Consider the following 72,089-nt stretch of genomic DNA (forward strand, 5'->3'; position numbering starts at 1 on the left):
TCTTGAAAATCAGCTCTGAAAGGCCAAAGCCACACAGTCAGGTGTCTGGCAGCAATCCCAGTCCTCGGTACCACTTTACTGTTGCAGTCTGGTTCACATTGCTCGTAGAAATCACCCAACCAAGAGCAGCTTCTGGGAAAAAGAGATTTATTTTGGCTTACAAGCTCGAGGGGAAGCTCCATGATGGCAGGGGAAAATGATGGCATGAGCAGAGGGTGGACATCACCCCCTGGCCAACATAAGGTGGGCAATAGCAACAGGAAGGTGTGCCAAACACTGGCATGGGGAAACTGGCTATAAAGCCCTTAAGCCTGCCCCCAACAATACACTCCCTCCAGGAGGCCTTAATTCCCAAATACCCATCAGCTAGGAACCTAGCATTCAGAACACCTAAGTTTATAGGGGACACCTGAATCAAACCACCACAGAGCCCATGTCACTAATGCCCCACACAGCTAGACTTTTTTGTAAAGTCTCTGAGTTTCTCATGAATACTAGCTCACATAATTTTTGTATATTTAGCAATTAGCTTTTAGTAAGTAGGAGCCATGTCTAATTGCTCAATACTCATGTGTGTAATGTGGCTTAAGCTACCATTCCAATTCTTTGGTGATTAGAAGAATATCAAATCCAAGATATCTGACATAGGAAAGATACAAACCAAATCCATTCCCGAATTCCATGGACAAGAGAGAACAGGGTCTTCTCTTTTAAAGTGATGGGAACACTTTTTGAAGTAGATGATAAAGCTAGATAAATGGAGCAAAATAGCAAGGTGAGTACTAGGTCTTGGGAAGGTTGGACTCAAGTATACAGTTGGGTAACACTAACATTTTCCAAGAATCTTTTGTATGATCTCAAAAACTACACATTCATTAATTCATTTGTAGACAGCATAGCCATGTGAATTTGACACTATTTTTCTCTCTCATTCACAAGTAAAAGGTTTCTGTTTAAGAATTGGGCAAATCACACTGGGTATCATTTTACTTTTCCTCTTGTGATCAAATACCTGACAAGAAACAACTTAAGGAAAGAAGAGCTTAAGTCGGCCCATGGCCCATGGTGGCAGGAAAGGCATGGTAGCAGGAGAATGCAGCTGGGACTTCTCTTGTCCTCAAATCTTGGCAGACCAGGAAGCAGGTATACTGGCATATGCCAAATGCTTACCCACAAGCATGTGGACAGGAAGTGGTATCGGAATAGGAAACCTCAAGGCCCACCCTCAGTGACCTGCTTCCTTCCAAGGTTCCATAACCTTCCAAAAAAAAAAAAGTTACAAGCTGGGGACCAAATGTTCAGACACAGGAGTCCATGGGAGACATTTCACATTGGAACCATCATAGGTTACTTGAAGCTGATCCAGTCCCTGGAGGCAGCCACTCCTATAACATGTGCTGGGCCTCACCAGGAGAAGCTGTTGCCATCTTCTGTAGGTACTAAGGTGTGTCCAGCATGTACATGAGTAGCAGTATGAATCATAAGTAGAAGTCATGAAGGCATGAGACAAGGAATAGAGAAACAGCCTCTGTGAGATTTGACTTCACAATGGGTTGTCTGGAGAAATATTGAGGACATTCACTCCTATTTTATGAGGTTTTCCTTAGTAAAATTGAGAGATATTAATATAAGTTTTAGGTTAAGAACACTGGCTGAGGGGGGTTTTAGTCTCTGGCATGCCATGGCTGGCCACCGATTTTGTAACAGTTGTGCACATGGTGATGTGGTTAGAGTGACTCAGAAATGACCATCTTGAAAAAAGTTGATGTAAGGATGTGACTAAAACAGCAACAAACTGAACAGCAAGAAGAAAATAAAACCCCAAATTCCCAAACTCTAACAATAAAACACACTGTGACAACACCCAAACATGAAAATGATGTAGATACTAAGCTGTTCTCTTAATCTTTAGACCACATGTTTATACACAAGCATGTTTCTCCTCACTGGCTTCCAAAGGCTTTTGTTTGAGGACTGTTTTGGAGAGGAGGTGCTGGAGGAAGCAGATATAACAATCTGTCTTTGGGGGCTGGTGGACATCTTCCTCCCATCGATGTCCACTCCCTACAGATGTCAGTGATGATAAAAAGATGCTTGGTTGGAGACATGCGTGAGCTGAGAGGAAGTGAGATGGAGCTGCTGTTTTGTCTTAATGTCTCTTCAAAATGTGTTCAAAACTAAATACAGATGAGCAATTTACCCAAAGCTCAAGAGGTGTGAGAGAGTGGGCTTGTGGGTGTGCATGGGTGGATCCATACACATAATGGCTTTTTAACTAGTTGTTGGTTTTGTTTATGTTCAACTGTAGCTTTCCTGTTTTCAGTATCTCTCATCTACTTTTAATATATCATATTATAGTTGAACCTGACTTCAGAAATGTTGGTCTGACGTTAGTGTTCTGACCAATGAACATGAACTTAGAAAAGCTTCTAACCCGGAATTCAGACTCACCTGCTTTCAAGTCTTGTTGGCCTGATCACTTTCAAATAACTTTCTTTGCCTGCTTTGGCCAATATATCCTTTCCAAAATAGCATGAAAAAAGTTTTCTCATTGTATTTCAAAACGAAAAATGTTCTGTCTACATCTGGAAATACTAAAAAATGTGCTTTCTTACAGTATTTTTTTTTTTTTTTACTAGGTATGGACAAGGTTCTGACCCTTATTATTGGAACTCAAATCCAGATGGAGTTTGGTAAGGTTCTAATCATATGAAGGGTATTCTTTTTTGAAGATTTGTTCATCTTTAGGGGAATTTCTACTTTAAAGAAGTTATCATTTGTGGGAGGTCCTTATGAAGATTTTTAAATAGTTTGGGGGAAATTTCTCTTTCTTTGAAGATTTCTGTAATTCAGTGAAAACATTTGCCAACAGAGATGGTCACATTTCCCTATTATAAAACTTCTTCAAAAATGAATCAAACCCTTCTTTTAATGTGTTGGCTGGAAGTAGGCTTAGGGGTTTTCTTTCTAATATTAGAAACACTGAAAAGAACATTCTTGTGTTGGAGTGAAAGTCAGATTTAAAATAGTAAAAGGGAGACAACCCTCAAATAGCCAAATAGGGAATGCATATGTTAATATCATTGGGTGGAAGATTAAAATAACAATGATCAAAGGAAAGGGAGGTGCAATATGTGACATTTCTTTCTTGCAACTTATTGTGTCTTTATGGAAGCCTTACTATGGGGGGGGGGAGTTTCAAAGGCAGTTTCTGAAAAGATTATTTAGAAGCTAAAGTCAGGATAGTTTTAAAGGTAACAGATCTGTAGATGAACTAATAAGTACCAACAGCATCTCAGGTTTTTCTTCAAGCTCTTGCTGACAGATCCCTCCTTCCCACCCCTATGAGTTGGGAATCTGATGGCCCAGCCTGCGTGAAGGCAAGAAGTCAGGCCACTTTCAGTTCAGAGAGCCATGCTGTCTCTAGACTGGCTTTCTCATTAGGAACCCTTTGAGTCTTTGGTTTTTCATCAGCTCAAGGGCATTTGGTGACCTCAACCATTTCTTTGGATTTTAAATCCACATTTGTACTTAACCTATTGTGTGTGTGTGTGTGTGTGTATGTGGTGGGGTGCACGTAACTAGGGTACTCATATGTGTATGCATGTAGAGACAGAGGACAATGTTGGGTGTTGGTTTTCTTTTTGTCTACCTCTTGTTGATGCAGTGGCCTTCATTGGCCTGGAGTTCACCAAGGAGGGCAGACTAGCTGGGCTGTGAGCTCCAGGGACCCTCCTGGCTTTGCCTCCCTAATGCTCGCAGTATAGATGTATATGCCATGGCCACCATTTTATGTGGGATCAAACTCAGTTCTTTATGCCTCAGCACTTTACTGACTGACACATCTCCCCAGCCCAGACTTGTCTATTTTGTTTTGTTGTTATAGCAAAAAATACCTGTGAGGAAGTAATTAAAAATAAATTGCAAGTAATTTCTGAAGAGCAGATGGATGTTCATTTGCTTTCAGATCTGAAGCTAAGAAGCCCAAGGACAGAGCTCTGGCCTCTGGTGAGGGGTCTCTGCTGTATTATTCATGATAGTGGGCTTGACTAGATGAGATTAACACCTGCTCCAGTCTCTTCCTGACATAAAGCGGCCTTTGTCATCTGGTAGCCCTACTTTCAAGACCTCAAAATAAGCTAATTACTTCCCAAAGGCTTTGTTTTGGAATGCCATTAAATGTGAATTTCAGGATTAAGCTTCTAACACTGAACTTTGGGGAATAGTCAAACTACAGCAGGACTCTAGTGACAAACATTACAGAAACCTGGAATCCATTCATGGTGCAGAAGTATTTATCAAAGACCTACTAAGCGTCAGACACTGTTCAAGGTGTCTGAGATACTCCCACAGCCCCCCACAGTCCCCACACAACACAGACAAAAGTGTTGCCTGCGCTGAAGCACCTAGCCTGCCAGCGGGAGGCCTCAGAGTACAGGCGGGGAAGTGAACGTCTCCAGTCTCCACTGCCCCCACCTCCAGCTCCGCCTCTGAAGGACCATCTGAGCAGGTGCAGCCGTTCCTCTACTACAGGGGCTGGGAGGATGGGGAGTCTCCATTCTCTTCCTGAGGATTGAGTCACCTCTGGAAGAGAAAGGATGTCAACATGACAAGGACTGCAGGGGCCTTGGCAGCCTGTGGGTTTTGGGAGGCAGAGATGATGCCTTCGTACAGGGGTATGGATGGACCACACTTATCATGGCCAGCACTGACCTTGAACATCTATGATGACATTAGATGATTAGATGAGGGGCCAAACTAGAGGAGATGGAATGTTCGGGTACAGGCTGCTTTGGGGACTTCAGTGAGCTTTCCCTTTGCCTGCTTTCTAGAACGTGTTCTAGTATTTTCCTTTCACATAGATCTGTTGCTCCTACTTAGAATTTGATTTCGTTTTTTAAAGTTATTTATTTATTTGCAAGCAGAGAGATACAGACACAGACACACACACACATAGACACACACACACACACACAGAGACAGAGAGAGAGAGAGAGAGAGACAGAGACAGAGAGAAAGAGGGAATGAGGGTGAGTGTGGGTGTGCCAGGGCCTCTAGCTGCTGTAAACAAACTCCAGATGCATGTGCCATTTTGTGCATCTAGGCTTTATGTAGGTACTGGGTAATAGAACACAGGTCACTAGGCTGTGCAGGCAACCACCTTAACTGCTGAGCCATCTCTCCAGCCCAGAATTTGAATTCTTCTTGATACATGCATGCATGAGTATCTAGCTGTCTGATGTGTTGTGATTGATGGTTGATTTTGTCCCCATCTTCCCAGCCCTTGTGGTAGAGGAACAGCTGCACCTGCTCAGATGGTCCTTCAGAGGCGGAGCTGGAGGTGGGGGCAGTGGAGACTGGAGATGTTCACTTCCCTGCCTGTACTCTGAGGCCTCCCACTGGCAGGTTCTTTTTGCTCAACGCAAAATGTAATGTCTTGTACTTGTTAGCAGTCAGTTGAGAAGCTAGGAACCTCCCTCTCTCTACTTTCTTCCTAGATACTCATCTTTCTACACTACCTAACCTGTAAAGATTGTGCCAGGACTGAGTCCAGAACTTAACCTGGAGAGTAGTTCAGGGTAATGCTCCTTTACTTTCCTTAAAAATAAGATGGGTAGGGGGAGGGCTAGGGTGGTGGCTCAGCAGCTAAAGATGCTTGCTTACAAAACCTGGTGGCCTGGGTTTGATTCGTTACCACCCAAGTAAAGGACGCCTCAAAGTAGCACCTATATCTGGTATTAATTTGCAGTGGCAAGAGACCCTGGCACACCTATATACATGTGTGTGTGCATACTCACACACACATGCTTGCAAATAAATAAATAAAAATTATTTAGTAATAGGAGGAGAAATAGTTGTGAAGAAGTAGGCATTCAGTAGGAATGGGAGGAAGATAAAAGCATAATTGGGCTGAATATGATCAAATACATTGCATACATGTATGATATTGTAAAAAAAGATTCTGTTATCATGTAACAATGCATTTTAGTGTGTATATTTCAATACAAGTTTAGTTTGTAAAATGTTTCTCACAAATTATGGGTTTAATTATGAAGATTTTATACTGCAAAGAGTTAGTCTGAGTAAGGGCTTTGAGGGATAACACAGTTGCAAGTTGCTTTCTTCTTAAAAGAATAATCTGTTAAAAATAAGCAAATAAACTAAAGTACTAAAAAGCAAAATGAAGGCTTTTAACACTTTTATATTTATTTATTTATTTATGAGAGACAGAGAGAAAGAATGTGTATGCCAGGGCCTCTAGCCACTGCAAATGAACTCCAGCTGCATGTGCTACCTTGTGCATCTGGCTTACATGGGTCCTGGGGAATCGAACCTGAGTCCTATGGCTTTTCAGGCAAGTGTCTTAATGCTAAGCTATCTCTCCAGCCCACAAAGGCTTTTAAAAATATTATTTACTTTGTTTTTCTTTTGTTTGTTTTTTTGTGTATTGCTATACATGATGATGATGATGATTGTGTGTGTGTGTGTGTGTGTTTGTGTGTGTGTGTGAATTTATCAGCATATTGTATAGAGGTCAAGGACATTTTGGGTTGTTGGTCCTCTCCTCCCACCTTGTTTGAGATAGGGTCTCTTGTTATTTTGTCACTGGGAACACAAGATTAGTTAGCTTATGAACTTCAGGAGTTTTTGACCACTTTCCACTACCACAGACATGTTGAGATTGTGGACATGTGCCCCACTTTGTGCCCAGCTTCTGTGGGTGATAAGGATCCAAGCTTGGGTCAGCAAGCTTGCAGAGCAATCACTGTAATCACTGAGTCATGTCTCTAGCCCCCTTTTATTTTCTTAAACCACAAAATGACAATGAAGAACCTTGAAAAAATGGATTTTGGAAAGTCACCTTTTCTCAGGAAATTATCAGAACTCATGGATATAGCATCTTACATAGTCTTTGTAAGTAATTTTTTTCCACAAAAGCCATATTTGCAATTTTGCCCTTCCCTTTTCCTGAAGGTGTTGATTTTCACATCTCTCTTCATCTTGGTCAGATTTACAAAAGTCTGGCTACTTTGCAGGTGTTGACAACTTTCGGTTTGATTGAACTTTACTTATCTAATCCATACTCTAGGTGTTATATTCATGGGCTCTGCACTTGAAGCTCTGCAGTACTTTCTATGTTGTTTTCTTTCTGGCTCCTTTATTTGTCTTATTGATTTGCTGGCTGTCAATCGTTCCTACCTTCTGGGAAAGGTATTTAAGAGCACCAGCCTTCCCTACTTGCCTTCCTCATATTCTTCCTAGGGTTTCCTCAATATTATAATGTTTGTAATGACTAGTTTAATTTTTCTGCATAGTTTCTAATTTCCATTTTCACTGGGATATAATTCACATAAGATAAGCATTTCACACAAAATGGAATTCAAAATTATAAAGACATACCAGTTATATATTTTAAAGTACCAAGGATTTTTAATATTTTCTTAAATGTTGCACAACCACTAACCAATTTTAGAATATTTCTCTCAACTCAAAAGGAAATCCAATACCCACTATCCAATTTTTCTTTGTCCCCACCCTGGCAATCATTTGTGATCTGTTGGACTTAAACATTTCATGTGAATGGACTCATGAAATGTGGCCTTTGTGTCAGGCTTCTTGAAGTTAGCATAACCTTCTTAAGGCTCATCCTGTGGTAGCTCATGTCAGTACTCCTCATTCTGGGAGGAATTCAGAATGGCTCAATTGTGTTCCATTGTGAGGATATATCACATTTGTTTACCCATTTATCAGTGTGTAGACATCTGGGCTGCTTCCACATGCTGGCTGTTACTTATTATGCTGCTACAAACACTCATCTATGAGATTTTGCATGAACATATGCTTTCACTTCTGTGTATATAGCTAGGACTCAGGTTGTGGGGTCAGATGGCAACTCTACCGTTAATAGTCAGAGGAACTGCAGGCTGGCTTCAGCTAGCCATGTACCAAGATTCCAATTCCTCCTCATTCTCCCAACCCTTTTATTTTCTGTTTAAAATCATTATAGCTATCTTAGTGAGTGTACAGATCTTTTATTTTGGTTTAGATTTACATTTCCATTGCAAAAACTGAATATAGTATCTTTTCTTTGTAAAACTGTCCATGGAAGTTATTTGCCTATTTTATAGGGTTATTCTTCTCTCAATCAAAGTGTTATAAGAATTCTGGATAACTTGTGTACGGGACCATCATTGGAATATGTTTCACAAATATTTTCCCCTATTCTGTGGTTATGTCTTCACATATGTAACAGTACAGCTTAGCTCACAAGAATTTTTAATTTTGAAAAGAACTTTATTTGTATTATTTTTGGTTGCTTGTATTCCGGTGGCATAGCTAAGAAACTGTTCCCTACAGTAAGATCATGAAGATTTATAGTTCAGTCTCCTTTAAAGAATTTTGAGTCAGGTGTGGTGGTGCACATCTTTAATCCCAGCATTCAGGAGTCAGAGAGGCAGGAGGATCACCATGAGTTCGAGGCCACCCTAAGACTACCTAGTGAATTCCAGGTCAGCCTTGGCCAGAGTGAAACCCTACATTGAAAAACAAAACTAAACAAGAACTTTGAACATTGAGCTCTGGCATTTTGATCCTTCATGAATTTTGAATTAGTTTTTGCATGTGATATGAGATTGGGGTTCAAATTCATTCTTCAGTATGTCAATATCAAATTATCCATGCATTATTTGTTGAAAGCATGGTTCTATTTTGGTGTCTTAACTCCACAGTTGATAATTAACTGACCTATGACACATGGATTTACTTGTGGAATTTTATTTCAACTCTGTTGAGCTCTAACCTTGTTTATGTCTTATAGTTTTCAGTAAATGTATTATATATATGTCTTTGGATATCTCAGTTGTGAAATATTTTGTCTGGTTTTATTGAAAATGGAATTGTTTTATTTCATTGATTACTTCTCATCAGTATAAAGAAATTAACTAATTTTTACATATTGACCTTGTATTGTAAATTTTCTTAGATTACTAGCAGTAATAACTTTTTATGGCCTTTTTAAAATTTTCTGTGTTTAATATCATGTAATGTGCCAGTAGAGATCATTTTAATTCTTTCCAGTCTGGATGATTTTTATTTATTTTTATTGACTAATTTAGATAGAATGCACTTATGCTATTGAGCTGAAGTGCCCAGAATGAATGTCTTTGTCTTGTTCCTGATGTTAGAAGAGAAATAATAACTGTGGTATTGCTATAATTAAAAAATGTTAGATTTTTTGGTTTTTTTTTTTTGGTTTTTCAAGGTAGGGTCTCACTCTGGCCCAGGCTGACCTGGAATTCACTATGTAGTCTCAGGGTGGCCTTGAACTCATGGCAATCCTCCTACCTCTGCCTCCCGAGTCCTGGGATTAAAGGCGTGGGCCACCACGCCCGGCAAAATGTTAGATTTTATTATTTTTTTAAATGTAGTGTGTATGTGTGAATGTGAGCAGTATGTGCATATGAGTGTAGACGATGGAGGACAACCTCAGCTATCATCCTCAGGAACACCATCAACTTCCTGTGACAGGGGCTCTCATTAGCATGCAGCACCACTAATCAGGCTAGACAGCTGTCTACAAGCTGCTGTCACAGTCTCCCCAGCTCTGGTATTACAGGTGTGTGTTACCATGCCAGCATTTTTTATGCAGCTGTCAATCTCAGCTCCTCATGCTTGTGTGGGCAAGCACTTTCCCACCTCAGCTATTTCCCCAGCCCTCAGAGTTTTATATTGCTTTAATTTAGATGATCATGGTCATTGTTTTTCTTTTCATCTACTGAATGGGTTATTAATTGATTTTATAAGTATAGTAAACATACTTATAGAAGAACTATCACTTGATCATAATGAATATTCATTTTTATACTACTGGGTTCAGTTTTCTAGTGTTCTGCTAAGTTTTATTTGTTTTGTTTGTTTGTTTTTTGACGTAGGGTTTTGCTTAGGCTCAGGCTGACTGGGAATTCACTATGTAGTCTCACTCTGGCCTCGAATTCACAGTGGTCTTCCTACCTCTGCCTCCCAAGTTCTAGGATTAAAGGCATGCTCTACCACACTCAGTGTTTGCACATATTTTTTACAAGATATATTTGGCTTATAAATTGTGATATCTTTCCTATGTTTTTGATTAGTGGCATATTATTGGTGTCAATGAATGAATGAAGAAGCATTGCCTTCTCTGACATATTTTGGAAGCATTTGTGAAAGACTGATATTGTATGTTTTAAAAAATATTTGCTAGAACCTACCATAGAAATCATTTGATCTTGAGGTTGTCTTTGTAAGTCAACAACTTTACATGCCATTGGTATGTTCAGATTTCCCCTTCCCTTTTTAGTAAATGTTGACACTTTATGTCATTCTGGTAACTTTTTAAGTTCATAAATTATTAAATTTGTAGTCATAACATTGTTCAAAGTATATGTTACAATCAGCTTGCTACTGGGACTAATACCTGACCAGAAGCAGCTTATTGAAGGAAATTGAAGGAAGCTTATTTAAGGCTTACAAATTCTAGGGGATCACTATCCACAGAGAAAGAAGCTGGCCTACTTCAGGATCTTCAACAGAGAGAGTGAGAGAATGAGTGCACCAGGAACTCCAGCCACTGCAAGCAAACTCCAGATGTATACATCACCTTGTGCAACTGCTTTACAGTGGGACCTGGGGAAATGAACTGAGGGCCTTTGGCTCTGCAAGCAAATGCTTTAACTGCTAAGCCATCTCTCCAGCCCTAATTTTATTTTTTTTATCTCCATTTTATTTATTTGTTTTAATCTGTATTGTTTCCTTAATTCTGTTTGGCTTAGGTTTTATTATCCTTTTCAAATTTTTTCTAATAGAAGACTATTGATTTGAGATACTTTTAAAAAAATTTTTCTGAATTAGTACCATTGTGTATAGTTGTAAATTTCTTTCTGACCATGTCTTAATGGCATCCCATTTTTTGCAGGTTATTTCTTTATTAATATCAGAATATATTCTGATTTACTTTGACTATGTTTACAACTAATGTTTAATTTCTACATAGTTTTGAGCTTTCCAATTATATACCATGGTTTTCAAATACAATTGCATTGTGATTGAAGAATATATTTTGCAGTATCAGTTAATTTTAAGTTGATTAGGAGTTGTTTGTGGATGCCTAAAATATATTGAGGAATATTTCTTGTGAACTGGAGAAGAATATGCATTCTGATATTAGCTGTGGCACAACTATTAGTTAGGTTATAAGGTTCAAATCTTCAATTTTCTTTATTTCCTTTTGTCTGTTATAAATATTATTGACAAGGTAGTCACAGAATTGCCAATTGATATTATTCAATTCTGATTCTGTCAGGATTTGTGTCATCTCTTTGAGGACTCTCTTGTTAGGAGGATGTGTTACAAAATTGCTATATACTCTTGATAGATTAATTCTTTCAACATACATGTTTTATTTGTCTCTAGTAAGTTTTGTTTTAAATTCTACTTTATCTATTAGTATTGATATTTCAACATTCGTTTAATTGCTGTTTCTATGCAATATCTTTTCAGTCCTTTTACTTTTTCTTCTCGTTTTAAATAATAGGCACATCATGTCCTCCAACTTCTGCAAATGAACTCCAGATGTATGCACCACTTTGTAAATCTGGTCTCAAGAAGGCACTGGGGAACTGAATCTGCATTGCTAGGCCTTTCAGACAAGCACCTTAACCATTGAGCAATCTTTCCAGCTCAGTCATTTTACTTTCAATCTGTTTTTGTCTTTGACTCTAAAGTGATTTGATTGTAGACACCAATCTATTATTCATTTCTCCACTTGCATTTAATATAATTGTTGATAATGGAGAATTAATGTATTTTGTTTTACTTTCTTTTCTGTATGTTTTATGTCTTTAATTCATATTGGCTTCAGCTTACACAAAAACTGTGGTCAAGAATTATCTGAGATTGGGGCTGGGGAAATGGTTCTGCAGTTAAGAACATTTGCCAATTAAGCATTGGAGCCTTTTGGGCTGGAGACCAACTTGTTCAACTCCTTAGCCCTCATTTCAAAGCCGAGTGTGAGCGTGCATGTCTGTAACTACAGTCTATAGAAAATCTGCTCTGGTTTACTAAAGGATAGAAGGAACAGGTTGAGGAAGACATCTCATCTCAAAGCAAACATGGTGTGGATGAATGATAAGAGAAGGACATCCAAAGTTTTCCTCTGACCTCTGCCTCTGCATGCATACACATGGGCTGAGCAACTGCATACACATGTGCATATACCATACATCACACAGATGCACACCACACGTGTACTCTACAGACATACATATATACACATGAGTGAAAAAGAGTTCTTGTGTATTTGTCAGTTTTCTTATTTGAAACAGCTTTATTTCATACATTTTAGATATATGTGATCATGAGTACATAAATCATCACTAATGTTTGTAGCATATTCTCATATATTGGATGTTTTCTAAATTATATCTTCCACAAAATTCCACCTTTAAAAATAGCATTTGATATATATTCTGTGTTGACATCACATGTACATAAATTTAAGTTATATATGTGTTAGTATAAGCATGTATAATTTAAAATCTCACTTTTGTTATTTTTTACCAAATGTATGTGTTTATAAGTAAATAACATATAATAGGAGTTCTAATATTGTTCATACAATATGAGGTTAGTAAGCAAGTTTGTCTACTTACCATTTGGTTCTGGGAAATTTTATTATTTTGGGAAATTTAATCTCTATTTTTGAACTGGGATTTCATTTGGTAAATGATGGAATTTCTGATTCTGTTAAAAACGCTTCATAGCTTTTCTGTCATACTTCCAGTGTTTTCATTGTTAGCATAGTGACTTCACATTCCAGCTCACTAATTATTTTGTTATAAATTGTGATAAAATATACATAACAAGAAATTACCATTTTAAGCATATTACGTGTATAACTCAGTGGCATAAAGTGCATTTACAATATTTTAAAATCTATCCCCATTACCCATTCCCAGAAACTTTCCAGCGTCTGGGACTGGTGCACCCACGAAGCAATAACTCTTCATTTGACTTCCCCCTCATCTACTGCTAACCTCCGTGCTATTTTCTGTCTTTATGAATTTGTGTATTTTGAGTGCTAATATAAGTGGAATCCTACAAGACTTATTCTTTTGTGTCTGTATCATTTCACTTAGCATAACTTTTTAGGGGCTATCCATTTTTCAGCATGTATCTGAATTTGTTTAAGTCAATAATATTCTATTGTAATTTCATACTATATTTTGTTTATCTGTGTGCATTTATTGATGGCGATTCAAGTTGTTTCCATCTCCAGTCTTTTGTGAATAATGCTGCTATGAATGTTGTTATCCAAGTATCTGTTTGAGTCCCCAGTTTCAATTCTTCAGAGTATACACTTGGAAGTAGAGCTGCTGGATCATATGGTAATTCTATGTTTACATTTTTGAAAAAACGACCACACTGTTTCCCACAGTGACCGCACTATTTTACATTCCTACCAGCAATACACAAAGGTTCCCTTTTCTCCACATTTTTACCAGCCTTTGCTATTTTCTGGTCTTTAATTTTTTTTAATTTTAGTAATAATCATCGCAATGGATATGAAATGGTATATTGTGGTCTGGGTATTCTCTTCCTTAGTGGCTAGTCATGTTCTTTTCATAGCTTTATCGGCCATATGTATATCTTTGGTGAAATACCTGCTTAAATCTCTTGCTCGTTTCAGTGTTCTGAGTTATTTGTATTTCTTTCAGTGAGTTCTAGCAGTTCCTATGTATTCTCAACATCAAGTATATGATTTTTGGATATATTATTGAGTTCTGTGGGTTGTCTTTTTTAATTGCTTGATAGTAGACTTTGATGTATAGGGGTTTGTAATTTGACATAGTCAAGTTTATGTATTTTTTTTCTTTAGTAGTTTCTATTTTGGCTGTGATCCTTAATAAATCTCTGTTAAATCTTATGCCATGAAGAATTACTCTTAAATTTTTTTCTGATATATTTTACAGTTTTTACTTTTAGGATTTTGATTTAGTTTAAATTAATATTTAACTATGGTGTTAGGTAATCATACATCTCGATTTTTAAACATGAGAGATATCATTTCCTTAGTTCCATTTGTTGAAAGGTTGCCTGTTATACATTGGATGCTCTTGGCTTCCTTGTCCAAAATAAATTAGTTATATGTGTGGGAATTTATTTCTGCATTGTCAGTTTTTCCATTGGTCCATGTGTGCCTTCTCTTATACACAGTGTTTTGATTATTATAGCTGTGAGATAAGTATTGAAATGGGGAAACATGAATCCTCAAACTATGTTCTTTTTTATCCCAAGATTATTTTGGGTATTTGGGATCTCTTGAGAGTTCATATGGATTTTTTGATGGGGTATTTCATTCCTTCAAGAGATGTTCTTGGGGTTTTCATAAGAATTGTTCAAATATGTGTATTATTTGGAGTATTACTGTCATCTTCAAAATATTGAATTTCTAGCCCACAAAGAATACATTTTTCTTACTTATGTCTTAAGTGATGAATGAGCTAATTAATTAATCAAATTTATTTCATCAATGTTTTGTTGTTTTCAGGGTAGTCTTTTATCCATTGGCTAATTCCTAAACAATTATTATTATTATTTTTAGTTTTTTGAGGTAGGGTCTCACTCTAACCCAGGCTGACCTGGAATTCACTATGTAGTCTCAGGGTGGCTTTGAAATCACTGTGATCCTCAAACCTCTGCCTCCCACATGCTGGGATTAAAGGTATGTTCCACCACGCCTGGCTCAATTATTCTAAATTTATTTTGCATGAAGATATTTTAATTTCCTTTTTTGATTGTTCTTCATAGCAACTGACTTGTAGGTGTGTTAATTTTGTATTCTGACACTTTGTTAATTTTGTTCATTAATTCTAGCATTTGTTTGTGTGGGATTGTCAAGATTTTTATATATAAAAGGTCATGATATCTTTCAGTGGAAATAATACAATTTCTTTCAAAGTTTGAATAAAATTCCTTTTATTTCTTTTCTTTGTCTGATTGCCCTGGCTAGGACTTCCACTTCTGTGCTGAATGTGAGTAGAAAATCGTGCATCATTCCTCATTTAAGGTCTTTGGGTAAAGTTTCAACCTCTAATCAAGTATGATACAGGTTGTGAGGTTTTAAATATAGCCTATATTATGTAAAGAAATTTAATTTTATTCCAACAATAATAAAATATTGTGTTTTAATCATAAAAGGTAATAAATAATGGCCCTGTGGATCCTTTAATCTCTCTCTCTTTAATTTTTTTTTTATTAATTAGTTTTGTACTCAGCACATACAGTCAGTTTGGTACCATTATTAGGCTCATCTGTGACTTACTTATCCCCTTAGCCCCCCTTATTGAGGTCCTGCATTGTGGAGTTAGCCCACAGTTATGGGTAGGATAAATGTCTTTGTATATCATGACCCAACATGTGGCTCTGACTTTCTTTCCACCCTCTCCTCCGCAAAATTTCCCTTAGCCATGTTGGGTTCATTTTTGGTCTGCTTCAGTGATGAGGTGTTGGGAGCCTCTGAGGCTCTGGCTCTCTGATTTGGTAGGAGTTGATTTTTCTCTGTGTTGGTCTCCTTCCCCTTTGTGCTGGTACCTGGTTCACCAAGAAAACAGCACCCTTGCTTGTTTTGCCAATTTTTCTTAGTTTCAGCCGGGGCCCTTTTGAGGTATGATGAGGTGGCTCTTTCTTCAGGATCTACATATATCTGAAAAAAAGAAGCGCATTCTCCAATGGACAGTAAGTTAGCACCAGACAAATGAGATAACCCTTACTTTTTTTTATAGAGAATTTAATAGGTGTAGGCCCTCTTGTAGCCCATGATTGATGGTAGCTTGATAATGGAGAGTGGGCTTATGTTTGGATATGGTTCTGACTTGTTTCCCAGCTCCAGCTATGGGTCTTGTACCTGTGAGGGGATAAGTTAGCCCAGTCAAGAGCAGTTGGTTCCCCACCATGGCTGTGTGCCACTATTGCACTTGTGTGGGCATTACTATGGGTTATTTGCTTCTAAGTAGGTGAGACCATGAGTTGCTTGAACAGATATTGGTCATTTTCCCCCAGTCACCCATGTAGCACCTGCTGGCACTAGATGTGCTGACTGTCTGGGGCCTGACTCTCTTCTAGCTTCCAGCCATGCCATTCCAGTTTATGTGTCAACTGCATATGATGTCTTCAGCAGTAGGATCTTACCACTAACCTTCATTGGGTCATCAAGTAATCTGACAGAAATCTGTCTTTCTTTTAGGAAGCCTTGTAGGTCTCTCTGATCAAAAGCTCATTGTGGATGATAGCCACATGCTGGTACTGGGAGTTACAGGTCATTGCCCACTAAGAAAAGGAAGAAAAAGAGAATTAATATAAAAGAGTTAGAGAGAAGAGAGAGAGAGAGAGAGGGAATGAGGGAGAGAGGCTGTAGAAGATTAAGGTCAGTCTTCATCATACCCTCTCCAGTGTCTTGTGGCTCAGGTGTTCCCTCTAAGGGCCCGGTGAAGGTTCAGCCATTTGGTCTGCCTTTCAGGATGTAGAATTTTCTGATATCATTGCCATTTGGGTCTAGATTTGTGTTTCCCACCCCTTCTGTTGCCCTCCTCTCCCTCCCCACTTCTCCTATTGGCTAGTCCACGAGATGTTTACTGGGTATGTGAGGCATCTTTTGATTCATTGAGGTTATTGTTTTTCTGTCCTCTACTTTATTCACACACACTCTAATCTTTATCAATCTCTTTCTTTTTCCAGAGAAGCATTTAAATTTGTTCCTTATTTTCTAATAACTTAAGGTGTTACTGAGGTAACTTCTTTGAAGCCTTTGTCTTCTAAAAATATGTTTGCTGTTCTGAATCTCCTTGTTAGCACTCTTCTGCCACATCCCACAGCTTTGTAGTATTTATGCTTTAATTTTTTAAAAAGAATATTTTTTATTTATTTTTACTTCTTTGAGAGAGAAAAACATAGAGAGATAGCGAGAGAGAGAATGGGTGTTCCAGGGCCACTAGCCCCTGCAAATGAACTCCAGATGAAAGGATCACCTTGTGCATCTGGGCTTATATGGGTCCTGTGAATTACACCTGGGTCCTTAGGCTTTTCAGGCAAGCACCTTAACCGCTATGCCATCTCTCCATCCCTATGCTTTCATTTTTACTTGCCTCAAGGTGTTTTCTTTTAAATTTTTATTTTCTTTAAAATAACTTTATTTATTCTTTGGCAAGAGTGGGAACAAGAGAGTATGGGCATGCTGGCCTCTTGCCATTGCAAATGAACTCCAGATACATATGCCACTTTGTGCATCTGGCTCTACATGGTTATTGGGGAATTGAACCTAGGCCAGCAGATTTTGCAAGCAAGCACCTTTAAATGTTGAGCCATCTCCCCAGCTCTTTAGGTATTTTCTAATCACCCCTGTGATTTATTTTGTGCCCCATTAGTTTTTAATGAGTATGTTTACTAATTCTCACATCTGAGTATTTCAATTTTTTTATAGTATTGATTTCTGGTTTGATTCCTTTATGATCAGAAACTATACTACAACTGTCACTGATGTTTTCAAATAAATTAAGACCTGTGTTTTGTGGCCAAACATGTGATCTTCCCTGGAAAATTTGCCACAAACTATTGAGAGGCATTTATATTATGGTGTTTTTCTGTTGAATATTCTGCATGTCTATTCGGTTTATGTCTTTTACAGTGTTCAACAAGACCTGTTTTTTCTAATTAATGTTTTGTTTGCTCTATCTATGATTGAAAGTGTAGCCTATGAGTTTTTGAAATACTTTAACTATTGTGTTGTCATTTTTACTACAGCATAATGAGTTTACGTAATGACTGCAGTATCTTTTCTTAGATTTACAAAAAACATGCGCATATGTGCGTGTATGAGTATATGTGTGTGCACACACACTTACACACCCCTTAGCTACGTATAGATGTGTGTGTCTGTGATTCCTGTGAGGTGTTTTTTTTTTTTTTTTTAACCCTTAAGACATTATGCCTTTCTATTTCTTACACATATGACCTCTTTTCTTGCCTGGAGTTTGCCCAGCATTTTGGAGTCTTCATCATACCCTTGTCTTTGTGTTAGTGAGTCCCTATTCTCTCATCTGTGGGTGCTGCCTCATGATCACAGCCTGCCTCTGGCATTGGGGTTGTTGCGTTGATGGAAGGGTAGGGAAGCATGGCTCATTGCTGAGCTGCATGGGATTTCCTACTCTCCTGTGTTTTGAGTGCTGCCTGTTTCTCTTTTCCCTGCCGTTAGTGCCCAGCCTTATTACTCTCAGGTCTGGTTTTATATGGCTGTGCTTTCTGCAGGAGGTGCGATTTTGGAAGGAAAAAGGTCAATTCTTCTGGACACCTGGCCTGGTGTTCCACTACTACTTTCTGTCATCATTCTCACGTGTCTCTTTCAGCCATCTTGGAATTTAAAGTCTATCTCAAATCTGTACCTACTTTGCCATATCCATTGAATCTACTTGTTTCAGTGGAAGCCATTTGTAATATTCACTTTCTCCTTTTCAAATTTCAAGATAGAATCCTGTGAATCAAATCTGGCACACCACCTATGTTGTAACTAAACTTTTATTGTAAGGTGCTGATGTTTGTTTGAGGCTTTTGTATAGAAACAGCAGGGCTGAGTGGTGGTGTCCACGTCATCAGTCCCAAAGTCTCAAATATTTATTATCCAGCTTTCTGCAGAGCTTACTTATTTCTATATTATGAAGACGTTAAATAGTCCATTTACTCCTGAAAATGCAGCAAGGGCCAAATACATAGTGACACTCTTGCCAGAAAGTCTCATACTATAAAACACGTGCAGATTTTAGTGTGTCTAACTTCTTTGCCATGCCTTGTTTAATAGATAGTGTGGAGAGGTATTGCATTAGCCTGTAGGGAAATAGAGACTATAGGCATATGACAACACTAGAAAGTGTTCATTAGCTTTAAGAGTAACACGTAATTCAATTAAAGAGAGAACATCTCTGTTATACGCCCCCACCCCAAGAAAGAACCCAACAATACAGGACAACATTTAAGTAAAACTTGTTGAACATGTTGCCATTAAAATATACAATAGCATTATGAGAAGGAAAAGGTGCTTAATGTCAATCCATGAAACATTGATTTGTACACCAAAAAGCAATAACTTTCATTTTTTTATCTTTAAAACATGTTCTTTAGAAAATATACGTTGAATGTCTTTGCTCAATTAAAAATGTCTGGTCAATTTTAGGTTTATAAGTCACTTTTGCTAACTCAAGCCATACTCGCTCCTTCCTTTTTTTCCTCCTTCCTTTTTTCCATTCTGCCTGATGTCATCGAAAACTAAAGACTGACATTCAGGCATATAACATATAGAGGTCAGAAACTTCAAATAGCAATAATTGGCAGCTGAGTGTTACTGGGCTCTGGTTTCATGGGGACATGATTGTGGTTTCACATATGCAGTAGTAGACTCTTAGTTGACTGACAATTGGGAAGGAAGTGGATGAGTGAGGAAGATGCTGGATCTGTGTCTTTTTCTATAGAATGGAGAGTGTGAAGAAGCCATTTAAATGTTCTCAGAGTGGCTTCTCTTGGCCAGCGTCCCTGAACATACCATGGAGCAATGTCAACTATAATATAAAATGTCCTAGAAATCTTGCAATTTACGAGCTTAATGGCACACCTGAGGATTACGAGGTTTTTTCCATCCACTCCTAACAGCCCAATGACTGATTTAGCAGAGAGGAAGCACGATGAATAATTCTGATCACTTTCTAACAGTCTTCCTGTCTCACTGACTTCAGAGATTTAGGGTACAGCACTTGTAGGGATTTGTATGTCTTCTCAGTCATATTTTAAACTCACACTCAAAGGATGAAGAGGAAAAATGATTCTTAGATATAAGTACTTTATCATTTGAAAATGAGATTATTTTTTAGATCTCAAGCACTTTGTTGCTCGTCTGCTTTTTAGTTCAATTGAGCTTCTTCTTTTAAAAAAACATATTTATTTAGTTTAATTATTTGCCAACAGACAGAGACATACAAAGAGAATGGGTGCACCAAGGCTTCCAATCACTGCAAACAAACTCCAGATGCATGCACCACTTTGTGCATCTAGCTTTATGTGAGTACCGGGGAACTGAACACAGGTTATTATGCTTTGCAAGCAGTGTCTTAATCACAGAGTCATCTTTCCAGCTCTTTTTTTTTTTTTTTTAAATAAGGGCTTCTTAACATTGTGAGTCTACTCTGTTGACTGTACTCACCTGAGAACCAAAGACTACAGTGAAGCTATATGGAGGTTCAAGTAATGGGTCTAATTCTTTTCTAAAATTATAATTATTGATGTATGCTATTATATGTTAGTGTCTAAAATAATGGGTATATTTTAACCATATGCATTAATACATTTTTGTATATGTGTACATGGTGCTTTGATCACATTCCCTCTTTCCTCTCTTGTCTCCCAGATCTATTTCATTGATTAATTTTTCTTTCCCATTCTTAGTTTTGTTTGTTTGCTAGCTTTAGAATCTGTAAGTGGAGATAAAAATAAAGGTACTTTCCTTGAAGGTCTTTTAAAAAATAGTTTTATTTATTTATTTGCAAGGAGAGAGAGAGAGAGAGAGAGAGAAAGAGAGAGAGAATATGGGTGCACCAGGGCTGTAAATGAATTCCAGACACATGTGTTACTTTGTGCATCTGGTCCTATGTGGGTAATGGGGAGTTGAACACAGGCCAACAGGCTTTGCTGCACCTTTAACTATTGAGTTATCTCCCCAGCCCATTAAAGGGTTATTGCAGGATCTTCTTGAGACAGTGATGTAAAGTCATAGGTATTAACACTTGGTATGTCATCATTTCATATATATGTAAGCAGCTATCCCTAGTATGTAAACTTACCTGCATAAAATGACTTGATATTCATGTGACATTTATGGATTAACACTCTTCCTTGACTGTAGTCCTCACATTGTAAACTGTATAATTCTAGAAATACTAAGTAGTCTCTTAAGGTCTTCATATGTTAGCCAATTTAGCATTGCCCTCTTAATTTGAAAATCTCTCTCATGATCAAATAATGCTTACATGTTTAAAGGATGAAAGCTTCAGTGAAAAATCAGAGACTAGGATGAAGAACCACTTTACTCTTTCCCTTCATGCTAGAGTGCCTGACCAGAACCTCTTGGGGATAATGGACCTAAATTATAACACTGGCTGTAACATGTGAATTTTTCTTCAGTAATTATTGAGAAGACACAAAGGACATGAAGAATAAATTATAAAAGAATAAAAGGGGGGGCTGGAGAGATTGTTTAGAGGTTAAGTGCTTGCCTGTGAAGCCTAAGTACCCTATTTCAAGGCTTGATTCCCCAGTACTCACAAGGTAGCACATGTATCTAGAGTTTGTTTGCAGTGGCTGGAGGCCATGGTACACCCATTCTCTCTCTCTCTCTCTCTCTCTCTCTCTCTCTCTCTCTCAAATAAATAAATAAGTAAACAAACAAAAGAAGAAAATGTAGGAAAGCTTAGGTTAGAACAACACTAGAACATCTTTCCTTCCTATTGATCTGGTGACTATCAGGATATGTGGGTGTTGTGGCTCTTATATATATGTCCTTCCAAAAATCACAAGCCAGAACTTAAGGCCCAAGGTGAGGCTATTAAGAGGTATGGCTTTTGGGAAGTAGTTGGGTCATGAAGATTCCACCTTTATGGGTGGCATCCATGCTCTTTAAAAGAGGCTTCATAGTCCTGACTGCTATTTCTTATGCCATGGGAGGACAAGCCTTTGTGCTTCACCATCGAAGACACAGCAAGGCGACAGAAGACATCAGTCTTTACCAGGCACTGACACCACCAACCCTTGGTCCTACATTTCTCAGTCTGTAGAACCATGAGCCTTATGTCCGCTCCTAATAAGTTACCTGGTACTAAATGTTTTGTTATAGCAGCAGAACTAGGCTAAAACAATGAGCAATATGCAAATTGACAAGGTCCAAGGAACTGGGAAGTTCCTGCTCCTACTCTACAGTGTGGTGTAAACTCATACAACTTTGGTGGAGTTTAATTATGAACAGATGTTTCCAACGACCACTGTGACTTCAAACACCAACTCTTTCTTGTCCTTGTGGGACATGGGTTATGAATGAAAGAAAATTAAGAAAGAACTCCTACTCATTTAGGCATTATCTTAGGCCAGGAATGGTGGCTCAAGCCTGTCATCCCAGCTACTTAGGAGGTTGAAGCAGAAGACTCAAAAGTTCAAGACCAATTGACTACAGAGCAAGTTCAAGGCCAGTCTAAAAAACGTAGTGAGACCTTGTCAAAAGAAAAAAAAAGGGGCTACATGGGCGACTGGGGAAAATGACCAATATCTGTCCAAGCAACTCATGGTCCAACCTATGTAGCAGAAAATAACCTGTTGTGATGCTCACACAAGTGCAATAGTGGCACACAGCCATGGTGGGGAACCAACTGCTCTTGATTCGGCTAACTTATCCCCTCAGTGGTACGTGAACCATAGCTGGAACTGGGAAACAAGTCAGAACCATATCCAAACATAAGCCCACTCTCCAATATCAAGTTACCATCAATCATGGGGTACAAGAGGGCCTACACCTATTAAACTCTCTATAAAAAAAGTAAGGGTTATCTCATTTGACCTGGTGCTAACTTACTCTCCATTAGAGAATCTGCTTCTCTTTTTCAGATAGATGCAGATCCTAAGGAGAGAGCCACCCCATCATACCTCAAAAGGGGCCCAAATGAAACTAAGGAAAATTGGTGAAACAAGCAAGGGTGCTGTTTTCCTGATGAACCAGATACCAGCACAAGGGGGAAGGAGACCAACACAGAGAAAAATCAACTCCTACCAAACCAGAGAGCCAGAGCCCCAGAGGCCCCCAACACCTCATCACTGAAGCAGACCAAAAATGAACCCAACATGGCTCAGGGAAATTTTGCGGAAGAGGGGATGGAAAGAATGTCAGAGCCACATGTTGGGTCATGATATACAGAGACATTTATCATACCAATAACTGTGGGCTAACCCCACAATGCACGACCCAAATACCTCAACAAGAAGTGGCTAGTGGGGAGGGTGTAGGTCATGGATGAGCCTAATAATGGTACCAAACTGCCTGTACTTGCAGAATAAAAAACTAATAAAAAGAAAAAAAAGTGGCATGTAGCTTAGTGTGGTAGTGTGCTTACCTAGCATGTACAAGGAAGACAGTAGGCTCAACCCCAGTAAAACACACACACACACACACACACACACACACACACACACACACACACACACCACGACCACCATGACCACCATCACCATCAATAACACTACCATCTTACTTACTGTCTATTGGCCCATGTCAAGTCCTAGGTTTACTAAAATTTTCTTCTTGAATTTCTCAGTATTTTTTTCTTTGAAATATAAGATTAAATGAGACCCAAATTATTTTGTCAAAATATATTACTTAGGGCTGGAGATATAGTTTATTGGTTAATGCACTGGTCTGCAAAGCCCTAGGACCTATGTTCAACTCTTCAGATCCCACATAAGCCAGATGCACAAGGTGATGCAAGGTCACACATGTGCACAAGGTGGCATACACACATCATGGAGTTCTACTGCAGTGGCTTGAGGCCTTAGCACTCCAATTCTCTCTCTATCTCTCTTGCTCTTATATAAGAAAAGGCCAGTCTGCTGGGCTTGCCTCAAAAAAATACATATTATCTAAATGTCATCTTTCTATTTAAAACTTTAAGATTAGTTGCCTGAGAATATAACACCATCATTTTTCTGACACTGGACTTTAACAAATGGGACAATGTGGCTCAAGAGTCTGAGCTGGTCAATATGAGATTACCTTTTTGGGTTTGGGTGGCTTCTGTGACCATTCGTTTCTAAAGACACTGAACATTCTTAGAGAACTTTTCACTGCTTGTATCTCTGAAACTCCTTCCTTGCTGGTCCTTATACCATATCAAGTCAGATAGAAGAGTATTAATTGAGACATTCACCATTATTTTTGTAAGAATTACAGCAAAGTGAAAAAAAAAAAAAACCCTTCCTTTCTACTTCATTCATTTTAAAAGAAGACCTGGATTGTTTAAGCTTCAAGGTGAGAAAGGTCCTGTTCCATTCCATTCCTTGAGAGAACAAAACTCCAAACTTGCTGTTCTGTTCTCCCGATACCTCTAGCATTCTGTAATCTTTCCCAGTGAGTTGAGATCACATCCTCTGACAAGAGTGGAACTTCACCACATATTTTATTGTGCTTGGAAGATTGCAAGGAAGATCTCTCCCATGGTTTTCCTTTCCTTGAATAGAAAATTCTGCGTAATATTTGTATTAAGGACATGTGGCTTTATTTCATTAAATTTTAATTTAATTGCTTAAACATATGACAGTGCAAGTCTTGTAAAAATACATCAAGTTGTCAAACTTTAAAAATTTCATTTATTTGTTTGCAAGCAGAGAGAGAGATAGAGATAAGAGAGAGACAGACAGAGAGAATGGCATAACAGGACCTCCAGCTGCTGCAAACAAACTCCAGATACATGGGCCACTTTATGTGTTTGCCAAGCCATCTCTCTATCCTCAAGTTTCTTTTTAAGTCAGAACTGGGTATTTTTTTTTTATTATAAAACATTCTACCTCTCAGATGAAGCTAAATGTTGTCTCTTTATATCTCTCTTTGCTGCATATGTCCTTTTCAAGGATAGAAAGAATGTTTAAGTCTAGGTAATAAATATCAAATTTTCAAGACCTAAACTGGAAATGCCACCTTTGACTTATCAGTCATTTTCGGCTTGTGCTTCCACAAAACACAAAGCACATACTTTCTAACCACAATTGAAACCATTTTCCAATAGCGTCTTTGGAGGAATGAGTGTGTGTGAGACTTCTGAAAGCCATTTGTTGAGACAGCCATGAAAATCTTCCCTGTTTTGTGTATTGGGTGTTTCTTTTTTCCTTCCTTCTTCTCAAGGATCATTTTTAGGTGAATGTCATAATAAAGTTGGACGATTTACTATTTGAGAAATAGAGGAATAGCTAACAGAATACCACATTCCAGATATGGCTCATACCATGTGGCCATCTGAGAATAGAAGAAAGTAGATAAAAAGGTCTGATTCCTTGAGAGGGCCTCCCAGAGCACTGGCCCCATCCTGCTAAGGGAGGCCCTTTTATATGGAGAAGAGCCCTCCCCAACTCCAGGACCAGTTCTGCTGCCCTGGAGATCATCTCCCCTGTGGTCCCCCAAGGCTCACCGCTCCTCCTTCCCTGCAGATTTTGTCCAGTGGCTGAGACTGTAAACGTGTGCTAATACCCAGGTCTTTGTCCTCCCTCCCTAGAGTCTTCTGTGTGACTCCCTTCCAGGTGTGGAAGGGACAAGAACAGGGAAGAATGGCCAGGCTCAGGATTTATATGTGTCTCATGCCACATGTTCCCAAATGCTTTCTGGGCTGTTTGAAAACTGGTCTGCACAGATATTAATCTCTGTGACCATATGTCTGGAACTTTTCATCACTGGGGAACAGCTGAAAGTAGTTGATGGCACTCTGTGTGATCCACGCTAGGTGTTGTAAGTCTGCTCAGAAGAACATGTGTCTCGGGCTTTGGGACCATGATGAGAAATGTCTGTGCCTCCTCTTTTTTAGTTTTTAGCTTTACTGCATGGCTGCAATTGTTGAGCCTCAGGTAAATCTATTCCTAAAATATATGGATTAGGAATGGTGGGAGGATTCATTCAGGCAAAGGAGGAAGTCTGATGTAGTTCTTACAAGACCCTCTTGTTTATATTTTTTTACTCAAGTCATAAGACTTCCAAATTTAATTTTCTCAAATGTATGTTATAGACAAAAGCATTCAAAATAATAGAAATATACTATGTCATCACATCTTCTTTCATATTATTTAGTTGATTCATCCAAATCGTTGACTAATTTAGAGAGTGGTTACAATGATTACACATATACCCTTTTACTATTTTTATTTAACTAAAAGTATACACTGTGTGCTCAGTTCCTGACCTTTTGCTGCAGAACTAAGTTTTGACTATGAATATGTGATAGTTGGTGAGAGTCCCACTCTGCCTTTCTTATAAAGACTACATCAACCGTATCACTCCTGTAATTTCCAGGTAGCTTGGCTAACACAGAATGTGAACTGATAGAGATGGAGGAAGAGGACCTATTGCAGATTCAGTTTTATATTTTATATTATAAATATACACCTCTGTTTAGTCTCTTAAAAATATTCATGTACTTGTACATAAAATTAACTCTTCCTTCTCTCATCCAAATTTCATCACAATAATTAAACTTGATCATGATGACCAATGGCATTAACTGCTTGTGATGGAACCTAACTGATGATTCCAAAATAGTAAAGAGGGGTATAGTTGCAAGACAGCAGTCAGCGAGGTGTCACTGATTTTTCCTATGGATCAGCCCAGACATTTAAAGCAAATGGGAACAAAGAGTAACCTGATGGCCCTCGTGGGCAGTGAAGATGGTCTATCACATGGGATGAACTAAGTAATGTCATAGTCAGGAATTCTTCCCAACTCTTCATGGCCTGTAATTTGTCTTCTATATTTTCTCCTGTGTATGCTGTGAGTCTTCTGGGGATAATTTCTAAGACCCAGGCTAATGAAGCAGTAGCTACAGGGCCATGGATAGAAGCTGTAACAGAGCATGTTATGAATCAGGTTCCACATCGGGGTTGGCACATACCACTTTCACTCACAATTTACAGTAAGCCAATGGCTACATCTGACTTGTGTAGAGTGAGTGTTGCAGTCCTGTTTGCATTGCTGGCAGAAATCACCTGACCAAAAGTAGCTTGCAGGAAAAAAGTTTTATTTTGCTTATAGACTTGAGGGGAAGCTCCATGATGGCAGGGGGAAAGATGGCATGAGCAGAGAGTGGATATCACCTTCTGGCCAACAACAGATGGCCAACAGTGACAGGAGAGTGTGACAAACACTGGCAAGGGGACACTGGATATAATACTCATAAGCCCATCCCCAAGAATACACTGCCTCCACGTGTCTTAATTCTCAAATCTCCATCAGCCAGGAACCTAGCATTCAGAATACCTAAGTTTATGAGGTACACCTGAATCAAACTACCATAGTTCACTCCTGGCTCCCATAACCATATATTGTTAAAATACAATGCACTCAGTCCAACTTTAAAAGCCTCCATAGTTTTATCAATCCTAATGATGTTCCAACATCCCATAGTCCAATAACTTTTAACTGGGCCATAATACCAAAAACTCCCCCCAAACCCATAATGGCACAGAATATACATTCACACTAGAAAAGATGGCATTGGGCATAGCAAAGAAACATTCAACCAATATAAGATTTAAGACAACCAGGGAAAAAATCAAATTCTGTAGTTCCAAGTCCAACAACTCCATTCAGTGACAAATATACAAGTCTGATAATTCTAACCAGTAACAAGTCTCTGGAATTCCAATTCTGACCTGCCAGCTAAGCTACTCACAGTCCTGGAAAACTTCATCCGAGGCTTGCAGCTCTCTTTAGCAGCCATCTTGTGGTCTTAGCACCTCTGCTGGGTCTACACTGAAACCCACAGTCCATCTTCATGGTGCCATTGGGTCTCCCATGCAGGCAATCCAGCAAACCTGCTTTACACTGCCCATAGCCATTTCCAAAACACCAGACTGTGCTACAAATTCAATACCCTCTCTTTTCTGCATTTCTCATACTCTACAATACCAGGTGGGGTGGCAGTTTGCTAATCCAGGAGAGAATAAAGATGATATTAAAGAACAGAACACTCCTTCAGCATTTAGGCCCCTTCAAAACAGACTGCATTCTTTATGTTGTCCCACTGCAGGTCAGTTGGTCCAATCTTAATGGTTATAATCTCTCATACAATTATACCTGAACAGGCAGAGGTTTCAGCTCAAAGATTTCATTTCTGTGCCATATCCCTCTGCTCACACCAGTCCCTTTCTATGGAATGCAACCCTGAAAAAGTTCTCAGGACATGGCCATGACAGCAAGCCTCTCACACAAACTGCTTCTAGCCCAGTCTAGGCAAAGCTCATTCTCACCCTTATAAACCAAATCTCATAGTTCATAGTTCTTACTGCATTCAAGGGGACTCAAGGGGAAGCTCCACAATGGCAGTGGAAAACAATGGCATGAGCAGAGGGTGGACATCACATCCTGGCCAACATCAGGTGGACAATAGAAACAGGAGAGTGTGCCAAACACTGGCAAGGGGAAACTGGTTATAATACCCATACACTGCCTCCAGGTGCATTAGTTTCCAAATCTCTATCAACTGGGAACATAGCATTCAGAACACCTAAGTTTATGGAGGACACATGAATCAAACCACCATGGTGAGCAAATCCTGTAAAAACCAGAAATGTGGAATTATTTGGTGAGCTCCTAGATGCTTACCATGGGTAGCTTTTATTTTTACTTCTGAACATAAATGGCTTCCTCTTTCAAGGTGCTAATAATCACAATTGTAATTCCTTTATAGTGTAGCCTATGTGAATCTCCACACAACCCTGTGAGGTTGGGACCACTATGTCTATTTTACAGATGTTAAAAGGAAACATAGAGGGTAGATGCCTGTTGAGTCTGCATGGCAGGAATCAGAACTTTATGCTATCCTGGGCACCTATTCTTTACCCCTGCCTTTCAGCAAGGTATTGAAGGGCAAGCAGATTGGATAAGAGCTGGAGATGGTGATAGAGCCAGTTATAATATTAACCTCAGTTCTATTAGAAATGATTACAGAATTTGCTCTGCAAAATGAGCCTAGCATTGTTCTTGTTCTATGCATTGTTCTGTGGGTGGCTTTTAAAGCCACTCTTACATATCCTTACCTAACCTTAGATCTCAGACACACTCTGTCCCACACAGCAGCCATACACCACATTGGACAATAGAGTGCTTAAAATCTGGCAAACTTGGATTGGGATGTACTATAAAATGCACTAGAGATTTCAAAGACTTAATCTATACTTATAGTATAAGTCACTAATAACCTGTTATATTATTTGCTTAGGTGATGATAGTTTAGGTATACTGGATTAAACAAAACATATTAACCCTAGGTTCATTTGTCTTAAAAAGCCCTTGAAATCTGTATAAATTTCAAATTTACTTCTGTAGCTCATGTTATATTTCTATTACACAGCAATGTTCTAGAATCTCAAGTAGAATGAAAGACAGATTGGATTGGCCTAAGTCAGTAACTTGTGTTCACTACAGAGCTTAGAAAATTTAAACAATTTATTGAGCAAACTATAAATTCTTCCATTAAAGTGACTCAAGAGAAAATAGGAACCAAATAGTCATACCCCCCAAAGGCCCATCTACTCAATGGTCAATATTTTAAATTTCTTTGACAGAGTGATTTACAGATGGTTTTTAAAATATATTTTATTTATTTATTTTATTTTCAAAGAGAAAGAGAGTGAGAGAGTGAGAGAATAGGAATGCCAGAGCCTCCAGCTGCTACTAACAAACTCCAGATACATGGGCTACTTTGTGTATCTGGCTTTATATGTGTACTGGGGAAATCAAACCTGAGTTAGTAGGCTTTACAGGAAAGTGCCCTAACTGGTGAGCCATCTCTCCAGCCCTGGTATTTTCTTTTTGATCAGTTTTAGATGAATTCTTGAAGCCCGAGTGTTTCATTTGGTAATTAGTTCATTGAATAGTTGCTGAGAATCTGTATGCTCACATGTACTGGAGATAGGGGCTGCAATGATATGTCTGAAAGATTCGTGTACCAGTGTCTAAAATGACGGATTGGCCCATGTTCCCAACACACACGAGGTACAGAGTGGTCCTTTTTGACTTCACGACTGCTTCACACATAGGTTTAAAGACCTGTAGAGTGTGTATGTACAGAAGCACCTTCTCTGCTTAGGTTCCATAAGTGACAATCAGCCTATGGCCTGCTTAGCTCTCCACATGAGTTCCAACCCTGTTCAGCACAACTCTGGCCTCATGCTTTTTATTGATTTTGTAAAAGAATAATATGTGACAAATCAAAGTGAGTCTAGAAATTATTTTAAAAAGAAGGTATCTTGCCTTGTCTAGGCTTCCTAACAATGATATTTCTGTCACTACTGACAGTATTCCTCTATCCCCTAATACTCCAAAGAAAGAAGGGTAAGACAGGCTGGGAAGCAGAGCTCTTTCATGGCCTTCCTGGGTAGCTATGGGGAACTCACAAGACCTTGCTGGGTTCCAGGTTACCTTGGGTATCCAGACCCTACCTATCCAATCTGCTGGATGGGAATGGGTGCCGGGAAGCTTTAGGGTTCTGCCTCAGAACAAATGTGTCAGGATTGGCTCAGGCCTGGAGAAGATGTGTCTCCCGCATACTCCTTTTCAGTTTGGAAACACACCAAATTAGTGGCATTCAGTTCTTTTTGCCTATTAGCCCCTACTAACAGATCCCTTTGCACTGAGATCTAGCCCTAGGGCCACACACAATGTTAACCTTTAAGCTTTAGTGTTCTCAGTTGAGCTCAGTTCTCTTGTTTCTTCAACATTATGCAAATCTTTTTTTTTTCTGTGACCCATAACTTGATCACACAGGCTATTAATGGTTTGTAGCTTGCTGCTTGAAACAGGCTAAAAAGTATGATTCTTCCCCATCCCCTTGCTTTTTTATTTTATTTTATTTTATTTTATTTTATTTTATTTTATTTTATTTTATTTTATTTTATTTTATTATGCTCTTGGGGCTAAATGAGACCCAGAAACCAGAGAGAGAGAGAGAGAGAGAGAGAGAGAGAGAGGGAGAGAGAGAGAGAGACTGAACAGTCTCTGAACAGAAACGGACTCTGAGCCTATCCTCTATTAGTTTTCCATCACAGTCGGAATGCTACATCTGGAGAATTCTTCCTCAGCCACACTAAGGCCAATAGCCATGTTCCCAGCTCTGTCCTTTGTGAAATCATATCTTTGGATCATCACATATATAATTTTTGTATGAAGTTCTTTGGGGTAAGAAAGGGTGAATGTTATCAAAAGTCCAGTGGGAGCTGCATATGGAACCTGGGAGCAGGAGAATGCTCCTCTGCACCACGCTCCACCTGCCTTCAGTTCCTGATCACCTTTTTCCATCATCTCCAGTGTTGGCCTTTTTTTGTTGAAACTGGCCTTTTTGTTTTGTTTTCAGGCACTGAAGTGAGATTATACAACTAGTAAGTGGCAGATCAGGATTCAAATCCAAACAACCTACTTTCAATTTTAACTTCATTTATTTCTATTGGGATTGAACCTAGGGTCTTTTGAATGGTAGGTGAGTACGTGACCACTGAGCATAGCCCCAGTCCTCTTGTTACCTATTATTTTGAACCCAGGCTGGACTTGAACATGTGATCCTTCTGTTTCAGCCTCACAAGTAGCTGGGATTATAGACCCAGCCAAACTGGCCATTTTATCTTTTTTTAAAAATTTTTAATTTTTTATTTATTTATTTGAGAGCGACAGACACAGAGAGAAAGACAGATAGAGGGAGAGAGGGAGAACGGGCGTGTCAGGGCTTCCAGCCTCTGCAAACGAACTCCAGACGCGTGCGCCCCCTTGTGCATCTGGCTAATGTGGGACCTGGGGAACCGAGTCTCGAACCGGGGTCCTTAGGCTTCACAGGCAAGAGCTTAACCATTAAACCATCTCTCCAGCCCCATTTTATCTTTTGATAGAGGACTTAGGATCAGTCTCTCTAGTCCATCTGTCTTGGACCTTCTTACTGTCATAATTAACCACAGAGTTAACTTCACCTCTGCTCAGTCCCTGCCTCACCTTTCACAGTAGCAAGTGAAGAGCTCTTAGACTCTTAGCTGTCATGATAAAGCACGCTGCCCTTCTCATGACAGCACACTGCTATAAAGATGCTTACTCTAAGCATCTTGGGTCCTATAGTCTACACAGTGAGAGCAACACACCATTGCAGCACAAGACACCTCCCTGCTTCCCTCAAAGCCAGAAGGCAGCCCTGCTCTTGTGTTTTGAGTTTGGGGTTTTGAGCTAAACGTTGAATTAACCAGCTGCTTCTTCAACCCCATTCCCACTGCCCATCGTTTTGGGGAAATCTGTTAGTTGTTCAGACCACACAAGTGAAAGGGTACTTACAAATAGCTCCAGTGCCCTCTGACTTCACTTTAACAGCCCTCCAAGGAAATAAGGTCGCAAGTTCACTGATGGCAGGAAAGGCCCACTGGTGGCCTGAGCGATCCCACACGTTTACTGCGCCCTTCCTAATTCATCAAGAAGCCACAGTGCTTCTGGAGTGCAACGACTTTCCCATGTGTTCGGTATTTTTAGTTCTAAGCACTGTCTTCAGTGCTTCTCCAACATGTGTCTGAGAACGGCCCAGCGGCCCCATATTAAGATAATTATTTTAACTGCTGTTTTGAAACTCCACACTGGTGTACCCAGAAATTTCCTACACAGCAACCTGCACAGTTGGTTAAGCAAAAACAAAAAAAATTGATCCTTAATCAATCAAATGAATCTAATAAGTTATAGATAAATGCATGACTTCATCACCTGCTATGGGAGCATCCGAAAGGCAAGTGAGTGACCTCCATGGAGGTGTTGATTCCCAGTAATAAATGGATCAACAGCGCGCTAAAGCTAAGCAATCAGTGATCTCACAGGCCTGCGGCTGTGGTGAACAATGCCAACGTGCAGGAGGGAACTGCAGCCGGGCGCGAACATGACTACCCGGAATCTGTCCTAACAGACTCGGTCATAAATTCACCTCTATAAATCTCATTGCTTGTTGCTTTACTGACATACATGTCCTGCCAAAATATGACATTTTTGAAAGGGCTGTGTAAGTAGATTAAATGCTTTCTGTCTTTGGGAATGTGGAAACCTTTATTTGTTTTGTTAAGAGACCTTTAACTATCCTTAGGTTATGCGTCAAACAGATGTCCAGGGTAAATGGTCCTGACCCATTTAGACATTTCTTAGCTTGCATGAAGGTCTGGTTTCTGCAGCTTGTGTATAGTTCGACTCACTGGGCAAGCACCTGACAAAACTGTGAGGCTGGTAATGCTAGGTTTGATGGCTCTGTGGTGTGACTTTTAATGGCAGGCCCGAGGAAACTAAGATAAATTAAAACCTAATTGGGTCAGTTAACAGTTTTAGCAGCCCGCGCATATGGATCCCAGGGGGACACTTGAAAAGATGTTACAGTTTAGCTCCCGTTGCAGGCTGAGCTGTGGAATGAGACCCTAGCAGTGTCTTTCCAATCCATTTCTCAAGGTTGAGGATTAAAAAAAAAGCTCACTCAGTGTGAATGTGGCATTTACTCTTCACCCCACCTAGTTAGAACAGGATGAGAGGCTTAGGGTATGAATGCCTCACCATGGAAGCTGGAGAATGTTCATCAGGGGTGTGGGGGAGAGTACTTAAAGCACCCATCCTTGCTATAGGAAGCACACTTCAGGCAGGACCTTCAAGGGCTTCCAGTTACCTTCAAAGTTCAGCCCTGCTTTTTTGCCACCCTGGCGCTCTTACCGTGCACACTCTGTTTTGTAGGTTGACATTGCTTATTGGAAGCAGGAAGTCTTACATTGAAAACAAAACTAATTTTACTCTAATCTCCTCTTGCCTTATAGCCTTTCTTTCATTGCTACACCCTTCTGCCACTGGATTGGAGCCGCTGAGGAAGGTGGATGCTTGAACACAGTTTTTTTTTGTTTTTTTTTTAATATTTAAATCATTTTTATTTATTTATTTGAGAGCGACAGAGAGAGAAAGAGGCAGAGAGAGGGAGAGAGAGAATGGACACACCAGGGCCTCCACCACTACAAAAGAACTCCAGATGCCTGCGCCCCCTTGTGCATCTGGCTAACGTGGGTCCTGGGGAATCAAGCCTCCAACCCGGGTCCTTAGGCTTCATAGGCAAGCACTTAACCGCTAAGCCATCTCTCCAGCCCCAGTTTTTTTTTTTTTAATTATTTTTTTTTTTTTAGGGTTTGCACAATGGCTCCCTTCAACCTTTTAGTAAAATCCAGGTATTCAGGTATGGGATTTGGATAACATAAAAAGGGACTGAGAATGGATCTGAAGTAGCCACCTATGGTTCTAGAAATAAGAGTGAGAGAGGCTGTAAAGTTACAGATTGGAGAAACTTACTGAAGTACTGACAACAGTTCTTAAGTGGAGATCATCCACACTAGGGTTAATTTAGGAATCTTGTTTCTGGTAAAAGACTTCTTGAGGTATGTTGATTCAAGGCTTCACCACCAGTTCCCCATTTGTTCTCCTTTCTCTTACCCAAAGTATGTGAAGACTATGGAAGTAAAGTGGTTTCTTCGCTGGTGGGAATCTGAGTAGGGCTTTTATAACAAGCACAGCGATGAGCTATGCCTACAGGGAACATAAAGGCTCTTACAGAGCAGCAGTCAGGACATACACACACCATTGGGTAGGATTAGCTAGAGATGTCTAAAGCTGTGAATAAATGCTCCTAAGACCACTCCCCATTACCAAGCTCTTTGGCAAAGTTGAAATCCTCTGGTTGGAAAGCTGGGTGGGAAGTTTTCCAAATCTGCTATGTATTTGATTTGTAGAGCCAGCTTATATGTCTGGTTTAAGGCATGACAGAATATTCAAGTAAACTAATGAAACGAGTGTTTTGTTATTCTAAATCTGAGTATCTTTCATAGATTTATAATATGCATTAAACGTTAACTTAGATATGCCTGAAAGTGCCCTTTAGGTATCTCCTTCTTAACCCAATATTAGCCAGTGTATATTAGCAGTAAAATATAAGAGGAAGTAGGGTACACAGGCACAAGAATGTATAATTCATATGATGTCTATTTTTGGCTCAAATTGACATACATGTAGCTGAGATATTCCCATTGAATTTTGCGGGTAGAACATAGATGACACAGACATTTGTTTTGACCTCTTCTCCAAAGGTTTTCTCAAATGTGAATACTTGAATCAGTGTCTCCAGGGAAGTTCCTAGTGGGAGCCATAAGGTCTTCCTCCCTCAAGCTTTTATTATTTTATACTAGAGCCAAGATATTTCTTCCTCAGTTCTTCCAAGTCTGATATCCTCATACAGAAAGGGGGCTAAAATTAGCTGTCTCAAGCCTCTTTTCTATTCACTACAAAAGGAAGGAAAATTGATTCACCTTTAAAAATACACTAAGTGGGCCTGACAGATTGCTTAATGGCTAAGGTGCTTGTCTGCAAAGGACCCAGGTGTGATTCCCCAAGACCCACGTAGGCCAGATGCACAAGGTGGCTCATGAATCTGGAGTTAATTTCCAGAGGCCAGGCCCATTCTCTCTTTCTCTCTTCCTCTTTCTCTGTCTCTCAAATAAATAAATAAAAACAAAATTTCAAAAATGCACTAACTGTGAACATTCAACAATCCATGTCCTCAGTTCTCTGTAGCAATGCTGAGATTGGCTGATACCCTAAAGAAGGCACTGAAGTGTAGGGACAGTGAGCAGAGGTGAAGAGTAGCTAGTAACAGGACAAGCCTGGTTTGGGAGACAGGACTTGATCCGAAGTGTATACACTATTTCTGGAAGTAAGAAAGGTCTCATTGAGCCCAGAAGCCCTCTTTCTTAGGCATACTTGCCAGATCCCGTTTTCTTTTATTTTTTTTTATTTATAAGCAGAGAAAGATGAGATGAGAAGAGAGAGAGAGGGAGAGGGGAGAGAATGGGCAGGCCACAGCCTCCAGCTGCTGAAAATGAACTCCAGATGCATGTGCCACTGTACATCTGGCTTTACTTGGGTACCGGGGAATCGAACCTGGATCATTAGACTTTGCAGTCTAGTTTAAGCACTGATCCATCTCTTCAGCTCAGATTCTCTTTTCTAAGGAGGTTCCCCAGGGACACCTACTAGAGACAACATCAGAGGACAGATCTGACCTGTGAGGACAGGGATCCTGGGACCTGCTTCTGGGAAAGCTCACTTCAGAGGCTGATCTGATCTTTCCTCTTCAGTTAGGAATGTACAGTTTGCAGGTTTGAAAGCAAGCTCCTGATCTGAATGAGGGGATTCTGAAGGTAAAAGGTGTCAGAAACCAAACCATATCAGAGATGGAATGCAGGTTACAATACACACCTTTTTATGTGTGTGTCACATGTGTTTATGTATGCATGTTTATGAGGTATATTTTTCTGTGTGGTGCTTGTATGTGTGCAACGGGTATGTATTTATTTGTGCATTATGCCTTATATGGGCATGTGGATAGGGTATTCATCTTGTATGTATGTGTGAAGCATAGTATGTATGTATGTTGTGTATGTGGTATGCATGTATGTATACTCAAGCTGTGTGATATATATGAATAGCATGTGATGATGTGTGCATATGTAGGCATATAGTATGTATATGTGGTATGTATGGTGTGTGTGTACATATGCATTGTGTGTCATGTGTGTATATGCATACAGAAATGATGTGTTTGAGTATGTGTGTGTGTGTGTTTGTGTGTGAATGCATTGTGTGCATCTTCTGGGGAAGGAAGTGGGATTTGAAGAATGAGAATCTCTGGGAGACTTTCCCTAACTTGTAATCTCCCTTACCTTCTTATTCACCTGCTGTTCTAAACCTTACCTGGTTGGGAATTACTGTTGAAACAAGGCAGTTCTAACATTAATGTGTTAGAAACCTCAGATTCAGGTTGGGGAATACGCATGGATAGGAAATGCTGCATGAATTATTTAGGAAAATCTGGGCTCAGAAACATTAGTGACTTCAAGGTCACACTGCTCATCCAGGGCTGGCCAGACTCCCAGCTCCTGTCCCAGATGTCTTTCCACTCCATCCCCTCACTAGGGCTGCTAGGACTATGGGACTGCAAACTTTCCCCCTTGGATCTCAGCTTGTATGCTAGATATGAATTCTTACTTCAAAGCATTAAGAAAGTGGATTTCCAACATGTATTCTTTTCCTAAATGCATTTTCCCTAGATTTAGTGAGCCTTGCATGGCTGACAATTTCTAGTGCAATTCCCCTCCAGCTGCTCGGATGAGTAAGTCTCCTAGGAGCTCTGGTCTTTACACCCCCACTGATGTGCTGCTCACTCTGGCTTGGGAGATGGGTACAGAAGACTTTTCACCCTCATTCTGCCCTGCATGATAGGAGGGTGATTTGGAAGCAGACACTCTAGTTTCTATAGGGAGTAATTTAGTATAACAAAATTTTGGGGACTAGAAATATCACCTACAATATTTTCTGAGAGTTTAAGAAGACAAAGTCTTCTTGAGCAATGTTAAGAGTGAAGTTCTGCACACATGATCCTTGGAAAACTATGCATACTAACACTCATTAATTTCCTTTCTTCTTGGGATTGGGCACTAATGTAACAATTCATTGTACATTTGGTGACTTCTTATATTTATGACTTCTTTCCTTGTTATCGGAATGAATACTTCATTCCACCATCTTTGGGGACCACTTTGGCCTATGATAGCTCAGTGGATAGTTTATTTCCATGTATCCCAGTACTGGGTGTTGGCCTCCTACCCACCCCACTGCTCCATGTTTTGCCTTCTCCAATCCACTTTTCCATGTAGCTAGAAACATCTTTCTAGAATAAGAACATGATATACTTTATTCTTGCTTTCACCCTTGTTGGCTCCCTATTGGTTTTGGGATGGGGCCCAAGTGCTGTCCCCACCTCCAGTTTATTTTGCCCTACTCTTGCTTCCCCCTGTGAGCTAGTCTTTGTGGATCAGTCTTCCAAACAGCTTTGTTCCTTGGACAGCCTTCTGATTGGAACTTTGCCTATTGCACTCTTTTTCCTGTGATCCCAAGGTGATGGATTGCGTTAGTGTTCCAGTTCTCCTTTCCTCCCTTCCTTCATTCATTGCACAGACATGTGATGACCTCATCATGGGAAGGGTCATTTTCCCACCCCTTGACTTTAGTGTTGACCAGGTGGTTTGGTTTGAATGATTATTAAGGTGGAAGTAAAATGGTGCTGAGGCCAAGACCTTCAGGGGCCTTGAAAGGTCCCCTTGCCTATCTGCACATTGGCCACCACCAGGAATAGAATTCACCCTGGATGACTGCTTTTCCTTGAGCCAGAGACCAAGAAAGATCCTGTGTGGAGGAGATACAGACCTCAACCCAGCAAGGAGACATGACCACTCACATCTGTAGCTGAAAACAGAACTGCCAATCAGAGCCGTGTTTGCTTCAGCTGATCAGCTGACCCTGTCCCCTGTCCCCAGCCAACTTGAGGACACAGGATCAATACCAAGTCACTGTTATCTCAGGCCATTGACTTCTAAGGTAGTTAGTTCACTGCACAATAAATGCTAAGAGAACAGTTGGTTAATCCTGATGTAGATCAAACTCTGCTTACCTTCTTTTTGGGGTATTTATTTATTTTTTTGGTAGGCCATACTATAACTCAGGCTCTCCTTGCATTTACTCTGTAGTCAAGGCCACAAACTCATGGCAATCCTTCTACCCCAATCTCCTGAGTGCTGTTATTATAGACATGAGCCACCATGCTTGGCTTTCACTTCACTTATTTATTATTATTTTTTATTTTTAAAAATGTTTTATTTATTTGCAAGCAAAGAGATACAGAGAAAGAGAGAGAGGGAGGGAAAAAGAGAGAATGGGCATACCAGGGCCTCCTGCTACTGCAAATGAACTCTAAATGCATGCACTGCTTTGTGCATCTGGCTTATGTGAGTACTAGGGAATTGAACCCAGGTCATTAGGCTTTGCAGGCAAGTGCTTTATCTGCTGAATGATCTCTCCAGTCCTCACTTCACTTTCTTACAGAAGCCTGCTAGGATCCAGCTTCATACTTCTTCTTGCCCCCATAAATGACATTTCCTATCCTCCCTCTATACCCATGGAGGCACAGACCACACCCTACTGACACTGCTGTGACTACATATTTATTCCTTCATTCACTTATCAAATTTCTCCTGAGTATCTACTGCCTACAGCTTTAAAAAGTAATAGGTAAAGCTCATGACATAATGGATCCTACAAGCTATTGGGAGAAACAGTACCCAACCCCCTATTCATCCATGAAGAGGAAGCTATAGCCAAGGAAAGCTATGGAAAAGCTCTGGTATCTTGTTTGGGGCAGGGTGAGAAGGTTGACTAGTTAGTCAGGATGAAGGTATGTAGCCATGTTTGAGGACTGTGAATGTATGTTTTGCTTCTTGCTGAATCTATTCTCCCACAGCAACAGTATGTCACATTCCACAGTACCCTGTTAATGAACAACTTGTTGAATGAGCAAGTAACTAGGTTCCAAGTTGAATGCAAAGGTTGACAAAGAATAAGTAAGGATTTGATAAACAGGAGGCAAATGTACAGATTCTGAAAAGCACATGAAAAATAACCATGCATTTCTAGCCAAAAGGGAACATAATGAGCACATAGCTCCTTAAAAGACAAAGGTGTAAAAATAAGGAGGGGAGTAAGCTAAAATAATTGTGGAATTCATTTGATAAGTATTTTTTTGATTCAGTTACAGCAACACTGAATTCTTGGGGAACATTGAGAAAGGGACAGCTGGGAGATGACTCAAAAAACCTGTTGGAAAGGTACAGATGGCACTGTGGACAAGGGGGGGCATCAGAGGAGGCTCATGGTGTCTCCTGATGTCATGGATGGATCTCTCCTGGGCAGTTTCCTTTGCTCATGTGTGAGGCTCAGCTGGGGAGCCACTGCCTCAAGTTTACAGGACTGGTCACCTTCTATATCCATGACTCTACAAGACTGGTCACCTTCTGAATCCATGACTGGTCAAATTTTGCATGCACTACTGTGGCCAGCTATCAGAGTGTTGAGAGAGAGAGAGAAATACTGTGTGACTCCTTTCTGTCTATTTGTTCTTTTGAGGATCAGAGGGCTCTATGGGTCAATGCAATCAGTTATTTCCAGGCAGGCAGGCAGGCAGGCAGGCAGGGGTGGTTTCATAACCTGTATACTCTGTGTGGAGGCTATAGGCAGGACAGGTGTTCTCAGATTGGTAGCCAGCCATGTTTGTTGGAAGTCATACTTCTCCATAGCCTCTGTTTTGTAGGGTCTTACAGATCTCATGGAGTTAGAGAAAATATTAATTGTACATTAGTTAGGACCATTTTACTTCTATTAAAGATCACTTTACATGCTTCAAAAATGTTCTCTATATTTTGTCTGGGTGTGGTGGCTCACCTTGGTAATTCAATGTTCAAGAAGATGAAACAAGAGGACTATAGGTTTGATACTGGCCTAGGCTGCTTAGTAAGACCCTGTTTCACAAAACCAAAGAATAGAAGCTGACCATATATACTTTGTCCATGGGCCAATGTTATTTATAAAGTAGCAAATTTTAAAAGCGTTTGCAGGACTGACCTTAAGAAAGATCAGACCAGGGGTCATGGATGAAGTCTAGATACCAGCCATCTCTACTTTTGGTAGTTTTCTGCTAAAGTGTTTCCAGGCTCATGAGTGAAAGTATAATGGAAATACAACGAAAGCGCTGGAATGCAAAATTGCTGCCAACTCCAGGTTTTCTTAGAGCCTCAGTTTCCATATCAGTTAAAAGGTAACAAGCCATTGTAATTGGAATTGGTCTGAAAAGCAAATGAATAGATACACAATGCATGGAGGTGTTTGGAAACAATAAAGTGCAATTTACAAAGAAGGATGTCCATCCATTTATTAATCAGGACTTTTGTTCACAGGCCAACAGGAAACTTATTGCATGTGTTTGGCCAAAGTATCTCATCTCACAAGGCAGACATATTTCAGAAGCAGGATTTTAGTTTACTTTAGGTGAATATTTTTTTTAAAAAATATTTAATTTAATTTATTTAATTTCAAGGAGAGAGAAAGAGAGAAAGAGAAACAGGAAGAGAAAGATAATGGGCATACCAGGGTCTCCAGCCACTGCAAACAACCCCAGTTACACGCGCTACTTCATGCGTCTGGCTTTATGCACGTTCTGGGGAATCAAACCTGGTTGCTAGGCTTTGTAGACAAGCACCTTAATGTCGAGCCATCTCTCCAGCCCTACTTTCTGTGAAATTTACTACCTATGAATAAGTCAGAATCCACAGGGGGAAAAATCAGTATTCTAGAGAAATATTGAAAGGTTGCTTTAAGTTCTTTTTTTTTAATGTTTGAGAAACAATCAACAACAACATGCCAAAACAGAAATTCAGAAGCTTATGAGAGCTCAGTACTCAAGTAGACCTAAAATACATCCATCAATGCTCAGGGACTTATGTGGAAGAGGAGGAAATAGACCTAAAACACACCCATTAATGCTCAGAGAATGATGTGGAAGAGGGGGAAGTAGACCTAAAACACACCCATTAATGCTCAGGGAATGATGTGGAAGAGGGGGCAGAAAGATTGTAAGAGCTGCGGGTTGGGAGGGAGTACCCAGAGGCACTGCCCCTCCCATATCAACTGACTGCTGCTCTCACAGCTCATAACCCATAACCCCCCGGGAAGGACCAGCAATCTCACTGAGGAGGGCCCTCAGTGGAGTGGGTGCAGGGAGGAGGAAAAGGATGGTACCAACACATGATGTGTCCATATGAAGATTTTCCTGAAAAAATAACAAATGTGATAGGATCAGCCTTAGCAGTTCTGTACCCAAGGCAGTGTGTAGCCTGACAGGGAAGGAAGGCTACCTACCACTCGGAAGCTCGTATTTTCAGGAAGAAACATAGACTTCAAGAACTATAGTATGTGAGTAAATAAAATCCATCTTTCTGAGTTTACTCTATATGAATGTGTGCAAAATGGAGGTGAAAGCCAGAAAAAGCTAATCTCAGGTAGGCTGAGAGAAGAGTGGTCACAGTTGAGAGCAGGAAGAGGAGGGAGGAGGGAGGGGTGGGGTGAGGTTAATCAGCAGACACTGAGTTTCAGGCAGGAGTAAGGAACTCTGGCCCTGCAGGGTGACTAGAGATCATAATGTGCTATGCATTTCAAAACACTAGATGAAAGGACTTTGAAAGCCTTCAGTGCAAAGAAATGATTCATATTGGAAGAGAAAAAGATGTTTAACATTATGCAGTGCATATATATTGAAAGATAACATGATATCTCACTAATATGCCCAGTTTTATGCTGTAATGTATAATTTTTTTTAAACAATTCAAAATTACTCAAGAAAGGAACTTCCAAGGTCATGTTGACCACATGTCTGTCAGTTGTTCTGACATCTTCCTAAGTGGGACTCAGTTTTCCCATAAAGCACAAGGGAACACCCTGTGCATAGGCAAATAGCTACAAAAGGAGGAATGTTTTTTGGTTATTGAAGTAAAATATTTTAATAGACAGTTGTCTCACTTGGAGGACCGGTCCCCCTGATGTGCAAGGGACTGTGTTCCTCCTTGACATTTGGCAAATCTGATAAAGACATCGAAGGCCTGCTGGGATAACTGACTGCCGGCACGTTTGTTTTGGGTTCAGGCCTCCAGTGACCCATAAAACATTATGACTCTCCTGGGAAAGTGCTATGATAACACACGGACCATCCTGAAGGCTTTTACTTATTTTTCAGACGTGCTTTAGGTATTTTTTATTACTTAATACCTGAAATATATTTTTTAAAGATGTACTTTTATTTTCATCAACTTGGAAGACTTTTCTTAATTTTCCCAAGAATAAACTAGGTTGAGTACTGTTTACTTTTAGCTTTATTCTTCATTTTTCAGGGGGGTCACTTAAATAAGGCTTGAAAAATCTTGTAAATTCAAAGAAAGTGAAACAATCTTAGAGCCCTCTTTCAGAGAGGTCCTTACTGGAATGGCATAGGATAAACCAGTAGATCATGTTATGGGCTACTATATGACAGAAATTTAGGAAATACTTTGAGGTTTTGTAGACAGAGCTATGAAAGGGAATCATAGTTTTTAAGATTTACCCGCTGCTTACGTAAGATGGCAACTCTCATAGGCTTATACCATTGGACATATTTCCCTTTATTGGTAAAGGTCACGGTTCAATTTCTCCTCCATTAAAAATGAGTTTCTAAACAGGATGTCATTGCCCACACCTGTAATCCCATCATTCTAGAGGTTAAGGCAATTGGATTGTTAGTCTATGCTGGCCTGGGCTACATAGCAGAATCTTGCTTCAAAAAACAAACAAAAACAAGGGGGCTGATGAGATGGCTTAGTGGTTAAACGCTTGCCTGTGAAGCCTAAGAACTCCAGTTCGATGCTCAATTCTCCAGGACCCACGTTAGCCAGATGCACAAGGGGGCGCACGTGTCTGGAGTTTGTTTGCAGTGGCTAGAGCTCCTGGCGCACCCATTCTCTCTCTCTCTCTCTCTCTCTAACTACCTCTTTCTCTCTGTCTGTTTCTCTCAAATACATTTAAAAAATAAAATAAACAGGGCTGGAAAGATGGCTTAATGAATAAGGCTATTGCTTGCGAAGCCCAAGGACCCAGGTTTAATTCTCCAGGTACCACGTTAGCCAGTTGCACATTGTGGCGCATGCATCTGGAGTTAATTTGCAGTAGCTAGAGGCCCTGGCATGCCCATTTTCTCTCTCTCTCCCTGGTATCTAATAAATAAATATCATAAAATATTTTTTAAAACAAGTGTTTTTTGTTTCTTTTTTTAATTTTTTGACAGCAACAAACAGAGAAAGAGGCAGAGAGACAGAGAGAGAGAGAGAATGGGTGCGCCAGGGCCTCCAGCCGCTGCAAATGAACTCCAGACTTGTGGGCCCCCTTATGCATCTGGCTCACGTGGGTCCTGGGAAATCTAGCCTCGAACCCGGGTCCTCAGGTTTCACAGGCAAACACTTAACTGATGAGCCATCTCTCCAGCCCTGATAAAATATTTTTATATTAAAAAATTAAAAAGGAGCCACCAGATAAGAAAGGATTTCCACTAACAGTTCATGGGATGAAGTATCTGAATTGTTTCCAGTCAGTTGTAAAATTCTACCTGAAACGACATCCAACTTACAGGCAGGTGAAGCAAGTGCCTTTAGCTTTCCCTGATGTGAGCTGGGAGTCCCTGACCCTGCCAGTGACCACTTCATACAGTGACATTGCAAGGATCAATTCCTGAGCCTCACTTTGAAGCCAAAGCTTATTGTATTCTTTTTTTACAGTTGGCTGTGAAACCACTTTCTCCACATAACAAGCACAGATTCTGATCTCAGCAAAGTTTAAATCCTTTGCAAGAGCATCAAACTACACTGTACAGGTCTCCATTCCTTTTCCTGATAAAGGTGAATGACCCGCAGGATGGAGATGATTCGGTTCTGTGTATTACGTAGTTTCCAAGTGACTAGTACATGGGAGTACTTTATTGGATTGCCAACACTGGTGCTAGAATTTACATTGGTTTGTCTTTTTAAAATATATTTTTCATTTTTATTTGTGAGATAGATAGATGGAGAGAGAGAGAGAGAGGAGAGAGAATAAGCATACCAGGCTTCTAGCCACCGCAAACAAACCCAGACGTATGTGCCAACCTGTGCATCTGGCTTACATGGGTCCTGGGGAACAAAACCTGGGTCCTTAGGATTCAAAGTCAAGTGCCTTAACTGCTAAGCCATCCCTCCAGCCTGGTTTGGCTTTTTATTTAGCCATTTACCGGCTGGCAAAGCTGAGATGGACACCTAATGGGAAATAACTCTCTTCACTTATAAACCTTGATCTACAATGCCACTGGGCATTCCTGTGTGCTAATTGAGTTTCTCAGGGGAACACTGGGAATGGGGTACTTGTATTGCTGTTATATAGAATTCAGGAAAGATTGTTGCAAACATTCAACTGTGCACTTGTAAAACCAAACTAGACTTGTTGATGTTAACCAATACATGAACATCTGAAGTTTCCTATCTCTAAAATTTCTTGGGGGGTCCAAAGGCTTTCCTAAGTTTCCAACAACATTGCTAAACTAAATTTCTTTAGTCTCTGCCATGTATTTCTTTCTTTTCCTCCCTTATTTTCTTTTTCCTTGCTTTTCCCCATTCCCCCTTTTCCATCCCTTCCTTTCCCCTCCCCTCCCCTCCTTCCCTTCAGTCATAAGTACTGAAGCCTGGGTCCTATGCATGCTAAGTAAAGGCTTTATTATCCAGCTACATCACCAGTCTGTTTCTCACTATTTATTTTGAGGCCAGATCTCCCTACGTTGCCTAGGCTGATCCTACACTCACTTTGTAGCCCAAGCAGGCCTTGAATTTATGATTCTCTTTCCTCAGCCTCCTGAATAGCTGAGATAACAGGTCTGTGACCTCAGGATGGGCCTGGTGAATGTGTGGCACATGTCTGTAATCCCAGCATTTGGTAGACATGATAAAGGATTATGAACTGAAGGTCAGCCTATAAGACTCTGTCTCAAAAAATATGATGGTCTGGAGAGATGCCTCAGTGGTTAAGGTGCTTGCCTGAAAAGCCCAAGGACCCACATTCGATTTCCTAGTACCCATTTTAAAGCCAGCTGAACAAAGTGGTACAGGTGTCTGGAGTTCATTTGCAGTGGCTAGAGGCTTTGGTGTGTCCTTTCTTTCTCTCTGTATACCTGGCTCTTTCACTCACTCTCTCTCTCAAATAAATAATAACTGAATTTTTAAAAAGCATATTAAAACTAAAGCATATAGGATTGCACCAAAGTCAAGTTTGTATAACAAAAAAGAAGATTTTGTACATCTCGTTCTCTAAAAAATAATATGATTATTAGCAAATGAACTAGATAATATATATAGTTTAGTAGTGATCTAATTTAATCCTTACAACCTTGTAGTGGGAATGGAAATATTAACTCCTTTTACAGTGATTCACAAGGCGACAAAGAGACATGTTCAAGGTTATAGAGCATGCAATAGTGATGGTATTTCAACTCTGGAGGCCATCACCACTCATGGCGAAATTAGTTTCAGTTGTGGAGTTCTCCATATGCTGCACATGTATTTTGTGACATTCACTTGTGACAGCCAGGCCCCTGGGTTGTGATGTGGCTGTTAGAGTAGGCAAGCCTGGGTGAAAAGGGGGCTACTGAAGCCGGGTGTGGTGGCACACACCTTTAATCCCAGCACTTGGGAGGCAGAGGTAGGAGGATCGCTGGAGTTCAAGGCCACGCTGAGACTACATAGTGAATTCCAGGTCAGCCTGAGCTAGAGTGAGAGCCTACTTTGAAACACCCCCCCCAAAAAAAAGGGGGGGATACTGTACACAATCCACTTCTCTATGCCCATCCTGCCCATCCCAGTCTCCATGTCATGCAACTGCTCAAGTGCAACTAAGGCTTTCTTGTCTGGGGTTTGCTGAGCACTACTGGTGAATTAGGCTGTTGGATTAGGAACTGGAGGAGATTCAAAGATGAGTAAGGAAAAGCCCTGTCCTTCAGTCACTTTGGTTATAGTAGGAAGATGGCTAGTGTGACTCCAGTAGCCTGTGAGGTCCAGGAATGGTGTAAGCTACATAGAGATCAGTGTTTCCATGACAACCTGGCAGTGAGATTTAAAGGAAACCTTGAATGATGCAATGAGTGGGAATTGGAAAGGAAGATAATGGCTTGGATGAAGTGTGAAATTGGAAAAAAAGTGGAATGGTAATGGAAATAGAATTCCTTTTTTATTTATTTATGTTTGGTTTTTCAAGGTAGCCCAGGCTTACCTGGAATTCACTCTGTTGTCTCAGTGTGGCCTTGAACTCATGGTGATTCTCCTGCCTCTGCTTCCCAATTGCTGTGATTAAAGGCATGCAGCACGTCGCCTGGTTTAATTCCTTTAAAAACAAACAAACAACCAAACAACCAAACAAAAAACAATCTAGGCTTGCTGATAGGTAATCTAGTTGCCTTGTGGGTAACCTCTTTCAAATCCTTCAACTTCTTTGGGTTTTCCTTTCCCAAGTTGTGAAATAGACATTGCATCTTGTGGTTGCAGGGAGAATTGAATGAGATAATATATTAATTTATTAATAGTTTTATTTATTTATTTATTAATAGTTTTTGGAATATTGACTCACTTTATTTATTATTAAGTAAGAGTAGATATAGTGTTTTAAGGAAAGACCACATTACAAGGACATACAAGAGGTACTTTAAGCACATCTCTCATAACTGCATGGTGATGTCTATTTATTGGATACCTATCATTTGCTGGGCGTTTTGCTTATGGGCCCTTTTTTAAATTTGGGTGGTAACCATGCAGTGCTTGGGTGAGTTATTTAACCCCTTTTACACATTTATGAATAATGGTTAATACCTCTAAGGTTTGCCTGTGCATAGTGTGCATCTAACTTATCATGTATGGGCATATTAAGGATTCCATGAGATACTATGTGCTTAGGAGAACAGAGATTGTTCCATGGCAAGTATTTAGAAAAAACACTGCTCCATTCACTATTTCAATGATATTAATATTTTAAAATTCCACGTGAGGCTGATGCATGTATATGTGTGCACATGTATGTTTTCTTTATCCATTCATCTGCTGATGGAAACCTAGTTTGCTTCTACATACTGCCCACTGTGAATAATGCTGTAATGAACACAGGGGTGCAGATGTCTCTTTGACATAATGATTTCATTTTCTTTGACTATAAGCTTAGTAGTATAATGCCTGGACCATATGGTAGTTGTATTTTTAGTTTTTGAAGAACTTCCATATTGTTTTCCCTAGTGACTGTGCTCTTACATTCCCATCAGCAGTATACAAGCTTCTCTTATCTTCATACCCACACAGGCACTTGCAATCTTTCATCTTTTTGATCATAGCCTTTCTGACTATAGTAACTGATACCTCATTGTGGTTTTGATTTGCATTTCTCTTATGATTAGTCATGCCGGTCAGTTTTTACATACCTATTGGCTATTTGTGTATGTTTTGAGAAATGTCTATTAAGATATTTTTCCCATTTTCAAATCAGATTGTTATTTTCCTCTTGAGTTGTTCTGAGTTCCTTATGCATTCTGAAAATTAACCCCTTGTCAGATGCATAGCTTAAAAAATTTTCCCCTTTCTTGGGTTTCCTCATTTTTTTGTTGGTCATTTCTTTGGCTGTGGTAAAGCTTTTTAGTTTTGTGTGGCCTCGTTTATCTAATTTGCTTTTGTTACCTGTACTTTTGAGCCTTTAGTCATTTTAAGACTCATCCTCAGTGATCCAGGATGGTCCTTGTTACCTGCAGGCACCTGTCTCCTTGCTGCAGAATGATGTAGTTCTCTTTTTGTTTGTTTGTATTTTCAAGGTAGGGTCTTACTGTAGCCCAGGCTTACCTGAAATTCACTATGCAGTCTCAGGGTGGCCTCGAACTTACAGTAATCCTCCTACTGGTATGCACCACTGTGCCTGACTGTTGGTGTTTTTTGTATGTTGCAAGTGATGCCCCCTGATTATCAGGCAGCCCAAACATAGTTGAGTACTTTGCTTCCAAGAATTCTCAATATTCCAATTTCCTATGTTCAGTGTTCTAGTTGATTTCTCCTACGGCTGATGCACCTATGAGTCACTCATTCACAAATGTGAAATTCCATCATCTTTAGCTCCCATGGCTGGCTTCCTTCTTAAGGTGCCACTGTGTAAGTGCATGACAGGAAGACCACAGGGTTTCCCCTTACCCATGATGATATGGCTTTACCTTCTGCATCCCATAGTGAGAGCTGCAGAAAAACCAGGTGACAAACATATAGCTCTTCAGAGTGTGGTGACGTGATGGCCACCATGAGACGAAGTCCAATGACATGTCTGTCATCCTGGTATTAAGTAGCATGTGAGAGGAAGCTGAACACATAGGAGTGATGGTAGAAGATTGAGCTGACTCATTAAACTGTTCTTCTAGCTTTCCCATGCCCTCTGTGAGGGGGGATAACAAGATACATTAATAATAAATAATAAAACAACAGAGGAAAAATACAACAAGCCGCCCTCTCATATCCTTCCAGTTAACTTCTGTGTTGCAAAACAAACAAAGAGAAAAAGACTTCTAATGCCACAAACTGACATTAAATTGACAAATTGACAAATTAAATTGGCATTAAAGTTAACCTAAAGCAGCTGAGCCTTCTGGGCTCAAAAGGCTTCAACACTGTATTGATATATACTTCTCCTTTTGCCCAGCATGGGGGATATTCCCCGACTGAAGTGGCACATTGTCCACCACCAAGACCATTCCCTCTGCCATTTTAGTAAGTAAGTGTATCACCTCATTTTTATTGCCATTGAAGTAGCAGGAAAAACATATGTGACCAAAAAAAAATTACACCCAAAAGGGAGAAGTGAATTTACCAAGCAAATGTCACTTAAATAAAGGAGCATTGTACCATGGCTTCATTGTGTAAACATTGATACATTTATTACATGAGGACAAAAATCCTGTTTTGTTTTTGCTTATGTAAGTCATGAATTCTTTTATTTTCCTTTAAGAAAATGTATGTACTGGATGTACTTTTTGGAAATAAAAATAGCTTATTCAGCAAAAAGTAATTTCCAAATTTACCAGAGTGTCAACATGAAAGGGGTAAAAATGTGCATATCTTTGTGAACAGCTATTATGGCCATCAGATGTAATTATGCTAACCTGTGATAGCTGTCACATTTTTTCAGTGTCTATGTAAACATAACTATAAGCATAAGTGGTGTCTTGGCTGAAAAATTAGTATGTATTATTCTTAAGACATATACTAGTTATTTCATTTATGTGTTTGGCTCACATGAAGACATTGTCAGAGCAGGAATATTATTACATCTGTGATGATTCAAGTTTGTGTCCTGTGATTGTACAGTTCTCTCCTCATTGCCCTCCACTGCTCACACATCTCCCCTCCATCTGCACAGTGAGCTGGCCCTTAGATGCCAGTAGGCTTACCCACAGCTGTGTCCTTAGCCTGAGTAGGTTAGCCAAGTCACTGGGTCATTGGGGTTACAGTGACAGGTTGCCTTATTCCATGGACTCATCAGTGGTACTCACAGTAAAAGGTCTTGTCACCAGCACATAAAGCATCTCTTTCCTTGGCTACAGAAGTGTGTACTTGCTCATGTCAAGTGGGAAAGGTTGGGTAACTGGGTGCCCACAGACACACATTTGTCTTGGAAAAAAAAATGTCATTATCCATGTCCATTGGCAAGAGTGAGTGGTGTTTATTGTAGTCTTAAAAATACAGATTTTTTTAACATTATCTCCCATATGGACTGTCAAAGGTACCCATTTATCATTCAGCCTCATGCATATCAAATTCAGACATAAGAACCATAAGAACCCAAAGGAGCCTTGCCACTATGTCAAGCTGTAGCCATGGGCTTCTTCTGGTCTCCCTCTCTGGATGCATATTTTTTTTTCTAGACATGGAAAAGGTCATGCAAAATGTGTGTAGGGCCTTGATACTAGTTAGGGAACACTAGAGGCATTGATTATGAAATCCAAACTCATGATGACCACTGTAAGACCCGAACAAGTTCTTCAGGTGCCTGCCAAATGTCCGTGAGAATTGATGGGGCACGGAAAATACAAAGAAGAAATGGATCCTTGGGAAGAGTTCCACATGCAGGTTGTTTGGGATTCTGGTGGCTTAAAAGTATGACATGAGAAGACATTGTTTTCAATGATGGTCTTCATCCATGCTACGTCATAATTATATCTAATCCTATGTTTACTATACCCATGTCATTATGTACATGCAAGTCGACATGCTGCTCATTCAGGCATTCCATGAATTTTAAGAATCTGTCAACCCATTGCTATTCCAGAGTGGCAGGCTAGGCTTAGAAATTTACATGCTTTCATGGATCACTGTGTGGTGTGATCTTATTTCTCCTGGCTAATGCCCAGTTTGCATCACATGCTAATCTCCAGGTGGATTTGACAGAGCCTGGATTTATCTCAGTGAACACTTCTGATGATGGATGTTTTAACAATGTCAGATTACTGTGAAAGTTTATAAAGCTATTTGTCTATAGTGGCCATTGTCTGTAAACTCAGCTATTGGGGAAGCTGAGGCATGGTGATTTCTTGAGTCCAGGATTTTAAGACCAGTCTGGAAAACATGGTGAGATCTTATCTCATCTCATCTCAAAACAAAACAAAACAAAACCAAACTCTAACAGCAGTTTACTCCCAGTTGCACTGAGATGGTGGCAAACAGCTAGCATGGGGTAGCAGTCTGTAACCCATAGCTGAGTTGCTTTGTTTGACTTGTCACCTGCTGAAGGGGTTAGGAAAGGAGCTGGGAAGCAGGTTGAATTGGGTCCCACTTCCTTCTGTGTACGACTAGCCAGGATGTTCAGTAATTAGACAGCTAGGGTCCAGAGCCGGCATAAGTTAGGGACTTATAAATCCAATGGATTCTAGAGGTTTCTTAGAAATCATAGACTACTGTGTGGTAGTAGAATATTGTGGGGACTGTAATGAACTTCCAAATGCCCTTAAAATGTAAAGGAAGTAACACTGAATTCTAGGTAAAGGTAATTTTCAAACAATAAATAACCTAGAAATTCTTTTACTTATGTACATGTTTGTGCATTGTATGTATATTTGTGTGTATACATGGGCTTGTGTGTGCACATGAGTATGGAGGCCAGAGGATAATCTTGGGTGTAATACTCAGGAATATCATGTACTTCCTTTGAGACAGGATCTTTGGCCTACAACTCACCAATTAAATTAGAGTGGCTGGCCAGGGAACTCCAGGGATTCTCCTGTCTCTCCTGCCTCCCAGCACTGTGACTACAGAAACATGTCGCCATGACAGGGAATTTTTTACATAGGTTCTGGGGATTAAACTCAGGACCTCAATTAAGCTATCTAACAAGATCTGGAAATTCCTTCACATAAAGTCTCTTCTTTGCTAAATTACTTATTAGCAACAAACTAACTTACATCTGTAAAAGTTTTGGGCCAATTACAAAGAAAAAAATCATACACATCTTGTGTGTAACCTTTGAAAAACTCTCTGGAGTTTCCTAGAGATGAAACATAGTAGCAAGTCCTCTGGAACTTAGAAGGTGATTCAAAGCACAATTTTCTATTAGTGCAAACAGAAAATTTTGACAAAGTAGTTAAAGGTTCTGGAATCTTTAAGTGACATTAGATTAAAAAGAAGTCAAAGTGATAGAGAAGGAGTAATTTCAGTCTGGGCTCTAAAAATCCAGGGTACTTCACCTTTCCCCTAAGTTCTTTAAGAAACATCCTGAGTAGTACTATTTTAGAGTTTTGGGGAAACTAAGCCCACCCTGTGAAATGGAGTATCTTCTATTAGTTAAAAACATCTAAATGTTTTAAAATACATCAATTATTGCAAAGTTTTGGAAATGTTCATTGAAACAAAATTTGTATCCCCTTCATAGTTTTCACTAAATGTAAGGATCTTTGGTTTTCAGGTGTTCTGGGCATGTTCTTATTGTACTTCTTGCATAGTTACAGGATACACTAGAGAAAAGACAGAATCTTCAACAAATTGTGCTGGACAAGTTGGATATCCACATGTAGATAAATGAAACTAGGCACACTCCTCTCACCATGCACAAAAACAACTCCAAATGAAGTAAAGATCTCTACATAAGATCTGAAACTCTTAAACAACTGAAAGAAAAAATAGGGTGAACCCTCCATGACATAGGAGTGGGGAAAGACTTCCTGAACAATATACCCGTAGCCCAGGAAATTAAACAATCACTCAATGCATGGGAATCTCATGAAGCTAAATAGCTTTTGTACCATAAACAGAGCCAACAAACTACCCACAGAATTGGAGAAAAATCTTCACTAACTATACCACTAACAGAGGCCTAATATATAAAATCTACAAAGAACTCATAACATTAACCAATAATAAAATAAATCCACTCAGAAGTGGGGGAAAGAACTGAATAGTGAAATCTCAAAGGAAGAAATACAAATGGATAATACTTAAGAAAGCACTCAACATCATTAACCATCAGGGAAATGCAAATTAAAACAAGTATGAGATTCTACCTTACTGCAGCCAGTATGGCAATCATTAAAAAATCAAATGACAGGCTGGAGAGATGGCTTAATAGTTAAGGCACTTGCCTGCAAAGCTTAAGGACCCATGTTCGACTCTCCAGATCCCACATAAGACAGTATATAGCACAAAGGTGAGGCAAGCACAAGGGCACATGTGTCCACTAGGTGGCACAAGCATCTGGAGTTCTATTGTAGGGGCTGAGGTCCTGGTGCACCAATTTTCTCTCTCTCTCTCTCTCTCTCTCTCTCTCTCTTGCTTTCTTTAAAAAATAAAATAAAAAAAGGAAAAAATTACATGACAATAAGGGTGTGGTGAAGATATGGAGAAAAAGTAACCCTCATTAACTGTTGTTAGGAGTGCAAACTTGTACAACCACTATGGAGACTCCTGAAAACAATGGAAATCGACCAAGCTATTCCTCTATTGGACATCTACCTTAAAAGCTTCACTAGTCACTGCAGAGGCATTTGCTCTTGCATAGTCACTTGATCAGTATCTTTAATTTGCTTTTACGAAATAGGTTCATGGTGTAGTCCAGGCTAAGATAAACTTGTGATTCTCCTGTCTCATTCTTCTGAGTGCTGGGGTTATAGGTATGCACCAGCTCAGGCAGTCCCTTTGTAAAAAGAAAAGTGGAAGTATGCATTGTGATAACACTGCAAGTCTCTGCTTCCTTTGGAGGCACCTATCCAATCTCTACACCATCCCCCCAAAAGCCACTCACAGATGCACTGAATCATTAGCTGATGAGGAGAGAAGTTGCAAATATGATTCTATTGGCCAAGAGTCACAGAGGCTCTGTTGGCAATAGGAACCCACTGATGTCACCACCAGCTCCCCATTTAATATCAGAGAGAGCATCCCATTTGCAGACATATCCGCAACAGGCAATTTGCCCAGAAAATAGAGAGCAGATTTCTGGATCTGGGTGTAGTAATGGAACTGTTCTGGTTTGGAAGGTGAGAAGCTCAGGGAACCAGTCCAGAGCCGTGTGAAACCCAACACCTTCTAACACTGTGTAGTGTGTTGAACTGGCATCCTGTGAGGGATGTAGGGCCAAGAAGGGCAGGCAGGGGACCTGAGCATAATTCCTTTTTTCTTTCACTTGAATAGTGGTACAGCCATAGAAGTCTGGATGTCTAGGAGCTTGAAGGAACTTGGGGAGCAATTAGGTGAAAGGTTAGCTCAAGTTCAGAAGGGAAGGGATTCTGGGCCTAAAATATTGAAAAGTCTGTTTTTGATGTGAGCTGACCACTGAATGCACTTGCACATAGCTGCCAACAAAATTTAAAGACTGGTTTTAAGGAAAGGAAATGATATTAATACAGTGTCAGCACATGCCCCAAAGTCCACAGTCCATAGAGATGAGAAACTCGCCCTGCCAGGCAGTGACTTCTAACCAAAACCATGGTTATTCTCCAAGAACCCTTCCTCCCAGGCTCCTAAGCTCTGGTGTTTCAAATACTGCCTCTTTTTCACTTTCCAGACTTTCCTCTCGTCTTCCTCTGTCTCTTGCTTCATTCTCTAGTGGTGTTCTGGCCACTAGATGTGGGAGGATCTTTTCCATTCTCTCCCCTTCAACTGACCTCAGGCAGAATGTTTGTCCTGGAACACACAATATAGAAAAAATTGATTTAATATACTCTCCCAAAGCATTTCTCTCAGCTTTTCAAAGCTAATGCCAGCCACAATTCTTAGAGAATAGCAGTATCTCTGATAATACCTTTGAACACTGGAATGTGGAGTTCTCACTCACCCTGCCTGGGAGGATTTTGAAGCATTTCCTTTTTATGGAACAATGTGGTATTATCTAAGAACCTTTACTCCCCTACACTGAAGGAAATGCTGAATAAAAGGAAACATAGCCTGCACTCATGCTCCAAAGCCTTTAAGATTCACTGATGCATAATTCTTGGGACACATGTTGGCTGATCAGTCTGTAATATTTTCATAATTAAATAATTTACCCACATGATTCAACACTGCACAGTATTGGAGTCATTTGTCCAAAATACATTATCATTTACATTCAAGGCAGCTGAAATAGACTACATCATTACAAAATGTTCTGCTGTTGGCATCTACGTGGTTAGATCCCGATACAAAGGAAAATCATGATCTGTTCACTACTGCCTCACTCACAAGACCTGTTGCATGTCTTAATAATCATTTTTCATTCAAGCTATTTTTGTTTCAGTGATTGGTATTGGCCCATGGCTTTGGCTTGCTAATCAGAACCACATTCATGGGCTGCAAGTACAGTACCAGGATCAGTAAGGATTGTATAACTTTGTCCCTTCATGTGTGAGATATCCACTGGAAATAAGAATGTGCAGAAAGCTATCATGGAATAGCAAAGGCAAAGGGAAATCTTCTTATCTATAGAATGGGGTGACTCAGTAGTGGAACAGGAATGCGTGAAATGAAGTGGGGCTGCTTGATTCCCAAAAGCAAGAGTTACATGGTCTTTGATGCAGAACAGTTACCAGGAACTCGCTATGCTCCAGCCCAGTGTACTTGGCGATTAAGTCAGGTGACCCCTGAAAGAATGCACATTTTGTGTGGGTTAGAACCCAGTCCAACTTCATGGGTTTGAAGTGTTGACCCAAATTTAGACCTTGCCCAGTCTCAGTTTTGGATTAGTGTGTTTCAAAAATTCTTCATGGAAGGACTGTTGGTTTCTGGGAAAAGAAACAACAGAAGATCTGATAAGCATGGGACCACCATGATTCTGGACTTCCAGAAGGGACAATTTCCTCCACATTATCTCCATGCTCTGAAAATGTGCACCAGATGTATATGCAAGTCTGCTCTGGGTTGGGTATTTTATCTCTATTTTATGATGGAGAGGTACCAAAATCCCTTGGGGACCAAGGTAATTGGACTCCTCTTAAAGAGCTATTTCAGAGAGTCTTAGGAGCTCTGAGAAGCCACAACTTGAAGTCTGCAATTCCCTTTTAGATACTTCCCTTGTTCCTGGTACCAAAAGAACAACAATGTTAAGAATTAAAGGTGCCAATGTTGATTAATCTGGAGAGACATCACATCCAAAAAACTAGACTTGTCAGGGAATATGACAAAAACTTGTAAGGAAGAAAGACAGGCATGGGTCATGAAGGAACTGGGAAATGGGCAGTGGGAACACTGCAGGTCACCAATACGGAGTCCATCTCACTTGTGAGATAGCGAAACACAATGACAATTGCTGTAGTTTGAGTCAGATATTCCCCATAAGCACATGTGCCCTGAATGCTTGGTCTCCATATTGTGACAATTTTGGAGGTGGATCTTTGCTGGAAGAAATATGTGATTGGTGGGCAGGCTTAGGGGTATTATAACAAGCTTCCCTTTGCCAGAGATTGGATCATTTTCTTGGTGCTGTTTTCTGCCTGTTGTGATAGAGATGATGTTCAGCCTTGGCTCATGCTATACTTTTTTCTGCAATCATGAAGATTCCCCTTGAGACTCTAAGTCAAAACAAATCTTTACCCTATCATCAGCAGCTCTTGGTCAGGTCCTTTACTTAAGCACAAGAAGATAACTACAATTATCACATGGTCTCATGATTATGTGGAGTTGTTCTCATGGGAGACCATGGCTCTCAAAGGCCAGGAAACATAGTGGGAAAATGAACAGGGTGAGTTGGTCTATAAGTAGAAAGTTACATTTACATGGGAACAATGAGAGTTGGTGTTCGACAGCATAAACAGTGGTAATAGTTGACCATAGTGCTTTATATTTCAAAATACACAGAAATGATGGGTTTGAATGCACTTTCCTCATAGAAATGATAAATGTTGGAAGTGCTAGCTATCTTAATTATTCTGCCTTGGTCATTTCATAATGCATACATGTATTGAAACATCACATTGGGCCATATAAATATATAAAATGATTATGTGCAATTAAAAAGTGAAAAGTTTGCTAGGAATCATCATACACATCTGAGCCTTAATACTCAGGAGGTAAAGCTAGAGTACTTCATGGCTGAATACAGCTTGAGCAACATAGCAAGTTCATAGATAGTCAGAGCTACATGGTGGCCAAGAAATCAACCTAGATGTCCATCAACAGAGGAATGGTTAATGAAGTTGCATACATATATACAATGGAATTCTATTTAGTCATTAAAAATGAAACTAAGAAACTTGCTGGAAAATGGATTGTATGTGAAAATATATTAAGTGAAGTAACTCAGGTACAAAAAAGACTAACACTTTATGTTTTCTTTCTTATGTGAGTCCTAGCTTAGAGCGTATTTCACTCTCTCTCTCTCTCTGTATGTGTGTGTGTGTGTGTGTGTGTGTGTGTGTGTGTGTGTGTATTGGGGTGAGATGCCAAGGGACAAGAGAGGGGCCCATGAGAGGAGGGAAAGAAAGAGAAGAATAGCAATGGTATAACTTCTCTCTTTTAAATTTTTATTTTTTTTTATTAGTTATGTACTTTCCCTCCCCCCTCTGCAGGGTCCATCCTTGTTGTTGAATATTGATCATGCATTGTGGGGTTAGCCATCAGTTATGGGTAAGAGGCAATGACCCAAATTGTGGCTCTAACATTCTTTCCACCCCCTCTTCCACAAATTTCCCTGAGTCATGTTGGGTTCATTTTAGGTTGGCTTCAGTGATGAGGTCTTGGGAGCCTCTGTGTATCTGGATATCTGGTTTGATAGGAGTTGAGTGTGCTCTATGTCTATCTCCTTCACCCTTGTTCTGGTACCAGATTCACCAAGAAAGCAGCACTCTTGCTTATTTTCCCAATTACTCTTAGTTTCAGCTGGAGGCCCTTTGAGGTGTGATGGGCTGGTTCTCTCCTTAGGATCTGCATCCATCTGAAAAAGAAAAGCAAATTCTCCAATGGAGAGTGAAGTCAGTGCCAGATAAATTGGATAACCATTTTTTTGAAGAGAGAATTTGATATGTGTAGGCCCTCTTGTTGCCTACGATTATTGGTGGGAGCTTGATAATGGAGAGCAGGCTCATTTTTGGATATTGTTCTGACCTATTTCCCAGCTCCGGCTATGGGTTCCATTCCACTGAGCAGGTCAGTTAGCCAAATCAAGAGCAGTTGGTTTCCCACCATGGCTGTGTGGCACTATTGCACTTGTGTGAGCATCACATTAGGTTGTTTCCTGCTGAGTAGCTTAGACCACGAGTTGCTTGGAAAGATGTTGGTCATTTTCCCCCAGTCGGTCATGTACACCTTCTGGCACTAGATGAGCTAATTGTCTGGGGACTGACTCTCTTCCAGGTTCCAGCCATGTTACTACATCAGCATATGTTGTCTTCAGCAGTAGGGTCTTACCAGTAATTTTTGGTGGGTCATGAAGTACTCTAACAAAAATCTGTCTTCTTTTTTGGGGTGGAAGGAAGGGAAATCCGAGGTAGTGTCCCACTCTACCTCAGGCTGATCTGGAATTCACTGTGTAGTCTTAGGGTGGTCTTGAACTCACAGAAATCCTCCTGCCTCTGCCTCCCCGGTGCTGGGATTAAAGGCATGCATGTGCCACCACGCCAGCTGAAATCTATCTTCTGTTGGGAAACCTTGTAGGTATCTCTGATCAACAGCTCACTGTGGATGTTAGCCACATGTTGGTACTGGTAGTTACAGGTAAGCGCCAAAGAAAAGAAGGAATAAAAAGATAGGTAATATGAAAGAGGTTGATAGAAAAGGGGGAGAGCGAGAGAGAAAAAAAGAACAACAGGAGATTATGGTCACTCTTCATCAACCCTCTCTAGGGCCTTGTGATTTAGGTGTTCCCTCTAATGACCTGATGAAGGTTCAAACATTTAGTCTGTCTTTTAGGATGTAGAATTATTTTGTTGTTGTTTTTTTGAGGTAGGGTATCACTGTAGTCCAGGTTGACCTGGAACTCACTAGATAATCTCAGGGTGGCCTCAAACTCATGGCAATACTCCTGCCACTGCCTCCTCACTGCTGGGATTAAAGGCACGAACTGCCACACCTGGTCAAGATGTAGAATTTTATGGTACCTCTGCCATTTGGGCCCAGTTTTATATCCCCAACCTCCATCCTTACCCTCCCCTACAGCCCCACCTACCCTATTGTCTGGTCCTTGAGACGCATATTAGGTATGCCAACATCTCATATAGATTCAGGTTAGGAGCTGTAGATGAGTGAGACTGTGACAATTATTGTTCTGTGATTGGGTGAGTTCACTGCAACTGATCTACTCCAGGTTTGACCATTTTTCTTCAAATTTCATTGTATCATTTTTCCTTACTGCTGTGTAGAATTCCATCTTGTAGATGGAATACCACATCATGGTTATCTACTTGTCTCATGATGGACATCTGGGTTGATTCTAGCTCTTAGCTATTATGAATTGAGCAGCTATAAACATGTTTGAGCAAATCTCTCTGAACCAAGGCATGGAGCTTTTAGGATAAATGCCTAGTGAGGGAATAACTGGATCTGTTGGTAACTTTATAGTCAACCTTTCTGGGAGTCTCCATATTGTTTTCTAAAGAGGTTGTACCATCTTACATTCCCACTCACAGTGGACATCCTTGCCAGCATTTATTTTTCTCAAACAAAACCCCAGTAGCTCAGGAACTTAAATAATCACTTAACCATTGGGATCTCATGAAGTTGAAAAGTTTTTTCACAGACAAGTATACAATAAGCAGAGCCAATAGATTACCCACAGAATAGGAGAAACTATTTTCTGGCTATCCTACCAACAGAGGTAATTTCTAGAATCAATAAATAACTCAAAAATCTAAACAATAAAATGTCAAACAACCCACTCACAAAATGGGGCAAAGAACTGGACAAGCAGTTCTCAGAGGAAGAAATACAAATGGCAAACACACACTTAAGAAATTGTTCATCATCCCTAATTACCAGGGAAATGCAAATTAAAACAACTATGAGATGCCACCTAACCCCAGTAAGGATAGCAAACATTCATTAAAAAGGTATAAGTTCTTAAGTGATACGAAATGCCAAGCGGAATACTGAGTGTGAGGATGAAAGCAGGGTAGCGGGTGCAGTAAATGGGAGAAAGGAAGCAGAGAGGAAGGATCAATCCAAACTTGGTGTATGTTTTAATGTAAAATATAAGGTATTTTTTAAGACCATACTTGTTTTAAAAAATTAAAAATAGTCCTAAAAATTTTCTTGTCCTCATTATGAAAATTTTTCTTATTTTATTTTTGAGAGTGTATTTTTTTCATTATTTGCATTTTATACAAATGATATTAAACTTGGATGGAGAGATGGCTTAATGGTTAAGGCACTCACCTACAAAGCCAGAGGACCCAGGGTTGATTCCCCAAGACCCACATAAGCCAGATGCACAAGGTGGCACATGTGTCTGGAGCACTTTTGCAATGGCTAGGAGGACCTTGTGCACCATTTTCTATCTCTCTCTTAAATAAATAAAAATTTAGAAAAAAGAAATGATGCTGAACTGCTAAATGTTCTCTAGTCATTATTGTTCTTCAATAGATTACTAATATTAATTTCAATGTTAAGAGATAGTCCTCTGCTATGGCTAAGCAAATAGATTTTTAACATAATTCTTCAAGTGCTATTTGCATGGAAAATGGTAGGTGAAGTTAAAGGCTATGTTAAAGTATAGTAATACCACCATATATGGTAGGCATGTATCATAGAAATCATTACAGATTTTTTCACATGTTTCTATCAAAATTTAAAGTTATTTCTACTTTTAGAGAAATATCTGAATTCATAAAGTGGGAGCTATGGGTATAGTTCAGTTATGTGAGTATGTGCTTTGCATCACAAGGCTGCAGGTTCCATCAATAGCACCAAAACAAAAGAAACATTTATGCATAGTCCTTGCAATCTTTTTAGAACTTTTAGTGCTAGGGTATTATAAGACATCAAAAACAACATCTATTAATTTATTTAGCCATCTATTTCAATATCCCGCATATATTGTCTGTTAGAAATTTATTTTGGTTGGTTCAAGAGATTGCCCAGAGGTTAAGGCATATGGCTGCAAAGCCTAAGGCCTGGGGATTCAATTCTCCAGTAACCATGCAAAGCTAGATGCACAAGGTGGCACATGTGTATGGAGTTCATTTGCAGTGGCTAGAAGCCCTGGCATGTCCATTTTCTCTTTCTATCTGCCTGTCCCTCTCTCACACACAAATAAAAAAAGTTTTTAACAAGAAATTCATTTTGGGATTATTGGCACTTGAAATTTCCCTTTATAATTGCAAATGTTTTGCTTCTATATTCTAATTATTCATTTTCTGGAAAGCTGATTTGATATATAGTTTGCATGCATTTATAATTTAGGGAAAAGCTCACATTTTGTTTAAGAATTGAAAAAATCTTCATAAAATTAGATGACCAATGCTAGAGTTTTTATAAGCTACTTCTCATACTAGTAGCAGCCACAATTTCTAGCAAATGTCTATATACATAGTACAAACTGAAAATTAATTTGATTTTTATACCAAAGACCATGGTTTGCTCTTTACTTAAGTATCTTCCCTTCTCACTTAATTTGTGTGGTGCATTTTGTATTTTGTTTAAATTATATCAGATTTCTTTATCTGTATTCAGTCAGCATAGTCTATGTGACCAAAAGAAATCCTGAAGCTGAAAATGATAGTGTTGCATCAAGATGTTCCATTTTGGGGCAAGTCCAGAAAATGTCATATACAATTTTAAATCGTCACAAAGACTGTCATTGCTATTGGTCCAGCTGGGGCCATGTCTCATGGTAATAAATTCAAAACATGTGCCCTGCATGGCACAAAGAACGCTTCTGGTTTTCAGCCAAATTCACAGTCTTACATCGTTCTCTTGACTAACCATGTCAGCACCATGATCATACATTCACCCTATACAATCCTTTAAATTATTTAAATAAAACTGGCATTTAAATTTAAGATTTTAAAATTCAGTGAAATCCTTTGCCAGCATTTTTGTGAAATGGAACTCATCACAGTTCTAGCATCACATACATGCCTAGTTAACAGCATGGCCTGGATGTACATCTTCAGAATCTTGACTCTTGCATTGTAAAATGCTGCTCAGCCACCATATGCAACTGTATGAAGTCTGTGTTAATTCTCTTGCACCTCTGAAGCCAAAGATCGGAACCAAAGGGAGCAAAGAAACAAACACTTGTTCCATCAGCATCATTCTATCCAAGAAAAGATTCCATAGATTTGTTGGCTGACTTCTCCAGCCAAGAGCTTCTGCTACTCAAATTCTTCCCACTCCTGATCCACATGTGTTTGTAACTTCACAACCATATGACCCCAAACCCTCCTGGCAGTTGGGTACAACTCCCTTTAACTTCATGTACTTAGGACAAGAGACATGGCATCATCCAATTATACTCCTGGTCTCCAATCAAATTGGCAGAATTTTGCTAGGGCAAGCTGGATAATCTAATGATCCATGAGTTTCCATGTTGACTGAAAAATTTAACCCCAGACAGTGTCTTTCCTGAAAGATGTCCTCACTGTCTTCCTGTAGGCCATGTCTTAGGAACTTGTGGTGTTTAGTTTTGTTGGTGTTCTTCTTGGATTTAGAGGGAACAGCATGTATTAGTCACTTCATAAATACATGCTGTAAAGATAATGTCCAGAAAAATATAATGTCTAGTTTTAGATATTTTTGTGCATGTGTCCTATAGCTGATATTAGAATGTACTTATAGAACTGTATAGAAAAGATTTTGGGAAAACATGTGATGACAAAAGAAAAACATTTAGTGTACAGGGTGGTGGTTTGAAGGGAAATTGTCTTCCCATGGTCTCCAAATAATATTTTGATTAGATTGTAATTCACGCAGGTGAAAATACTTGTCATTATCAATAGCCATTCATATTATGATGCATAAACGAATACATTAATACGTTATTAATCTCAGTTTTCTTCTATATTCTGACAGCAGACTATCTCATGATAAAGCATGATGAGAGTTGCTAGAGGTGGATGGAAATGAAAAAAAAAATGATAAGGAAAAGAGAAAAGGGAAAAGCCAAAAACCCAGGACACATACGGGAGCAAAACTGTTGATTCAGCTAAGATATGGATGTTTCACATGTCTCAATAAATTGCTGTGAGCATTCATAAAACAAAATGTAAGGGCTGGAGAGATGGCTTAGCGGTTAAGCGCTTGCCTGTGAAGCCTAAGGACCCTGGTTCGAGGCTCGGTTCCCCAGGTCCCACGTTAGCCAGATGCACAAGGGGGCACACGCGTCTGGAGTTTGTTTGCAGAGGCTGGAAGCCCTGGCGCACACATTCTCTCTCCCTCTCTCTATCTGTCTTTCTCTCTGTGTCTGTTTCTCTCAAATAAATAAATAAATAAATAATTTTAAAAAATGTAAGAAAGCAAGCATTTTTGATGAGTGTCCTTTGCTGTTTATGAAAGCTGTCCATGTGAGTTTTACTAATGATCTTATTGAGGAGGTTAACTAAAATTTGGGGTTCTGTTTCAAAATGTGTTTCAGCAAAAGCAGCAGCAGCAATATTGAAAACAAATTTGAGGATCTGGGAGTTCCAACCAAGATGGCGACTGCCTAGCTGTGTCATAGATCCCAGGAAAAGAAAGGCAAGATGTTAAAGGTTCATTGGGTCTTTTAGGGGAGAGCAATCTCCAATAGATTGTCAGCAGGAGAGCACAGAGGGGGAAAAACAGGGAATCACTGATTCCCTCGTGGGCGGGTAGTCCACTCCTATCCCCAGGTAGCCACCATATCCACAGTGTCACCATGCCGATCTATCCCTGCATGAGGAAGCTTAGACTGCTCCACCCACACACCCACTTATGGCTCTGGCCATGGCAGGTTCAGCGAGTCCAGGCAAAAACAGGGAATTGCTGATTCCCTGGGGGGGGGGGGAGCTCACCCTTCCCCCCAAGTAGCCACCAATCCCTGTGTGTGGAAGCTTAGACTGCTTCGCCCATTCGTTCACTTAGTTCTCCGGCCACTGCACATTCAGTGAGCCCAGGCCCACAGCAACTGCCACCCAAGCTCAGACTGTGTCTATCCCTTGCACCAGCTCAGGTGCCATCCCCTACCTGTCTGCTGCTGGCCTTCTTACACTGTGCTGTTGTGGGGTTGTGCAAACTGCTTCTGGGTCCCAGTGTTCCCCCACCAGAGTTTGGGATGCTTCAGTGCTTGTGCCTCAATGTCCCTCCTAGCTCGAGTGAAGGCAGCCTTGGCACATTACTGTGTGAGGGCGCAGGCAACTTTGGTGCACCAGCCAGGCCATAGAGCAGGTGGCTTGGCAAGTGAGAGCCAAAGCCCAGGCTGCTTGGCAATTGCCTCAGTCTGCCTCAGATTCCCATTGTGCTTGAGCCTAGGCTGATCCACCCACCTACATGCCCATATACTGTGATGGGCAGGCCACAGCACAAAAGAAATAACATGAAAAACCAAATGCAAGAAAATCCAGTTAGACCATCCTGACCTGCAATGAACATCTCTAATCAAAATATAGAAGAGTCATTAGGATCAGAACACCAAAATGAAGCCATGAGCAATGCAACTTGACCAAGCTACTGGTAGAACTTGCAGAAAAGCAACAAAGGACCGATAATTGTGTGGATGCTGCCATCACTAGACTAGACCTAATAGATAAGAAAATGGAAGGAGTTCAAAGATAGTTAAGAGATTTGAGGGAGAGTGAAAAAAAAGAAGACCTCAAAAATCAGCTGGCCATACTAAATGAAGACATAAAGAAATGAAAGGATGAATTCCAAGAATCATCAAGAAAATCAGAAAATGATGTGGAAAGGGAGCTTGACACAGGGATGGAAACTATATATAGAAAAGTAGTAGAAAATACAAACCTAATTGAACAAGTCTCCAGAAGCTCTCAAGAATAGAGTTAGTCATGTGGAGGATAGAAACTCTGATCTGGAAGACAAGATGGAAGAAACAGTTTGAGAGTTCAAAAATTTCAGACAGTTCAAAAGTTTCTGTGAACAGAACATGAAAGAATTGTGGGATACACTTAAACATCCTAATATCAGGATCATTGGAATACCAGCAGGAGAAGAATTTCAGACCAAAGTCATGGAGAAGTTATTTAACAAAATAATTGAAGAAAACTTCCCCAGTCTCTTAAAAGAAAGGCCCATCAAGATACAAGAAGTCAACAGAACTCCAAACAGAGTGGACCAAAGGAGAAAATCTCCAAGACATAATGTCATTAAGACTCTAAACATTGACACCAAAGAGAAAATCCTAAAAGCAGTTAGGGGAAAACAGCACACCACTTTCAAAGGTAACCCCATCAGAATTACTCCAGACTTCTCAATGGAAACCCTGAAAGTTAGAAGGGCTTGGAATGAAACACTGCAAAGTCTAAGAACCCATGGCTTCTAACCCAAACTACTCTACCCAGCAAAAGTATCCCTCATAATAGATGGTGAAAGAAAAGCTTTCCATAACAAAACTCAGCTTTACAATTATATGAACACAAAACCAAACCTACAGAGAGTATTTCAGGAAATTCTCCACAGAGAAGAAACAAATAATCAGACTCAAATGCCTACAAGAAGAAGATCACAATAACCAAACTCAGAGTAGGCACAAAAAACTTCAAAGTCCATGAAAACACCAACCCACATAAACCATCACAATAAGGCAGGGATCAAATCAAATCTCACAGTCATTACCCTAAGTATTAGTGACTTTAATTCACCCATCAAGAAACCAAAGCTGGGCTGGAGAGATGGCTTAGAGGTTAAGCGCTTGCCTGTGAAGCCTAAGGACCCCGGTTCAAGGCTCGGTTCCCCAGGTCCCACGTTAGCCAGATGCACAAAGGGGCGCAAGCGTCTGGAGTTCGTTTGCAGAGGCTGGAAGCCCTGGCGCGCCCATTCCCTCTCTCTCCCTCTATCTGTCTTTCTCTCTGTGTCTGTCGCTCTCAAATAAATGAATAAATAAATAAATTAAAAAAAAAAAAGAAACCAAAGCTAACAGGATGGATCAAAATATTAGACCCATCAATCTGTTGTCTTCAAGAAAACCACCTCACCACTAAAGACAGACACCTCCTCAGGGTGAAAGGATGGAAAACAATATTCCAAGCAAACGGGAATAAGAAACAAGCAGGCGTAGCTATATTAATATTGGACAAAATAGACTTCAAACCAAAAATAATCAAAAAAGACAAAGAAGGCACTTCCTACTTATCAAGGGAAGGATCCATCAAGAGGATGTTACAATCATAAATTTCTATGCACCAAACATAGGGGCACCATAGTTCATAAACCAAAACCTACTCAACAATAAAACAGAAATAAGCACCAATACCATCATAGTTGGGGACTTCAATACACCATTATCAGTAATAGACAGATCATCCAAACAGAAACTCAACAGGGAAGTAAGAGAGCTCAACAAACCATAGATCACTTAGACATAACAGACATGAAGCTATTATCACCCTAATTCCAAAACAAGGTAGAGATGCTACAAGAAAAGAAAACTACCAGCCTATTTCCCTGATTAACTTATATGCAAAGATCCTGAACAAAATCCTCACAAACAAAACCAACAACACATCAAAAGCATTATCCACCTTGACCAAGTATGATTCAATCCAGGAACATAGGCGTGGTTCAATGTATGGAAATCTGTCAATGTAATACACCACATAAACCAGTTGAAACAAAAAGCCACATGATCATTTCAACAGATGCAGAAAAGGCCTTTGACAAGATACAACATCACTTCATGATCAAAACATTGGAGAGAATTGGCATGGTTGGTTCATATCTTATCATAATAAAGGCAATATACAAAGCTCCTAAGGCCCAAATAATACTTAATGGAGAGAGACAGGAGGAATTCCCATTAAGATCAGGAACAAGACAGGGTTGTCCACTCTCACCTCTGCTCTTCAATATAGTACTAGAAGTCCTAGCTCATGCAATAAGAAAGGATAAGGAAATAAAAGGGATACACTTTGGAAAGGAAGAAGTTAAGTTAGCTCTATTTGCTGATGACATGATTGTATATGTAAGAGACCCGAGAGACTCCATCCCAAAACTCCTGAAGGTGATTAACTCTTATAACAAAGTAGCAGGATACAAAATCAATGCACAAAAATCAGGATCCCATAGTCCCATTTTCAATAGCAACAACAACAACAAAATACCTTGGAATAACGTTAATCAAGGAAGTGAAAGATCTATCCAACAAAAACATAAAAACACTCAAACAAGAAATTGAGGAAGACTTAAAAAAATGGAAAGACCTCCCATGCTCCTGGATAGGCAGAATTAACATTGTAAAAATGGCAATCCTACCAAAGGCAATATATATATTTAATGCAATTCCAATTAAATTCCCTACAGTATTCTTCAAAGAGATAGAAAAAATGATCTCAAATTTCATATGGAAAGGCAGAAGGCCTCACATATCCAAACATATCCTCAGCAAAAGTAATACCTATGGAGGCATCACCATACCTGATCTAAAGCTATATTACAAAGCCATAGTAATAAAATCTGCATGGTAGTGGCATAAAAACAGGAGTATAAACCAATGGAATAGACTTGAGGACCAGGACTTTGGGTCAAGCAACTATAGCTACTTGATATTCGCCAAAGGCCCTAACAATATAGGCTGTAAAAAAGATAACATCTTCAACAAATGGTGCTGGACAAACTGGATAACCACATGCAGGAAACTGAAACTTGATCCACACATTTTACCATGCACTACACTCAAATCCAAATGGATCAAAGATGTCAATATAAGACCAGAAACTCAAATACTAATGGAAGAAAATTTAGGAAGTACTTTCCATGATATAGGAATGGAAAAAGAGTTCCTGAACAAAACCCCAGTAGCTCACGATCTTAAACAGCCACTAAACCAAGGGGATTACATGAAGTTGAAGAGTTTCTTTACAGACAAGCATACAATAAGCAAAGCTAATAGGTTACCGAAAGAATGAGAGAAAATATTTGCTGGTTATCCAACTGACAGAGGCCTAATCTCTAGAATCAACAAAGAACTCAAAAATCTAAACAGTAAAAAGTCAAACACCCTACTCACAAAATAGGGCAAAGGGCTGAACAGGCAGTTCATAGAGGAACAAATACAAATGGTAAACACACACTTAAGAAAATGTTCATCATCCCCAATCATCAGAGAAATGCAAATTAAAACAACTATGAGATTCTACCTTACACAAATAAGGATAGCAAACATCAAAAAATCAAATGAAAATAAATGCTGGTGAAGATGTGGAGAAGTAGGAACACTCATCCACTGTTGGTGGGAATGTAGGATGGTACAACCACTTTGGAAAGCAATATGGAGACTCCTGAAAAAGCTGACTATAGAGATACCAACAGACCCAGTTATTCTCTTACTGGGCATCTACCCTAAAACCTTCAAACCACAGGTCAGAGAGATTTGCTCAACCACATTTGTAGTGGCTCAATTTGTAATAGATAAGAGCTGGAATCAACCCAGATGTTCATCACTAGAAGAATGGATAACAAAGATGTGGTATATCTACACAATGGAATCGTGATTAGTTTGGGATGGAAGATATTCAAAGATCAAGGTCATAGTATTGACACCTTTGAAGAAGGGTGAGCAAGGCTGCATGATAAGAACAGCTAGCAATAACAACTGGATCAATTCTGAGGTTATTAAACAGGTAGATACTGTCAGTAAAAGTACATAAAACATGAATTTGCAGCTGAACTTATTTTCACAAATTTCACATTCTAGCACCCAAATCAAGAAATGGCACATTGACTGCCCCAGAGTCACCCTTGTCCTCTTATAACCTTCCAGACAGAGCATTCAGTAACTACTATCTTGGTCTCTACTATCATGATTAGTTTTTCCACTTTTGTAATATATATTCCCTGGAATTTACTATGTAGTCTGAGGGTGGCCTTGAACTCACAGAAATCCTCCTACCTCTGCCTTCTGAGTGCTGGGATTAAAGGTGTGCGTCACCACAGCCAGCAAGATACATATTCTTGTACACATATCTCTTTGTGCTAAACAACAAGTGAATTTCAGCCACTTTGTTGCATGTAATAGCCTTTCATTCATGGTCTTAGATATGTAGTATTCAATCATATTCCTACACTGCAAAGTCCAATCATTTTGGGAATTTTCTAGCCTTTAAATTAATATTAATATTTAAAGTAATAAATCCTCTTCTGTTGAAATAGACAAGTATTTCATATTTAGACACTGGATTGCTGAGTCACAGGACATGCATGCATCTTGCTTTAATTAATAATGGAAAGCAGATTTTCAGAATGTTTTTGGTTAAATATTACTTCCACAAATTGGTAAACCATTCATTCATAATCAATGTAAAAGACAGTTTTCTCAGTTGAGTTATGATGAAATTACTACATTTTATAAAGGTGTATGAGTGAATTGAAATGAGTTTTTTGTTTGTTTGTTTGTTTTGAGGTAGGGTCTCACTCTGGCCCAGGCTGACCTGGAATAAACTCTGTCATCTCAGGGTGGCCTTGAACTCATGGCAATCCTCCTACCTCTGCCTCCCAAGTGCTGGGATTAAAGGCCTGCGCCACCACGCCCGACTTGAAATGAGTTTTTTAAAATATTTCATTTATTTGCAAGGAGAGAAGGAGAGAGAGAGAGTGAGAGAAGAGAGAGACAGAATGGATGCACCATGGCTTCCAGCCTCTGCAAATAAACTCCAGATGCATGTAACATTTGTGCATCTGGCTTTACATGGGTACTGGGTAGTCGAACCAGGGTTGTTAGACTTTGCAGGTAAGCACCTTAGCTGCTGAACCATCTCTCCAGCCAGCACAGAAATGACTTTCTTAAAAGTACCACTACAGGCATGCAAGGAATCTGTAGGCTCTTCATGATTCTGCTGACAGACTCTCAGAGCATCAGGTTGATGTTACCTTTTTAGATACAGTCAGCTAATCTTAAAAGTTTTATTCTTGGTCCAGCATATTATAGGTAGTAAATAAAAATACAAGTGAGTTTAGTTAATATATATATAGTCATTTCTTAATATGTTCCTATTTACCTTCAAACTATCAACCACATAAGAAGATGCCTACATTCTGAAGGTTACCTGCAATGATTCTAGTGCCCAAACTGTCCATCTGCATACCCATCTTCATCACTGGGGATTATATCACTTCATATGAATAATGTTACAATAACTGTAGATAAAAGAAATAAGCATTTTTAACAATTGTCATCAAGCATGGCTCAGTAGGCTATAATTTTGGCTGCCAGCCATATATTGACAATAAACTTGATCCCACCTTACAAATATGCTAATATCTTTCTAAATTCCCAAGAACCCTTGGCTTGGTGGTTAAGTGAACTCTATCTGGTGATTCCTGAACTAATTTGATGGTTTGTTGGGAGCCTTGGAGAGACACAAAGAAGGAAGAATGAGGGCTAGAGAAATGGCTTGGCAGTTAAGGTGTTTGGCTGTGACGCCTAAGTACCCAGGTTTGATTCCACAGTAGCCATGGAAGCCAGATGCAAAAGGTGGAACATGTGTCTGGAGTTTGTTTGCAGTGCCTAGGGGCCCAGGCATGCCCATTCTCTCTATCTATGCTCATCATTATATCTTTCCAACAAATAAATAAATAAATAAAATATTTTTAATAAAATTTTTAAAAAAGAAGGGAGAATGAGAAACTATTTGCTATGTTAAATGGAAAATCCACACCAAGGGCATCCCATGGGGCAGGTTTCACTGTGATCAGTTACTATGTTCATTCTCTTGGGAAAGGCTATTGTCCAGATGAAACTGAAAATAATCTTCTCTAGTATCCATCACTTTTATTCTACATAAAGCAATGAATTAAATAAATTATGCAATTAGCCAGGCATGGTGGGGCGCACCTGTAATCCCAGCACTTGGGATGCAGAGGTAGGAGGATTGTTGTGAGTTCAAGGCCACATTGAGACTACATAGTGAATTCCAGGTCAGCCTGAGCTACAGTGAGACCCTATCTCAAAAAAACCAAAAATAAATCAATAAATAATGTAATTAAATGCATTGGGTGCTAACTCAGCACCAAGATTGGGCTCTTGGCTTTGCCTATATGTGTTTGTATTGACCAAGAAACCTTGGAAGTAGGAGCCATGATTATTCTCATTGTACAGCAATACAGATAGAATCTCAGTATTCAGCAAATTTGTCCAAGATCCTGCAGCCATTAGAAATAAACACAAGACTCTTCTGTGAAGGGATTAAGCCTAAACTTAAAAATTGTTTTTGCTCTGGCCTGTAACTCCCAGTCCCAGAAATCAGTTGTTATCCACAATAAGCTGCTGTTCAGAGAGACATATGAGGTCCCCCAAACAAGACAGGCTTCTGTCAAATCACTTGATTACTCACCTGAGGTGAAATGTAAGACCCTACTGCTGAAGACACCATATGCTGTCAACACAGAGCACTGAGTGACCCAGCAGGAATCTGGAAGAGAGCCAGTCCCTAGACAGCCTGTCTAGTGCTGGAATGTGCTACCTGTGATACTAGGGTGAAAGTGGAGAACAATGATATGAGCAAGAAGGGGCCTAAGCTGCTCAGAAGCAACCAGCCTGACAGGAAGTACACACCAGTGCAGTGGTGGCACACAGCCTTGATGTGTAACCAGTTGCTTTCTGATTGGCTAAGAGATCTGTGCAGTGGAAAGGAGCCCATGTCTGGAATGAGGCACCAGGTCAGAACCCTATGGAGACAAAGATTCTGCTCTCCAATGACAAGGTCCCATTAGTCTTTGGCTAAAAGAGGGGCTATATCCATCAAATTCTCCCAAAATTAATAACATTATCCCATTTAACCTATTCTGACTTCATTCTGTGTTGGAGAACATGGTTTTCATTTTCAGAAGGTAGCAAAACCCAAGGAAATAAGCCACCCCTCAAGCTTCAGCCATAGTCCAGCTGAAACCACAGAGGAATTGGGGAGACAAGAAAGAATGCTGCTTCCATGGTGAGCCTGACAATCAGTGCCAAGGTGAGGGAGACATGCTGAGTATACTCAACACATACCAAGGCAGAGATCCAGATATTCCTAAGAGCTCATCACTGAAGTGGACTTAAAATAAACCCACTGTGGCTCAGGGAATTTTGTGGAAGAGGGGGTGAAACGATTTTAAGAACCACAGATTGGGACTGACTTCAT

This window comes from Jaculus jaculus, chromosome 8, assembly GCF_020740685.1.
Source record: "Jaculus jaculus isolate mJacJac1 chromosome 8, mJacJac1.mat.Y.cur, whole genome shotgun sequence".
NCBI classification, from domain to species: domain Eukaryota; kingdom Metazoa; phylum Chordata; class Mammalia; order Rodentia; family Dipodidae; genus Jaculus; species Jaculus jaculus.